We start from the raw sequence: 72,089 nt of genomic DNA on the forward strand, positions 1-72,089 counted from the left end.
CTAAAAATTGTAATAGGTTTTTGAACGGCACTCGGACTAAATGTGGTGGACATAACTTCTCATCAGCTGTATTTTGTAGGCTGACTTCCGTGCCTATTTCTAGTCGCCTTTTAAGTTGGGGGAAGAATGTAAAGAATTCCCGTATATGCTCTTGCGCAGTTGGCGTGTCCAAAAAGTAAATACAAGATCCATTGTTCGGAGCCATGGAAAGGCACAGCTCAGTTTTCATGCTTGGCGGGTGGGAAAGTGGTTAGCGACGCTGATCGTTGTACCGAAGAGTCCGGGTTCGAATCGCAAAGAAGCTATAGATGTTAGTAAATGTTTATTGCCTGTGCGGCATGATGGCACTCAAAATATGTGGCGAGCCGAAAATACTCTCGAGAGATTGATGGTAGGGGAAAGGGGGAACCCTTGAATACGCCCCCGGGATGCTATACATCATAATTGGGGGGGGGGTGACTGAGAATAAAGTCAGACTTTCACTTGTATGATGCTCAACTTCTTGGTCAACGATAAAAGCAATCTCGTACTCCTTGCCACGGTTATAATGCGTGTCATGACGTGATGACCACGCATGCGCAGTTTAGCCGAACGGCCTGCAACGCCTCTCTCTCATGAGACTTACTAGAGAAGAGTAGTTAGTAGGTAGCAGCGAAGTAACGAAGGAAACGTGTTGTATGTCAGTACGAAGTTATACTTGTGTGTTACTCGTTTGTACTTATTATTTTTATTTGTGTGTTAATAAAGTGTTGTGCCGTTAAAATGGCTGTTTTATGCAACGCACACAATACGATACGTCTACGGTAGGAAGGAAATACATATCCAGAAGCTACACGCCCAAGAAAAAGAAGGATATGACAGTGGTGTCAGAACAGGAGGATATGTCATTCTGCAAAGTTCACGGATAAATGCGTAAGTGAGTCTTCAGAAAGGTAAGAAATTTGTTCAATTTATTTTGTGGTAAAGTGGAATTCAAGGTTACAAAAATGGCTGAAGAGCTAACGAAATCTAAGAAAGAACGGAAAATTATTCGTTCAGCCATTACTAAAGTAACAAATGCTATTGAATCATTAATTGCAGCCGGTAACCTTGAAGACCTTGAAGAATCACTGGAAATTTTAAAAGTAAAAGCTATTTCTTTGAAAGCGTTGGACGAAAAAATTAAAACTTTGACTGATGTTAATGACATTGAAACCGAAATCGAAAGTGCCTTGGAATACGAAGAAAAAATTTCGAAATGGAGCTTTAGAGGCACAAAATTATTGAAAGAAAAAAGAAATAGCAATAATTCGCTAGTTTCTAATGGTTCTTCTAATGATAGTAACAGTTTATCTATTTCTGGTGTCGATAAAAGTTCTGATTATAATGTTAAATTGCCGAAGATTATGATTGATAAATTTTATGGAAATGCTGAAATGTGGCAGACATTTTACAATTCTTTTGATAAGGCAATAAATCAAAACGTAAAACTATCTAAAGTAGATAAGTTTAATTACTTGCTTAGCCTGTTAGGCGGTGCAGCTTTAAAAACAATAGAAGGCTTTTCTTTATCTCCAGAAAACTACGACGAAGCTTTTAAAATTCTCAAAGATAGGTATGGTCGAAAAGATCTCCTTATTAATTCTTACATGCATAAACTTTTAAATTTACAGCCTGTCCGAAGTTCTGATGACATTAATTCTTTGAGGGAATTATATGATACCTGCAACGTACAAGTAAGGTCACTAAATTCGATAGGGGTCAAGACCGAATCGTATGGAAAGTTACTATACCCTTTGTTAATGAAATGCATACCTCAGGATATAACGCTTGATTTTGCTCGTCAAAACGCAGATGAGGAAACTTTTAATGTCGACAACCTCATGAAATTTCTAAAACGGGAAATTGAAAGTCGCGAACGAACTTCATTAAATTTATTTTATTCTAAGAGTCACGCTTATTCTCTTGGAAGGCATTCACAACCAAATGAAAAGCGAAACAACTTCCACACTCGGAATTCATTCAACGCCAACAAATTTGGCGCCAGCTATTCCCCTAATGTAAGCAAAATTGCAGTTGTTCGAACTTTCCCTTGCTTATTTTGCGAAAGCGAAAATCATGCTTCGGAAAAATGCGTTATGTCTCCGGAAGAAAGGAAAGAGAGTTTAAGGGCTTCTAATCGGTGCTTTCTTTGTTTCGAAAGGAATTGTAGAATAAAAATTTGTCCTTCTCAATTAAAATGTTCAAAATGTAATTCTAAGTATCATAATATATGGTTGCATGAAGATAAGGAAAGGGTTGCTAAAGAAGAAATTAAGAATAATTCTAACGCCGTAACTGCAAAGATTTCTTCTAAATATTTTACTGCGAATCAAGAGGTTAAAGAATTAATAGATGACTTGCCAACCGTTAAACTTATATGTGATGGTAAATTAATTAATGCAGTAGCAGATACAGGCACTCAACTAACCGTTGTCAAGACCGACATTGTACCAGAAAAATACCGTACGCCACATGGAAGTGTTATCCTCACGTCAGCTTTCGGGCAAGCTTTAAAAGCTCCTCTCATTAACCTACCTTTAGTAATATATTCGGAAAATGATGAATTTATGTCACCTATTTTTATAACATGTGCAATGGTGGATAAGTTATGTAATGATTTACTCTTGTCGTTAAGTGCTTTTAATGAGTTAAGGGGAGATGATAAAAGAAAGTTTAATTTTGAATGTAAAAGTGTAAACTTTGCTAATGATAGTTTCGGTGAAATGCCTTTTCATGAAACTGAAAATTTTGACGAAATACTTAACCATGATAGGGAAAACCTAATTAATGAAAAATGTAATGAAACTGTTAAGAAGATAATAGAATGTTGTGCTCTTTTATATGAAGATACAGATAAGGATGATTCCAAAGGTAGCACGGGACACGATCAATGTGTTTCGGATTCAGAACTGTTTCGAGTGCAACAAATGAATGACCCATCTTTAAAAACATGCTGGCAAAATGTTAAGAACGGAAGTAATAACTTTATTGTTATTGACAACTTTTTGTATCATAAAGATAAAGTGCTAGGAGAAAGAGTTTACCAGTTGGTCGTACCAAAAGAAAGAAGAAAACAGATTTTGGACTTAGCTCATTCTATCTTATGGGGAAGCCACCTGCGAACCAAGAAGACAGCTGAACGTTTGAGATATTCGTTCTATTGGCCGGAAATCAAGAAAGATGTAAATGAATACTGCAGTGCTTGTACTTCTTGTCAACTTCAAGCGGAAAAGCGTCCCTTTGATGAAGTTCCGATTACGCCAGTAACACGTCCTAAAGAACCATTCCAGGTAATTAATGTGGATATCCTAGGACCTGTAGAGCCAAGCTGTAGAGGTTACAAATATGTTCTGTGTGCTGTTGATCAATGTACAAGGTGGCCCGAAGCGGTGCCATTGAAGAATCTGAATGGCAAAGCAACATGCTATGCATTGTTGCAAATCTTTTCACGCACAGGAATTCCTTAAATTGTTGCTTCAGATCAAGGAACTAATTTTACTGCTTCGTTGACCCAAGAGTTTTTGAAAAGGATCGGATCGTCCCCAAGGTTCTCGACTCCTTATCATCCAAGTTCAAATGGCCTGGTAGAAAGATTTAATGCTGTTTTAAAGGGAATGATACATCATACCGTTAGAGAACATTCGAAAGATTGGGAGAAACATCTACCGTATTTACTTTGGGCCTACCGAGAAGTTCCTAATGCTACGACTGGTGTTAGTCCGTTCCAAATGCTTTATGGAAGACGTCCTAATGGCCCGTTGTCAATTTCGAAATCGTCATGGACTAATGAAACTCCTGTTCCTCATGGACAGTTAAGTTCAGTTACCGATTATCTGAATGATTTGAAGACGAAATTGGGAAAAGCTGCTGAATACGCAGGACTTACAGATGTTGGAAAGCAACAAGCTTATGCATTCTACCGTAACCGAAAGACTCGTCATAAAGAATTCAAGGAAGGTGACAGGGTTATAGTTTTAATCCCTGATAGCCAAAACAAAGTTTATGCCAGATGGACGGGACCTGCTACGATCATCAAAAAGCATACTGATTATAGTTACATAGTACAAATGCCTGACAATTCATCGAAGCACGTTCACGCAAACAAGATACGAGAGTTCAATACCGCTGTGAATAATGTCGGTGTGATGTATGATACAGATATTGATTTCGGCGAAGTTGAAAACGTTCCAAGAATTGTTCCACGGAAAGCAAAAGAACACTATTCTAATGAGGAATGTGATTTTACACACCTTGAACCGCATAAGAAGAAAGAACTTAAGGAAATTTTAAGAAGGCATAAGAACCTAAGAACTGGTATTCCGAAAATCGCCAATGTGGGAGAACACAGCATCAGACTGAAACCTGGAAGTATGCCAGGAAAGCAGAAACCGTATCGGATACCTGAAGTTCTAAGAAATGAAGCTGATCGTCAAATAGATAAGCTTTTACAGCTAAAGCTAATCGTTGAATCAGAAAGTGAATATGTGCATCCAGTAGTTTATGTGTCAACAAAATATAACGGTAACATGTGCAGACTAAAAGACTATGCTGAGTTTATTGATGACGTGACTTAAAATGACATGATAATATTCCCCAGTGAGTGGAGCATGACTAACGTTATGAACTATGAACTATAAGACATTTTGACTGTTTAGTTTGATTTTTTTTAGCTAAAATGCTAAATTTTTTTTCTAACGTTAGGTAATGTGTTTAAAGATTTAGCCAGGGTTTGCTAAAGTATTATGTTTAATGTTAATGATTGATTTGTATTGTCTCGTTTATATGATAACTGCTTATATGATTATGATTATGTGAAGGATTTAAGTTTGAAATGTTAATTGAATATTACATACTTTTAAATGAATATGATTACTGAATTTATGTTGAAGTAATTTTAATTTAAAATGGTAAGAATTGGTTAATTAAGTTCGAAAATTTCATGGATGTTATTTTGTTTTGTTTCAAGAAATGTTTATATATGTGGATTTGACAGGTCACTGAAAGACGCAATCAAATCTTTTCGAGGGGAGGTGTCATGACGTGATGACCACGCATGCGCAGTTTAGCCGAACGGCCTGCAACGCCTCTCTCTCATGAGACTTACTAGAGAAGAGTAGTTAGTAGGTAGTAGCGAAGTAACGAAGGAAACGTGTTGTATGTCAGTACGAAGTTATACTTGTGTGTTACTCGTTTGTACTTATTATTTTTATTTGTGTGTTAATAAAGTGTTGTGCCGTTAAAATGGTTGTTTTATGCAACGCACACAATACGATACGTCTACGGTAGGAAGGAAATACATATCCACGCCCAAGAAAAAGAAGGATATGACAATGCGTGAGCACGTTCAGGTTACATCTGACAAGTGAGATTAGTCACAACAATAACAACAGATGCAGTGTTCAGATCCCGGCAAGGGCGTCACTGATTTTTCGCCTTTTCTGTTTCGATAAACCAAACAGTCTCTGCAAGCACTTTTCACGTTTCCATATATTTCGTATTTTATGTTAGTTAGTTACTTTGCCATATGATCATTCACTGGAGGATAATATCACAATTTTAAGATTTGCAATGAATTCACAGTAAATGGTGAACAGAGACCATAACTCTTGATAAACTACAGATGTCTCTACCCGCCTCTGTCTACCTATTTATCTTGTAGTATATACTAATAGTTATACAGAGTGTAGAAAATATTCGAACTATTTTTATGTTGAAGAAGATAAATGCCATGAGATATTATTGTGTTATAAAGTTAGTTTCCGAAACATGAAGGCTATCCAGAAAATTGGCCAAAAGTCTCCTTCGAAAGAAAACAGCTATGGAAAATAACATCAAAACTCCTCAGACTCCTCTTGAAATATGCTTATCGAATAAAATACATTTATTGAATTTGCTGCTTATCTGTTGCTGTGAGATACCCTATAAAATTTTCTGGTTTTTGGTAAACTTTATTTTAAAAGATATGAAGTCACTGAAACTTTCTTTTGTTTTTAACTTGTCAAAGGGTTTTGAAAAATGCCATTATCTTTTGCAAAGATGTAGTGGTTTAAAACAGTAAAAGCTATATTCTAGCTTAATTTGATTAGTTGATCAAGAAAATATATGAATGGTTCTTGACAGTTTACAATTAATTATATACTTTCGTAAAGTATAATCTCTACCTAGTACAATTTTTATTCTCCATACATGGGAAAAAAATCATAATATGGAAGGATGAGGTGCAAATAGAACTCATGAAAGCAGTAATTAAAAATTCGTGGAAATGAAAAATGAGAAGTTATCGAACTTTTAGTGTTTTTGAAGTTATTTTAGGTATGATATAAATATTTAGCAAAGTAAATATTTATTTTTATTTCTACATTCGATAATCTACACTTATTCATTTATTCATATATTAAACTTTAAATTTATAGATTTATAATCCTGACATCGTCTTTTGGAACATCGTCATAAGGCGCCAAAACTCGAATTCTGAGCAGAATTTCTTGCTTTTCCATTTCATGTAGAATCATTGATTCTAATTTCTCATGTTTAGTCATAGAGGTCCCTTTGAATGGTTTAGTTAATTATGGCAAAGCCCAGCGGACTATCTGCCTAAAGGTAGGGATGGCTTTATGGGAGACTTTCTAAGGGAAACTGGCTCGTATAGACGTTCCATATGGGGAAAACCAGGAAAACGCCCATTCAGTCAGCCTGTTGGCTTGGAATCAAAATCAGGTCGGAACTACTAATGTTCAGAGATTTTACTACTCGCCCATTAGTTGGTGTCTTTTCTTAAATGAGAACTTCTTGGCCAGTTCACAGAGCATTCGTAACATAGCTGTCAGTGATTTTGTTTCATACATGTTTCACCCAAGTCACGACCTTTTGAAGGCCAGACTTCACTAAGTATAATTTTTTCGGTCACACACAGGGCTGTCGATCTTCTTAAGACAGTTCATATTACTGAATGAAGCCACGAAGTCAATAGTTTGATGACTTGAGTTTTTCTGAGGATATGTCTAACTGTAATGCAAAGGAAAATGTTTCAGTAATCAGCCCTACGGACAATCAAAAGATTTGCTATGCTTCTGTCAGCATACATTTATATATAATGTCTTCAAACTCAAGAAATACTGATTCTCTACCTGGTTGGTTTTCTGCTTATTAGTATTTCCTTGTTTATCTGTTGACTGAAATTACTATCTTCTAATCACCATTTTAAGACTCTTCGAAGATCTAACATTTCTATAAGAATTTTAAAATATTTGCTTAGGAGGTTGTCTTCAATTCTTTTTGTGTATTTGATCGAATAGTCATCTTGTTCGGAGATCAAATTATAATTCCTTTAGAATATATTCTTAAGTAAATTTTAATTAAAGACCGAGACATTAAATTTATTTAAAGACATTAAATTTTAATTGAAGACCGAGACAGCAGTGACAAAGAAGTCATTAAGAACGATGGGCTGCAGAAATGTGACAGAAAATTGCACACACAAAATTCAGAAAACATATCTTCATTTCACGAAGTGTATTAAGTACTTCCGTTACTGAAAAGAACATATGATTCTAAATAATCACAATCACGTTGTCAAGTGCACACGTATGTTGAATATGTCCACCGATTGCTCAATTGGAAATAATTCTAATTCATGATCTTGAGACTAGACTTGTGTTTGTGGTACGTTTTATATTACGAGCATCCTGAAAGATCGTACTAGGACTTATTTTCCGATAAGACTTCTTTTTTTGGGAGAAATATGATATTTGGTAAAGTAGATAAGAGACTAAATTTTGTCTAACATTGAATTTAATAATATTATCATTTCCATGAAATCCTCTAGAGAACTTTAGGAAAACCAATTTCAGTACCGGGTATAAGAGTACCAAGTATAAGAGTATATATTCAGTTCAGGTATAAGAGAGATGTATAAGTAAAAATTCTGAATTTCATATAGTCCTTGTACAGAAAGAGTCCAATTAGAAAAATGTTCATTATGTTTCAATAAGTTAACAACACGAAACGTATTCTTATATGCAAAATTCGTAGAATAATTAACATTGTGTTAAATAATTAACATTTTAATTGGCCTAGCGAAAAAGTTGATGATGCTAATAATTAACCATTTTACATGATACGAGAATATTAATTCTAATATGACCAGCTTTTGTGATGAAATGTTTCCAATAAAATATTGTTACGAATTTGGTATTTAAACAGCTAATGTTAGTATACTTGTAAATTAAATGGTTTTATTTCCCGCGCAGTGCAGCGCGTGACGAATATTAAAAGAAAGCTAAGCCGGAAAATTGAAAATACAAGAGCGCGTGCATTAAACATTTAATAAATATTTTTTTTTTTTTTTTTTTGATTTCGAGAAAGTACTAGAAAATTCTCGCCCATCTTCTCATCATTCTTGCATTGTTCTGCACGGAAGCGAGTCAACTTGGTGACGGAGAAAGTGAAGACCAGATACGACACGAGAGCTACTGGACATAAATTCAAAGAAGGAGACAAGGTGTGGTTATGGAACCCGATTCAACGAAAAGGACTCAGTCCTAAATTACAGTCACCTTCGGATGGTCCATATACAGTGCTGAACATGCTGAATGACAACGTGGTTTGAACTAAAAGGTGACATGGCAGGACTTTCAATATTTCTATTCTACGACTCCAATTATGCCTAAATATTAAAATTTAGGGCGAAATTTATGGAGAAATCTAAAAATTTATTATTGGCGCATTTGTTTTCAGTTTGCGCTGTAGAGATATTAGGATTTTTTTGGGAGCAAGAGAGATGAAAAAATTAGCAACCGCCTTCGCCGGGAATCGAACCAAGGACCTCTGGAATACCGGCCCAGCGTGCAGAACCACTACACCACGAAGGACGCTAGGAAAGTAGGAGAAATACCTTAGCAAATTTTTCTTTCCTTTTTTCCATTGTATACAAGAAGAAAAAAGGTCACGTTCATTACTTTCATATAATTTTAACAAAGTGCGTAAACCACATTTTCGTTGATATGGCTTGTAACAAATATGCCGAATTTCAAAACACGCCAATGTGTAAATTCACGTATATCTTAGGAAATGTTGGATAAAAATCTGTATTTTTTTGCAAGTGCACCTAGAAATATATTTATTTAAACATGATGTTAAAAATTTTGTAGGTTATAATACAAAATGTTTTTCGGAAAATTTATAAAACGTATTTAAAATACATATTTTAAAAATGTAAGAAACTATACTTATATTGTAAATCCTACATAATGAAAAATTTGAAATTTATGGATTTATTATTATGCATCAAGAGAAACATTTGCATATACATTTATTAATATAAATCTTATTCATTACATTAATACTAATAAACATCCATCAACAACTTCTAAACCATCGCATCTCTCTCTATATGTATAGGTAAATGTTTGATTTATTAGATGCATATTTATATGTATACATGAATATAAAAATGAACATTGCCAAAAAGTTTATTTGAAGTCACTTCTAATTCATATAATGATTATGTAAGTGACAGCAAGTGTACTCATCAGTTCTTTGCACATTATCCTGGCTATGGAATACACAGTTGAAAAATAATTGATGAGCAAAGACACGAAAGAATGTACACTTTTGTTCTGGGGATAATTCATAATTATATCATGTGTGTGATTTACATAGTATAAACATAACATACGAGTAATAGAAAATGTAACACCTATGCATTTATAAAACATTTAATCACTTTAAACATACAGTGCACAATTAATTATCACTTTGACGTGTGTTTACTAAAGAGATTACATGGTACTTTCTCATTATGTACACCTCCTGATTTCAAGTCGGTAAAATTAATGTGCTTAGGGTATATTATTGAGTGTTATATGAGACAGTAACTAACTCACACATGTTTGAGTCCCCATGTATTTATATGCTTTATTTAATCTTCATTTTGCTGAATTGTATCTGCTGGCTCTGAGGATGTGAATATCAGCCTTTGCTCTTTATGCTTTCCTCCACCTTTCTATTATCTTCTAAAAATAACAAACAAGTTTAAAATAAAAGAATGTGAGCAATACAACACGCAGTTTGAAAACAAACTTTTTTTTTTTTTTTTTTTTTTGACAATGTGAGCAATAATTGATTCTGTTTGGATTTCAAGTCTGTTTACTAAGTGAAGATGATAACCCAGCTATGTAGGTTTCCTGGAAATAGGATGTTCTGAAAAATGTTTCTTTCAATACCTTGTTTCGGGTACGAATAGCAGATGTGATAACTGTTTAACAGGAATCTCACAAAGGCATAAGAAAAATAGGCTTTGAAATCCTGTGTCCAGGATTTCAGTTTACCTTAATCGGGCGCGAATGAGATAGAAGAAAATAAATAGAAATATTTGTAAGGTGTCTTGTTAACATTTATGAATCGACATTCAAAGTGCGTAAATAGTAATTACTATTTAGAAGTCGTCGGAGGGGGGAAATGTAAGCAAATAAATACTAAAGAATAGAATAAGTTGCTTTAAGGCTAGAGAATGGGTTGTTTTCTCAGGATCGAGGCCAAAGCCCTAGATTTTTAGTTCGTTCAAAGATCAATCATTATAAACCTGTCTTTTCAGCTAGGGGGAGCTGAAATTATATTTATCCTTATGGGCTTATCTGCTTTATTAAAGACATAATTAAATTCTATAGTTCGGCCCTTTTCATTCCAAAATAAAAGGCAAGTGTGTATTTTCTTTTCAATAATATGTATAAGATGATGATGGGTATACTGTAAAACTTCGAAAAATTACTAATACTGTAAGTTTTCGAACAATAGAAAGAGGGCAAGAAATTTAAAAATTCGATCTCGTTAACGAAAATAAAATATTTTTAATATAGCTGTTACTTGAATAATATTTATTAATTAATGCAGAGTATTTTAGCACTTAAAGTGAATAAGTTTCAGGTTGAACACTAGACAACTAGCTCGTCTTCTGTTATCTTAAAGTTTACTAGCAGGAGACATTTTCTAAAGTTCATGCAATTTTATGATTAATTACCTGTCACGAAAATAATGATACTCTTTTGAAATTATAATTTATTAATTATTAACTATTACAAAATAAACTACTCGCATCGCATTTTATGTCCTAGGATATTGATATATAAATTAAAGGTAAATTAAATCATAGTTATGAACATAGCTGCTCAGTTATGGCTTTTTCATTGGCAAATGATGAATGTAAAATTAAACATGTTTACACCGACTGACGTAACACTGACGTAACTGTTAAGTGTTATTCAATAACATTTACTGCTATTATTTATTTTGGTTTAAGGTTTTTTTAGCGATTATGTAATTTTGCTTCAGAAGAAAGTAAACCATCAGATAAAATGAAAGAAATAATGTACTCGTAATCCAAAATCAGAGATTCTAGGTTTCCAGATATTAATTATATATATGTTTGTATACTATTGTAGCGTCTTCTATATTTCCTCTTCATCTTATCTTCAATTTCTGTATATTTTAATTTTCATAAGATGGTAACATGGGGTTGTTGCCCAGCAACAACTGGTAGATTTTTTTGATTTGATTTGATGAAAAATAAACGAATTGTGTTCTTTTTCTCAAGTCATCGTGGCATATAATCTACTTTTATTCACTTAAAGAGTTAAAAAATTTATTACGGTAAAAGATTAACATAAAACACCCACTTCAATATATTGAAATGTATTTCAAACATCAGGTATTTTTTATGTTTGAGAAACAGAAAAGTAATAAAGTATTATAACATAAAACATTTACTGAAATAAATCTAAAGCATGAGAAAATTAAAGGTGGTACCTCTTCTTAGTGAGTAGTAAATAAAATGGTTTATTTTAAAAGTACAAATGCGCATTAATCCATAGGAGACACATCAGGAGACTTTTGGGATATGCATCTAGAGCGAATAGCTTCAATTCCGTTTTCATATCTCATTTTTTTTTCAAAACATAGAGCAGTAGATTTAGAGGTATGGTTTGTAACCTTATCCTGATGTAACCTAATACAGTGAAGATTGTTTGGATAAAGAAGTGGAATTTCGTCTTTTAATATAGGTGTTTAAAATTATTTCTGATTGTAATCCGAATTAATTTTGATATTTGTTTCTACTTTCCTTATTTTAATTTTCCCGTTATAAGCGAATCCGTAAGAACCATAAAACCTTTAGAAAAATATTCCTTGTTTTCTCTGAACCAATATATTATGTCTTTTTCTCCTCTTTTTCGGCAGTAAATTCCTCTTTTTCTATTGCAAGTATAAACGTATATCCAAGCTTTATCAGTTGTAACTATACTGAAGTGCCACTAAATTAGGATAGACATGGTTATGCAAATTTTATAGCGTTGCGCGGCATCTGTGCTTACCTGAGGAAGTTGTAGTAAATGCACATACAGCTAGTACTTAGGTTGTTTTTAATCAGTTGTTTCACTTATCAGTACGGGTAAAACTTCTGATATAAACAGCTTCAATCTCGAACAGATAGTAGTCACTCGACGCATGGACAATTCAATTTCCAAAATCCTCAGCCGGCTGGGATTTTAAAGGTCGACAGTGTCAAGAGCATACTGAGAATACACGGATGGTGAGAAAAAGAATTAGCGATCGGGAAAATTGCAAAGAACAATTAACTTAGCACAAGCTTGGTGTGAGACGGCTCAGCCGTATTGAACATAGTCAACGAATCCAAACCTTAGCTCAAATTCCCACTTAGCTCATGAATGGCAGATTGGAACTGCACAAGTTCGTGGTGGCTTAATCATGGTCTGAGATGCTTTCTTTTGACAGTGTTTAGAATCTTTGGTACTTTTTTCATCCTCCCTCAATATGATTCTTTACGTAGAGTAGCTGGGCCATCATCTCCAACCATTTATGCCGTCCTGCCATTTACACGGAAAGGGAGTGTCTCAGAAAGATAACTGCGCCTCTCACAGGTCCCGGTTGGCTACTGGTTTGTTGGAAGAGCATTCGTCTGACTTCTCTGCAAAAATTGGCTACTTAAAAGTCATGACTTGAATTCTACTGATCATCTTTCGGACGTTTTGGAGAAAGGTTTAAAACCTCATCACACAGCACTAGCGACTCTTTCTAAATTATAGACAGCTCTATCCAATGTCTGGCAAACCATTCCTGTATAATGCTTCCAGAAGCTTATTGAATTTATGGTTCTTCTTTTGGCAGCCATTATAAGGGCCAGAGGAGGCCCAACTTGTTATTGACTAGCTATCCCTAATTCAACGGCACTTCAGCGTATATATATCCATTTTCATACCTCAATCTGCACATATTCTTACGCTGAGAAGCATATTTCGGCATTAGGCAACTTAGTTCTGCTATTGGACACTTTGAAACTTATCACATACGTTTTCCAAGAAATGCAAAATTTTTACTTCTTCAGCGCTACTTTGAATTTTATTTTCTTTGGCAAGGAACACAGTTTGTTTGTCTTAAGAATTCAGTTAATTTACGATCAGAAAGTAGTCTTTAGAATTCAGTAAGTTTGCGTTTTTTTTCAATTTTTGTTTCAGATAGTTTTTCAGTTTTTAACTGTTTAAGGTTCAGATTAGAATTTATTATTTATAGAAATCTCTATAAAAATTCTGTCGTTTTCTTGATATTAAATTTTAGTTTAGCATAATCGGAGACCAAGCAATTTTCGAGAATTGTTTAAATGGCAATTTGGTTTAAAGTTTATTTTTTTTTGGCCCCTTATTTGTATATGCTTTTGAATTTCGGACTTGCATAATATGGTTTTATACCAATTTTGTTCTTTAATGGTCATTTCGCATAATAAAAAAAATTACGATTTCTTTAGTAGTCAATTTGGTACGTTTTAAGGTTTTATTCTTTTTTTTTTCAAATGTTTGAAATATAAATTGAAAATTCTGGTGCATTTGAGATTCGAGTTTTCGGTTTTCTATGAATTTTTAAGTCTTAAATGAAAATTAAATTGAATCTTTTTTACGGGTTTTGATCTCAAATGAACCAGGAGAACGACACATTATTTCGAGACATATTAATCGAGTTTTGTGTAGCATTAAAAGAAGATGAATTCTTATATGTTTACAATTTGTATATTTTCCCTTTCGCAGTTTTATTTTTCGAGTTTGTTCTATTATGAATTCGTATTTAAATTTGGATTTGTTTTGATATTGTGTTAAAACTTTTACAAGGTTGCAATTATTAATATTTTTGAGCATTTGCCTTGCTTTGATTCCAAATTAATATTGGATTTAGATGCTTAAAGTTTATCTGCCTATCTCTCTCTCTCTCTCTTTATATATAAGATACATCCTAAGTCGCGCTTTTGCGGTATGAAAAATACAAGCTAAATTTCGTTAATCGGCCCTGTAGAATGGAAGGTACAGAACTGTCACTTTTTACTTCTTTGTACGAAGTAAAGGAAGCACTATAATCGCGAAACATTTCGGGTACCAGATTTCAAGGAAAGTATTCATTTTGACCGCTTTAAATCAATTGGAATGATTTGTTTTTCATAGTATCTGGACAGAATAAATATGGGGTTCTTTTTTCCAATAGCGGATTGTAAAATGGATTCGGAAAGGAGATTTTTCGGTATTATTTCAAGTAGTTTCGCTTCGTGAGATACGTATCTCGAATAACTCGAGAATGAGTAGCCGTAGAATGTTTAAGATTACATGGGACTGCTGTAACATCTAGTTGTACTCCTCCCTTTTTCGTTTCAATCGGTCACATCAAATATGTATAAATATATATAGATTCCTCTCATGTTACATCGGCTGGTTCAGGTCTGTATTTTTGTTCTTATATGTTGGTAAATTTTGCATTTTTTCCTCTCAAAGGTGTCGAATTATGTTGTTCTTATGTTTTGTTAAGGAGTGTACCTTTTTAGTGCATGTATAGAATTAGGAACAATGTAAAAGTGATGGTAGGCGTAACGTCGCCACAATTTATTTGCATTTGAAACTGTTAGTAGAAGAGTAAATTACGTCATTTGGTGTGCCAACTTCCATGTCTTTTTGCAATGGGAGACTAAACATTAACTTTTAATATTGTATCCCAAAATTTTGGTCTGTCTGCCTGTTGGCTGATTTGCTTGTTTGGACGCAGAAGCTCTAATTTTAATTGTTAAAATTGCTTTTAAATGCATTAAAAGTTTTAGATTTTTATATATTTTACAGTTTTTAATGAAGATGTTTTGAATCTTCATGCATTTTTGACCGCCGCGAAGTGAGAACAGTATTAATTGAATTCTAAATATATATCTAATGAAATTTGAGTACACAGGTGCAAATCAAGTGCAGCAAAAATGTGTATAATTTAATAGGCCGTACAGGGAAGTGGTGTGGTGGCCACATCAGATATTTTCTTCGGTGCGTGTGCCTAAATTAAATATACGATCATGTCAGGTAAGTAGTGAGGGAAAGTGTTTATTATTATATGCATAAATAAAAAAACAAAAGGTCTGAGTAGGAGGAAAAGCGATGAGACACTTTTATATCAGTAAAATATTCTGAAAACAATGCACTGATTTTAGAGAAAAGGCAAAACAAAAGTTTAAAAAAACTCCCACTTCAATTAACTCTGTGATTGTGACCCAATAAGCAGTGAAGATAATAAAGATTATAATTCTAAGTCTCATGGATTTGTTCAGACATGTGTATAAGTGTTATAATGATTTTCAGCCAACAGCATTAAGCAGGCGCATAATTTAGCTCTGTTGCTTCACGGAAGCTGAAATATAAGTCACTTTCTCGTTTCCACACTCTAGTCATACATTGTTGGATGAGAAAGTGACCATCGCACGAGTTAATTAATTCATTCCCTGAATCTGTTAGTAAGGTAGGCCTTCTGACAACCCCATGTTAATTCTAATTAGTATATCTTATTATTGAGGAATGTAGAGAATTGAAGTATTATGTTCTATTCATTCGGTTATCCATGTTCAGAATGTCTGTTATAATGGTCGTATGAAATGTTGTCGCCTGGTATGATGTCAGAATGTCGTCTGTTGTGATGCTTTCGCATGGAAGCATATTGTTGAGCTTACCATTTATAGGACTTCCTAGGCATAAATCCTTCCTCTAATTATATAACGTAAAGTAATTTTACGCTAACAAGTTGATTTTATCTGAAAGAGGTGGCTATTAAAGAATTAAAAATATTTTTATATAATTTTGTATTTTGTTTATATTTAGCTTCATTTTCACCCAGCCAAAGGTAAATGAATTCCTTTCCATGAGAGTGTAAGGTAAACATTATTTTCTGTGCTTTGCACTGAAATCCAAGAAAAATTAAAGTTTTGAAAGTAATTTTTATGTTGAAAAATATTTTTCCCATAGTGTTCAAGTATTTTCGTTTTAATAAAATTAATCTCTTGTTATATATATATATATAACAAGATATATATATAACTTATATATATATATATAACTTGTTATATATATATATATAAGGATTACGTTTATGTTTCCAATGACAAGAACCCCCCCAAAAGAAATATTTATTTGAATATGTATGTCAGCGGTAGTCTAGCGATAGTTCTTTTGTCCACTTTTCCGCTTCCACCTTTATGCAAAAAAATAGCAAAAATCAGAGATATTAATTAAAAACTCTTAAAACGCTAATTTTCGCTGTCATCGTTGCGAGTGGCAACAGTGCTGATATCATCAACAATTGCAACAGCGATACAACAACAACAATCACTGTGTGCCATTGATGCTGATATAATGAGAAAGAATTATCAATTTTATATATATATATATAAAAAAAAAAAAAAAAAAAAAAAAAAAAAAAAAAACCACTCATTCGAATTTTGGAAACCTCGCTTCGAGGTGCACTGGCTCTTGTCTAGATGCACCTATGTACCAAATTCGTAGCGCTGGGTCTATTAGCTTACACGCAGCATGAAGGAAAAAATACACACATTGAATCTTCCTTTTATTATGAGTAGAGTTATATATCAGAAGACCTTTCATTGCTACATATTCAAGGAATCCTTTTAATAACATTTGTAACAATGAAGTTACCAATAATTGTTTTAGGCTTTTGTTGCATTACAGCAAAGTTAATGTATACATTTTTAACAAGGCTTATAAACGATAATCATTAGAGATATCAAATCTAGTGATGCTAAAATATTACGTGTGGAGCTTATTTGCTTAAATTTGTTATTTTTACTGCTGAAACCGAATTCGGGCCATTTTTAGAAATGGAGTTCTTTTTTTTTTTGAGAGTATTGTGTTACGTTATTATATAAACACCGTTTATCGAAAGCCTATTGGGCATACTTATTTGTTTTGCGACTGCCTTCCTTTTGTTTCCTCGAAGAGAAGAGAAAATTCGAAAAAGTTACGATGAAAACACCATTAACCGTAATGAACACAACTTTAATCCCAGAAAGGATGCACATAATATACTAGATTACCTTGATTCCATATGCTGATATTAATGAATTTAATGATGATTCCTTTGATGTGGATATAGACAGTGACACCAATTTCCTCGAAGCTTCTAACGAAGCTTTTGATAATAATCTTCTTAATTTGCATACTGATAGTCACACTGACTACATCGACCTTTTTGGCAAATATTTCGATAATAATCCCACTGATGTGCACAATATCAGTGATGAAAATCAATTTAATTACCTCCATCATGAAACAGAAAAGGATTTTGATTTTCCAAAAGCTGACAACTCAGGTAATCAAACATGTACGAATAGCAATATAACCATCTTGAACCAGGAAGAACTCAGTTTGAATGCCTGTATTAAATCATTGGATGCTGAATGGATTGTATCGCATGACGATCTTGGAGCACAAATAAACATCGATTTTGCTAATCTCGTTAACACAAATAATGAACGAAAAATAAATGGCAAAGTGAATCAGGTAGACAGAATAGAACTGAAACCAATTCAAGATTCTCAAGAACGCGTCGTTGATAACGTCTCCGTTATCTACTTTGACGACACGTATACTCAACATCCTTCATCGGTAACTAGCAAGCGTTTCAGAATTTCAAACCTAAGAAAAACTTTCCTGAAATATTTTTGCTTTAAAAAAATTAAAAATAAACAAAACAGTTTAAAGCATCATGTCAAGATCTCAGATAAGTTTACATAATTTCAGCTTTTATTCGTCATAAATTTGTTTGCCATGACACCAATCTCATTGACTGACCAGTGACTGACTAAAATTTGACATTGACTGACCAGTGACTAAGTTACGATCTCATTGACTGACTAAAAATAGGACATTGACTGACCAGTGGCTGACTAAAAATTAGACATTGTCTGACCAGTGACTGACTAAAAATTTGAGCTCATTAGCAGAACTTATTTTTTTTTAATAAAAAAGAGATTAAGTGGAAAGCCAAGGAAGCGGCTTGATTACACAAAAATTAATGATCAGAGTCCATTATGAATGATTTTTTTATGTATATATTTCTGCAATTAATGGTGTTTTACTATATGTTTATTATATTTACTTTTTAATCCTATTTTATTTTCACTTATTTGTTTATAAATACTTTTTTTATTTTTTTTATATTTGCTTATTATTTTTTTACATTTTATATTTATTTCTTCTTAATATTTTACTTTACATATAATTGATTTTATTATTAATTATTATTATTATTATTAATTATTATTATTAATATTATTATTAATATTATTACAAGTATTATCTTATTGTTGAATTTTTGATTTTCTTATTTCTAAATTTTTGATTTTATTTTTTATTACAATTTCATTTATTATTACGAATTAAAAAAAATTTCGAGGGCATTAATTTTAGATTTTTATTAAAAATTAACACCTTTGGCTTTTCAATAAAATTTTAATCATTCGTTTTTTGATTTTGTTTGTATAAAGGACTTTCGTTTATTATTATTCACTTATAATATTCAAAGCTTTATTCTTGAAAAACTGCCTGAATCATAAAATATTGAGCTTTCAGGCAAAACGAGACGTCAGACTCCGCACTAAGGGTTTCCATTTCCTTATAGTCGATAAGTATATCCAGATCCCAGAGAATGATTTTAAATAAAGAACAATTTACTTAATAACATATTGTAATTTGAATTTTAATTTCATGTAACTCAGAAAACTTTCTTTAGTAAACTGACCACATTCAAACGGCTGTTTTCGGGTAAAAATGTCAATTCATTTTAATTTAGCATTTTTAGGGGACTATCAAAAACACGTCTTCTTTTCTTGATGATATGTTGATTAGAAGTTGAGATATACCAGTCTTTCTGACAGACGACAAACCGGAATTTACTATCCCCCACACTGGAAAATGAAATATAAATGAAATTATATGGTAATCTGAAATTAAAATGTTTGTTTCTAGTTACAAGTCATAGCTAAATTAGTTTTTCTTGTGCTCTTAAATTAATTTACTAGTTTGCACATCAAATTCAGATATGATTACCAATCTGCTATATTCTTAACTATAACTTTTCATGCAATTATAGCTATTTTTGAAATTTCTCTAAGGCATATTTTTCCTTTTTGTTTCTGCTCCCAATTCGAAGTGACCGTCAGCTACTTTCTTTTTGTTTTTCGTAAGTGATATTTCGGCAGTTCGCATAAAAAATATCCAGATTATCATTAAAAAATGAATAAAGATGTTATTCTATAATGTAGTTTTTTTTCTCTGTGGCCATCGTGTCAAAACATTTTTTTACTAGAAATAATAAATGAGAATATACTGCTTTCTTTTCAAACGAAGTATTTTCAATATGTGTTCCGTAGCAATATGCTCTGTGATTAAGAATGCTAGCAGTTCTACCCAGCTTGATTCCCCGCCAACGTGCTGGCTGTATGGTTGGCTTCTGCATTTTTCCGTATCTTCATGTATATGAGGCAATTTCCCTTAGAAAGTTCTCCGCAAAGCCATCCATCGCGGATGGTTACCAAGAAGGTAACCATCCTTTTCTTTGCCTTTTTCAAATAACCTAACCTTCACTCAAACAAATCAGTTATGACATGAAATTTGGAAGAAATTAATTTAAATAATTTTTATAAATGTCTCTATTGGATATATACTGGAAGTTAAAGAATTTACACTCACACAGATGCACCCAAAACAAATATTAAACTGAAAGCTTCCAGACTTTATATTACGCCCAAAGGGATCATTTTTTTCAATTGCACACATAGACGTTTGAACAGAATTCGTGCTTATGTCCCTCTGGGTTAAAAATATTTAAAAATAGTGTATTTTATAAATTAAAATTAAGCTTTTCATATATTTGAATAAATATTTATGAGGCATTATTAATAAAAATGAGAATAAAGGAAAGCTTATGAATAATCGTCAAACGTTTAGTCTGAAATTTAAAATTCAACGTAACTATCGCAAATCACTGAATACATGGGTGTTCAGGTATTTTTTAAGGATTTTACAAAGTTTTATATGTATAAACAAACCTTAAAATTTCATTTTCTAATATATTCCGTCTGATATCCCTTTTGTTGAATCATCATATTACATTTTGATTTCCAAGAGAAAAGTCTTTTCCTGAAAACATCAAGGTTGATTTTATGCCACTTCTCCTTCACGATGTTCCAGAGCCCATCCAATGTTTGGGGATGCCACTTATAAAGAGCTTGTTTTAAGAAATGCCGTTAGAAACTGGGTTATCTCTCTAAACTAGTACAATGAGTATAAGACTTTAATCTGATTCCCTTAAACGCCCTTTTAACAAACAGGAAAGTATAAAATATTATGAATATTTTCACACGATATTAATATTTTTCTGTCGCCTGTTTAAAACAGAATTTGCATGCATGGTAGTAGTGTAAGATTTGTTGACGGTGAAGACATACGGGGGCAGAATGAAACTGATGCTATTCTTATTAGTTCTAATTTTAACTGCTGTTGTTAAAAATAAAACTTCATGACTATGTGAAACAAAACTCACGTAAGCACAAACACACGAGCACACGTGAACATCGGGACACACGCACTCACGTACGCTCTAATGCACATCTTAATAAAAAGAAGGGCAAATATAATTAAATATTTCCTCAGATAACTTGAAATTAATTTCCTCTTGAGTTTAATTACGACACTAAAGATTTAATGAAAACTATTTTGAAAGTTAAGCCGTTCAGAAGCATTTCTGAAAATGGTAAGAAAATCTGAAATTTAAAGAACAGAACTTTTGGTAAATCTTTCAAAAGAAATATTTATAGAAAAATTTATATTTAAAAAGAAATTGAAGCTTATTCGGCAGATTATTCGTAATGTATCAAGGTGCGTCTGGAAAGTTAGGTGAATGATCCCATATGTCAAAAACCGCAATGGTTGGGATGAAACGTCCGAGCATGCGCATTGAGAGACAAGCGCCCCCTTAGTGCAAATCACCAAGTGAGGGTGTGGCACACGCTGCGACTAATCTAACGGGCTCAGTGTGAGAATTCGAATCATTGCAAAATGGAGCAGGGCGTTAACATGAAGTTTGAAAACGGGGACGGAGACTCATTTAATGTATTTAATGCTAGCGCATGGTGTTGAAGCAGTGAGTAAAAAGTGTGAGTTTGATTGTTTTAAATGCTTTAACCGTGTTCGCAAACGTTGCGGGTATCTAACAAAGCATGTACTTCGAAGGTTTGCTGACAGTTTCCAAAAACGTTACAACCAATGCCAGAAGTGTGTTGTAGCTAATGGTGATTACTTTGAAGGCCAGTAAAGGTATTTTGTTTGTAACACTTATCTCCCTTAATTTCTGAGACCATTCACCGAACTTTGCAGACACGCCTTGTAAATTCTGCTATCTAACCTTTCGAAGTTTCTGGACCCCATGTCCCACCAAAAGTGTGTTAAAGGCGATAAAATTACATTAGGCCCGCATTAAGAATTTAATACTTATAAAAGATTATAAAATAACTTATATAATCCTTGCATCTGACACAACTGAATTTAAAGTTTACAGCAAAAGATATTTCTTCGAAGAAACTATTAACATGATATTTTAAAAATGAATACTGAGGCTATTTTTTGAATACGAGTTTTAAAACCTAATTGATAGCCGTGCCTAAGAATATGTTCAAGTCATGTCAAAATATTTCGCTCACATTTTATACATTTTGCTTCAGGCGAAAACAAAATTATTCGTAGCAATATCTGCATGCTTTAAAAGAAAGAGATGAAGAATAGAAAGTATTTGTCAAGCTGATTAAATAGTAATTAGTGCTTCATATACTTTCCTCTTTGTATTACTTCAATCAACAGACCAGAGTAAATTAAATGGTTACTATTAATATGAGATGGCCTTGATTTCAATTTAATTTAAAATACCTTCATCCTTCGAAATGTCATTTATTAGTTGTCTTGGTCTTAAAGACTCATATTCTGTTCACGTTTAAGAAAGGAATCATAGTCAGAAAAATCACGCGACCAATTCTCATACTAAGATTTGGTGTCGTATCCATTTCTTGATAAACTCCACGAATTGCATCAAACCGCTCTGACGGCCATTGGCTCGAAACGCTTGCTATAACACTACTTGAATGCTTACGTAAAATAATAAGCCGACCAGCGGCCAAGCGGTAAAGTCGCTACACTCTGGTACTACTTGCCCGTGTTCGAATTCCAGTGAACAGGCTCAGGCTATTTCGTGATTTTTCCCATGTGTAACGTGTATACGATCCCATTTTTCCTTAGAAAGTCCTTCACGAAGGTATTTATCCCCTCGAGAGCCTTATCATAATTAAATAATTTAAATAAAACTAGCCAAAACCGTAAAGTAATATGGTACGCAAATAACTGGTGAGGTATATTAAAAGTGTTTCGGGATTTTATATTACATATTAAGGTTTGCATTAGATATTCAAACCTACCACTTTGTAATGGGAAAAAAAAAAAAAAAAAAAAAAAAAAAAAAAAAAAAAAAAATTGAAATAGTCTAGAATTAGACCATTTTTTGTGATTATGCGGATAAGGGTGCTATGCATAAAAATATTTTAAGTTACGTGTTTTAAAAAACACAAATCGTCAGAGTTTAAAATTTATAAATTAGTTTACTGTTATGTAATATAGCCTGTGATTGATTTATGATATATATTTATCAGTCTATGTAAAATATACCGTTTCAAATCAATGTCTATGTAAAATATACTGTAAAAATCAAATATACTGTGAAGTAGTTTATGTTAATTAACCAATTATTATGATTTAATAATAATATCTCCTTTTCCGTAGTCCTCACTAGGATACAAATTAGTTGGCAAAACATTTAAGTCAAGGGTTTTAAATGTTTAAGTGTTTTTGGCAGTTTCCCCTGCGCGCACATTGCGTTTAATCGTCCAGTTTTGCCAGTGACTATTCCGGATTTAGCCACTTCGCTAATCGACGTAAAATACGCCATTAAAATATTAAGCCAGCTTACGTGTCATTATGTGTAGTCTCTGAGTACGTTAGCTCGAGTTTTAAACTTGAACTTATTTTGTTTTAAATACTTTCAAGTGGAGGTGTTTCGATTGTAAGCAGAACTGGCCCCTTCTGCTTCATTTCAAGAGTTAAATAAAAATATTATTTACAACTATCCTAAGACTTTGTCATAGTATTTCACTCTCTCATCAGTATAATAGGGTTTGAAGGACTTCGAAATATTTTCTACCCAATTAGAGCAATATACAGGGTGTTTCATAGATCATGGGACAAATTTGGAGGGTTGGTGGAGCGTACTAAAACATACATTTTTTGTATAGGAATGTAGGGTCTAAAGAGACAGGTTAAGACAGGTACGCAAAAAAACGGCACGAGAGGAAAATGTGTTTATGTATAAAATCAACGCAAAGTGCTTCTTTGCCGCAATACAGATGACAGGTGACGGAGGACTGGTGTTTAACATAGGTAAACAGGCGTGTGTCCCACGCTCTCCCCTATCTAGGAATAACAACTCCCTGGGGCCCCGTGAGGCTCCTCGGGAGTTTATAATACAGATCTAAAGATAAATACATGGCCAAACAGGGGCTGAGGATTATTGTTTGACAATGGTTGCGTGACAATAACTTTGTGGGTGTGCATGGCTGTTGGAATAACACAGATACATAAAAATATACAAAACAAATACAAGAATAGATACATATACAGGCAAAAACAAACAAATACTAACAGATACGAACGTAAGGATGCATTGATATTGAGATAAATATGAAGAGAGACACATATGTAAGACACAAGAGTAAAAACAAGAGTAATAAATACTTAATCCAAGAGTACAAAGAGTCATATGCGTATTGCTGGTATCCTTGGGGTTGCAAATGTGCTGTGAGCACTTAAACACAGAGATGAAGCTATTAGTACCGGATGTAGAGCTATGGTGCCAGGAGTTAGTGTTAGAGTTCGCTGAAAGTACAGTCTGCACTATAGTTCAAATTTGCAGGAGTTCAGGCTACACTAAAGTTTAGTGTACACTGTGGTACTAATAGCACTAAATTTGGAGTTTGGCACAGTCACTAAGTTTTAATGCAATAGCTATAGGTTGGTACAGTCACTACAGTGCAGACACTATGTTAGGCACAGTAATTTCAGTACACAGTCACAATGGTTGCACAGTTACTATGACTGTGAACAAGTTTAAGAGAATTATCTAAGTCACGGTGTAGGTACTGATGTTCACTGATGTGTGCACTTATGTAGTGCTTAGGCATAGTCGGAGTTGGTGCATGATGTATACGTGCGGTGTACCATTCATTGCAATAGGTTGGAAGATGATGTAAGCATTCGAAGGCACTTTGAGTTGACAGAGTTGGTACCCTGCTAGCACACCGGTAAGGTAAGTTCTAAAGAAGATTGACGTGTGCACGTAAAGTTGAAGGCTTGGCGGTGGGGAGCTTTTGTTTAAAAACTTGTGGGGGTGGTCCCTGAATGAAAAGCTTTTGAAAAGGTTGGATAGTCGGTAGGGGGGACGAAAAGATGATCGTGTTTAAAGAGTTGCTGGATAGGTCTTGGTCTACTGCGGTGAGCAGATATTTTGTCCCATTGCCCCGATTTGAGTGATTGCTTTGCAGATTTTGGTTATGGCTGGCTTGTGAGTGATGATAAAGCGGTGGTCCGCATCTCTGTTCATGGTTGTACATGGGAGGTGATGGTCTTTTGTCAGCTGGCAGGTGAAAAGATAGTGGTCTGGGTTGCCTGGGGCTCCACAGACGCATATATCTGTTGATGAGATGTTGTGCCTTTGGAAGTAGCTGGGGAATGGGCCGTGTCCCGTGATATATCGTGTCAGCGGAGCGATTGCGATGTGTCGATCCGTGCTGACTTTTGGGAAGAAATCGTAGGTGCGGTGGCCAGTTGTGCTATGGTTCCATTCTTCCTGCCATTGTTGGAGCCCTTTACTCCGGAGCTGTCCCTTTAGGTAGGAAGGTGGGGCTTGAAGGTGGATCTGCTGTGCATTTGAGTCGGTTACTGCCTGATTGGCTAAACGGTCTGCTGACTCATTGCCTTCGTTGTTGGAATGTGCTTTTATCCACATCAGCGTCGTGTGCATATGTGAATTTTGCTGCAAGAGGTGCTGAAGGGCGATGACTAGTGGGGATCTGTGCTGATGGTTCTGGAGGGCTTGAAGTGTTGAGTAGCTGTCTGTATGAAGTGTGGCATGAGTTAGATCATTATGGACAATGTGCTGCATTCCTGCTGTGATGGTCAGGACCTCCGCTTGGAAGATGCTGTTGTGATTTTGCAAATGACCTTTCCATTCTTTTTCTATCAGGACAACCTGGTAGTGGATATAGGCACTGCCTACACCTTCCTTCTGTTTAGAACCATCTGTAAAGGTGTAGGTACCTTGTCAAGGTACTTGCATTCCAGTGTTGGTAGGAGTGCGTGGGATGATGACAGAAATTCCTTTGCCTTTAATTGCTGGGTGTGTGTGGAGAGGGTGTCCAGGTGTTTCAAACTGGACTGGGCTGTAGGTGCTATTGTAGAATGTGACGTCTTTTCTTAAGTATACTAGAGTTGTATATGCCAATTCCATTTCTACTTTGACGGGGAGAGGCAGCAACCCCGCAAGGACAGTCACCGCACTTGTTGCAGTTGTGCGAAAGGCTTTCGTGAGGTTGAGGGCGAAAGGGCGTTGGACGGTAGTCAGTAATTTGAATTTACGAGCGCCCATTGGGTGGGCCCAGGCAGCGGCAGCGTACGTGGTGATCTTCTTTGCCACAGTGTGATATAGGATCTTCTGTATATGATGGTTCTCCCCCAATTTTGCCGTTGAAAGGTGCCTGCCTTCCTTGTAATGGTGATAGTCTTCTTTCTGATGTCTTGAATGTGCGGGAGCCACGTGAGTCCTTGATCGCAGAGAAGGCCTAGATGTTTAAGAGTTGAGACTATCTTGATGTTTTGATTGTGCAATTTGATACAAGGGCGGCGTGATGGATTTGTACCTGCCCTAGGGATGACAAGGGCCATGGATTTCTCAGTGCAAATTTTGAGTTTTAATGCAGTGCACATGTTTTCGAATATGGTACATGTTGCAGTCCCATTTCTTTCTAATTCCTTCCGTGTGCGTCCCTTGACAGCAGAGCGACGTCGTCTGCGTAAGCAACAACTGTAGTATGCTGTGGCCAGTCAGCTTCCAGCACAGAATTGAAAGTTAGGTTCCAGAGAACCGGTCCGGCGCAGGAGCCCTGGGGGCATCCTCGCTCCTGGCTTTTGGTGGTTGTGCCGTTGTCGTTGGAAATTAAAAAGCTTCGGTTCTTCAAATAGCTATTAAAGGTGTTAAAGATATTTGCTGGGCAGCGTGCTATTCTGAAGGCTTGTTTTATAGCAGGCCACCAGAGGTTGTCGAACGCGCTCTGCAGGTCGATGGAGATGAAGGCCGTATGATATCCCGTAGCTCTGTTGCGTTGTATAGTGTCCCGGATAGTACAGAGAGCATGTGTGGTGGAGAGACGTGGTCGGAATCCGAACTGTCTTGAGCTGAGGAAATTGGTCACGTGCAGGTGATAGGACAGCCGTTGGACAAGTAGTTTTTCATAAATCTTACCCATTGCGGATAAAAGGCAGATGGGTCGATAAGAGCGCAAATCTTGTGCGCTTTTATTTTTCTTTAAGAAGAGAACTACTTGTCCTTGTTTGAAGGCCTGTGGAAAAATTTGTAGATGAAGAAGTCTATTGAAGAAGGTGCTGAAGAATGATGGACATGCATTGTAGGCCACCTTGATGATAGCATAGTCGAGGCCGTCTGGGCCTGGCGCCTTTTTGCGCGGGAGGAGTTTGAAGACGTGTCTAATCTCACTGCTACTGAAGGGAATATCATACGAGGTGGTGGGAGTGCTTGCATTTTCGCGGATGAAACGCTGTGAGGGCGTGTACTCCTCTGGGTTGTCATCAGGGAATATAGTGCTCAGGATTGTGCTGCCAGTGTGTTCCACTATGTTGGTATTATCGGCCAGTGCTGGAGTCTAGATATGGATCTGTGCCGGGCGAAAGACTTTGCCGGTGGTAAGTTTGTGCAGGATGCCATATGGGTTATTATTAGCTGTACAATAGTTCCTCCAACTCGTAATTTTGGCTGTTAGAATATTATTTTTGTAAAGGGCTCTCTCTTTCCTGTATGCCAGCAAAATTTGTTGTCTGATGCTGTTGTCTGCAGTGCGGATGCGACGTCTAAGGGCTCTGCATTTTTGTCGCTGTGTGCGAAGCTCCTTGGTCCACCAAGAGACTCCTTTTGCCGCAATACAGTATTCACAATAAATGTTAAAAATAGGGAACACGAACAGTAATAGGAACTACAGTTGTGATTGGCTGGCAATGCAGCGGTAAAGGGAGGTAGTGAGCCGCACAAACCACGATCCGATGCATCAGAGGATCATTCGCAACTATGATGTCGAGCGTGATGGGTGAGTTTACGCACAGGGAAAGAGCTGACATGCATCTCATGTATAGTGCTGCTAATGGGAACTGCAGAGCAGCCCTACGGTTGTACCAGGAACGGTTTCCGAACAGGCGTATGCCAAAGCACACAATGTTCGAGAGGTTGCACCGGTCTCTGTGTAAAAATGGGTCATTTGAAGCCACCTCTGACACTAGGAGTGGAAAAAGAAGTGCACGACAACCTCACATTGAAGAATCCATCTTGAACATTGTGTATGAATCACCTCAGACAAGTACAAGAGCTACTGCACGTCGTCTGCAGCTGAGTCATTCCACCGTTTAGAGAGAATTGCATGAAAATGGTTTGCACCCATACCATTTGCAGAGAGTCTAAGCCTTGGAAGAGACAGATTACTCTCTTCGAGTTCATTTCTGTCATTGGTTCTTGCAGCAGTGTGCAGCTCAGGGGAACTTCCTAGCGGATGTGTAATTCACGGACGAGGAAACTTTCTCATAGGACGGCATCTTCAATAGCCACAACATGCACGTGTGGGCAACTCATAATCCACACAGCACACGTCCACATACATTCGAAATCCTCTTCTCCGTGAATGTGTGGGCGGGTATTGTTAACGACTACCTCATAGGCCCATACCTCTTACCTGCACGGATTATGCTATCATATTTTTCTGCAAGAGGTGCTACCGTAATTACTGCAGGATGTTCCAGCTGTCGTTCGTGATCGCATGTGTTTCCAGCATGATGGTGCACCAGCCCATAACCTTGGATGGGACATTTCCGGGCCAATGGATTGGCCGTGGTGGACTCGTTCGATGGCCACCCCGTTCGCCAGATTTATCCAGCTTGGATTTTTTTTATGGGACCATCTGAAGAAAATCATTTACGAGACTCTCGTTGACTCACTGGAGGACCTCGTTGCACGACTATCCATTGCGGCTGCAAGCGTGGGCGAATCCCTTCTGCGGCGTTACCAAGCGTGCATTACTGCTGGTGGTCGCAATTTTGAACATTTATTGTGAATACTGTATTGCTACAAAGAAGCACTTTGCGTTGATTTTGTACATAAATACATTTTCCTCTTGTATCCTTTTTTTTTTTCGTTCCTGCCTTAACCCGTCACTTTAGACCCTGCATCCCTATAAAAAATGCATGTTTTAGTACGCTCTACCCCCTCCAAGTTTGTCCCGTGATCTATGAAACACCCTGTATACTAGTAAGCATTTTGCATTTTGAATATTGATAAGATATTGAAAAATCGTAACATCAGCAAGATTCAAAGAAATATCACAAACTAATAAAAATATTATTTTTTCATTTATGCACGGGAACTTCTTTGGATAATATTATTTCATTCCAATGAACATTTCTCACCAGAAAGTACTCGTTATTGAAGTGTTCCATGAGTATAGTTAGACTATACACCACGCAGGTATTCTTATGAAAGATGTTTTTGAGTTCTTTAAAAGACAGAAATATAAATACGAATATTAATAATTGCGTATTTATTTGTCGGGCATGTTCTTTAGCATAGAGTTTACATGAACTTGAAGTTAGTATAGAAGATAAAGTAGGCCACACATTTATTATATGTTTTAATTTTGTATTTTTGCCTCATTTTTGAACCTGCATCCTTACCCACTGCCGACTATCATCGCAGCGCTTCAAATTTCTGTTTTTTCTATTGCTTCTGCCATGCATAAAGTATATAAAGATCATTTCGAAATTTATTGTCTGAATGTAAGTCTCATATGTAAGAGGAACTAATTTTTTATTATAACAAATATAATGAGTTACTCTTTTTACCAATTCAATTTTTAAAAATTCAAGCAATTTTCTTTTTAATCATGAACGTTTTTCAATGAGATACTTCTCAGAGAACATCCCGCATTGATTAAAATTATTATGAATATCTGATAGAGAAATAATTTAAAAAAAGATCTCCACGCTTATATTTAAAAACCTTGTGCTCAGGTTACTTTTAATTACTAAATGAAGAATTTAAATGAACTGGAGGGAAAATAAAATAGTTAATTTAGCGGAAAAAAGCACTCAGGAAATTAAAATACCCCACAAAAATCAATAAATTAAGCAGTGGTGAGATATGGAAATTTTAATAATGATTTTGCCATTTTTTTCACCAATGTTTTATTCTTTTTTAATAAAAGAGAATGTTAATCAAGAGCTGCAAGAAATTATTCTTAAATTTTCAATGATTTTATATTAAATAAGTGACGTATAAATAAAGGTTCTAAGTTCTGAGATATTATAGTATATGTAAAAAATTATACGTCAAATATTCTTGACTAGCATGGCAACAGATTATTTTAGGCCTGTTGCTCCTGAAACAAGCAGAACAAGAATTTCAAAAACGTATTATAAAAAGGATGTTAAATATTGTTTAAAATAAAAATCAATGAAAATGATTTTAGATGATTCTTTGGGTACTAGACCAAAGAGAAGTGCTAATATTCAGCATATTAGGTAATGCGTATGTACAAATTTTCATCAGAGGAACATTGGACATTAGGAAAGGAGGGAATAATGTCCTGTGTCATCAGGAGAACAAAATGACGGCTGGCGTCATTTCACGTGCACGTGTACACACTGCATGTTGTACAAATAGCTTTCTGTCGTTGTGCTATGCACTGTTGGAAGAGAACGTTTTTATAACAAAGCACCTTATATTTATCGTTTGTAATTAATGGTTATTAGTCCTTTTAAAGGGCGTCACACGGCAATTAGGAGTAAACTCGTAAGATGCTTTAGTCTAGTTCTGAAAGAATCACGGTTTATAAAGTAAGCGAAAATGATAAAATTACTCGAATTAAACTGTAGTAAAAAACACAGAAGGAAGTGAATTATTGTAAGAAGTTCTATAATAAAACACCACGTTAGCGTTAAAAAAAACCTCTATCAGGTTATAGGGGTGAAAAAAAGGCAAATGGATGGGAATTTCAAATGAATCCCTTTGTATGCCTTTCATCAATAAACTCAGGCTTCTCGTTTACCCCAAATGTTTCAAACAATACGGTTTCATAGTTTCCTTTCAACCTTTAAATAATATTAAATTCACATTTCTAAAGCACTGAAGCTGTATCATGGGGCATTTATAAATTTACCTGTAAATGCGGTCTTCTGTATGTCTGAGAATCCGCATAGTTTTTAAAATTCAGGTAGAAGGAAAGGTTGCAGACGAAAACATCTCGGAGAAAACAATGGAAGGCGAAAACATCGTTGTGAAAAATATCTTGGGAAATTATCTTGAGAAAGCAAGGAGAGAATAACGCACTTCCAGAATATCGTGGTATAAAACATCGTCGTCAAAAATAAAGTGGTTCAAAAATTCCGCAGTTTTAAAAAGTTATCATAAGTAATGTCTCGATAAAAAATAAAACACCTACGAATCATCGGATGATGATAACATCACGGACAATTAGTTTTCATTCTTTAAAAATTGTAAATGTGTATTCGCATAATGATGTGGAAACGCGAGAAGAAATGATGAATATTTTAACTTCTATATTTCATATTTTTGGATTCATTAACTTTTTGGTTTTGCTATAACAGCAAAAAGAAAATTTAAACACTGAAATTGAGTAGAAAATTAATGTTACATATAACGCTTATGAAAATTTTAAATTTATGTATTAATCTATTGCAAGCCATTATTTAATTAACATCTTTCACAAAGTTATACTAGCAATTTTTCATAAAATATATAATCTAAAAATTTAGAAAAGTGAAGATGAGTAACTCTATGAGGTTACCTATATTAACATAACTTAGTTAATTCCCAAACTGTAAAATTCTTTTACTTTTTTAATCTGATATTATTTTAGCAAAAGTTAAATCTTGTTTTGTTTTAGTTTATTCGTCTTCTTAAAGGGCCGTCAACATTTTCATGTAAAGCGCTTCTCATCTCCCCTCTTTTAACTTTCGTTTCATAAAAAAATACCAGTACAACTTTATTGAAAGTGATTTACTGATTAATGATATTTAATAGTTGAGTAAAAAAATTTTAATTTATATTAACTACTATACATAGAATTGACATTCTACTCATTTTTAGGTTTCTTGAATGCTTAAGTTTAATTCCTGCTTTTTAGCAAAAAAATTATTAATTAATACAAAAACATGAATTATAGAGGTATGAAAGCTATTTAATTCCTTCTTGCGGTCACAAATCAGTATGCAAATAAACACTTACAAATTTTAAAGCCTGAAAAATGTATAACTGAGATGTTATATGTGATGATTTGTAGGGGTTACAGCCGAAAACATCGCGGATGAAAACGTCGCGGAGAAAACAACGCAAGGCGAAAACGTCGTGCTACAAAACATCGTGGGAGAAAACATCGCAAAGAGAAAACATCGCAGTTCTAAAACATCGTCGTACAAAATATCGTCGTCAAAAATAAAGCGGTTCAAAAACTTCGCGGTTTAAAAACGTCGTCGTCGAAAATATCGTGGTAAAAAATAAAGTATATACAAATCATCGCATGACGATAACATCGCAGACATGCTTTTTTCAGGCTTTAATAACTGTAAATGGATATTCCCGTAATGATTTGTGAGCGCAAGATGGAAAGAAGGATAATTTTTACTTTCATATTTTTTATTAACTAATAAATTTTAGCTGAAAAAGTAAGAAGGAGACTTAAGCATAGAAAATTAATGCAACTTATAGCACTTAATAGAATTTTAAACCGACATAGTTAACTAACAAAGGTCATTAATAAATCATTTTTATAAAGGTTTTACTGGTAATTTTTTATGAAAAGTATTATCTAAAAAAGATTAGAAAAAGGAAGGTAAGTAACTGCATGACCTTATTTATAAAAAAATTGCTAAGTTAATTTTGAGATTATTTTCTTCACTTTTGTTAGTCTAATACTCTTATAGCGAAAATTATTTCTTGTTTTGTTTCAGTTTGTTCTTAAAATGTCATTAAAATTTCCATGCACAGCGTGCAGTCAGTTACTTGAATGACGATTTGTTAGTTATGAAGAAAGTCAGCTATGCATAATATTTCAGTAGGATTTGGATTTATTAGATTATGCCAAAGCACACTACGGCTATCTGCTTAAGGGGTGGGATTCCTTTGTGGAGTACATTCTCAGGAACTGGTTCATATGCACATTATACTTTAGGAAAATCACGAAAATCTTCCTGCAGTTTTTTTTTTTTTTTTTTTTTTTTTTTTTTGTTTATTGTTGTTTAGAAATAATGTATACTTGCAGTGAACACTCTTGGTGACTATCTCCCTCTAAGACGAACAGTGTTTTTGAGAATAATAAACATTGGTTTTTAATCATTACGCAAGTTCACCACATTCTCTCAAGATTAAACAGATATGGAATTTTGAGTAGTCGCTTTAAATAGGATTGCTCACTTTAAAAGTATTATTTAATTTTTTATATACATTTTATTCGAAAATTTTGTAGTTACTTGTTGAACTTACAGTGGCCAACTTTCTAAGACAATTTTGAATGTTTTCTTCGGTATTTCTTAATTTTCAGAATATCTTAAATTATGCTCGCCAAAAATCTGTAGCGAAATTAAAATTAATATTTCTGAGTGAGATTCTATTTTGTAGCGATTCTTCGCCTAGCAACTTTGAAGCGACTAATTTTTCTTGTAGATTTTTAATTAAAGATAAAATTTAGTAAAATAAAAACTTAATCGAATTTCCTTTATACAGATTTCAAGGATAAAAACTGTACATATTTTATATTGTCTTTTCTTTTCACTGACTGAAACGTTTCAAGTACAATTTCTTTTTGTATTTATATGACAAATTGTTTGGAATAAGAAAATATAACATTTTTATGAATCATATGAATCATATGAATACATATTTATGAATCATATATGCTTTAGAAACATATGATTTTGAATATCAATCGTAATTAAATTTTAAAATCCGGGTTCGCTTCGTGCATGATTATTTTTCAATTAAAGTATCCAGAAAGAAATTGTTTAAAAAAATGAAAGTATTTAGTGCGTCTAGCCATTAAACTATTGGAAAAAGATATCTTGAAAGAAGGCATGTTAAGTTCCATAGTTTACGTTTAAAATCAAACAAAATTATCTTTTTGTTTTAATAATTTTTACAAATCTTATTGTTTTTTTTATCTGTAATTAACTGTAGTTTTAGTTTCTCAGTTCACAATAATAAGCAAAGATATACTGTGAAATAGCTAAGTCAATGAGAGGTGTGTTATTAGGTTAAATGTAGAATTCAGTTTATCTATGTGCACCACTGTAAACAACAAATATACTAATTGCTTATCTGGATTTCTTTACCTCAACGTTAAACATTTTCTTCCTCTTACACTCCACAGGGAGGGAAAAAAAGCTTCTCTATCTCTTTTCCCAGCCATAAAAACTCTACTACGATGTTCATTATTGCATCTGCATGTAACAAAAAGAACAAAGTGTTGCATATAAGTTTATAACTTCATGGAGTTACCCATTTTTTATACTTCGATATGTGTTCTTTTTAATATTCACGTAGGGCTTAATTAGCATGTTGGCTATGATTCATACTATATACTTCTATAAAATCGAATCACATGCTTTTTTAAGTGCTGGATTGCTCAAAAAAAACTTTTTTTCGTTTTATTGTTAAAATATGACTAATTTTTATATAAAGTGTAGTGGTGATGGTGCGTGTTAAGAGGACTACATATAGTCCTTATTCGTTTTGTATATTGTCCGTATTTACTAGTCCTTATTATATTACATATTATAGTAATGCATTTTAGTAATATTTACGAATTCGCATTGATACTGTGACACAATTATTTTGCTTCTTGAAGGCAACTTTTGCAATAAACTTCGAATGTTTCAGTTTCATCATAAAATGAATTGATACGAAAAATATGATTTAAATTTTGTGCTCTAATTTTGCATTAAACTGGAGCAAAATTTTTGGGAAATCCTCTTGTTATTGAAAACTAATACATATATAAAAATAGAAAATAGTAGTTTCTCTAAATTGTTTTGAATTTCTTTTAAATGAATGTCAAATGCTTCTAGGATTAATATATTCATAATTGTAATGGGTAAGAATTGCAATAAAAATTATAGCTCATAGGAAATGTAGAATTATAAAACAATCAGATAATTATGAATTTTCTCAACTGTATTTAGAATTCTTGCATCTTTTTCTTTAACATTGAGTCATCTATGATTGTTTCACTAATGACCTAGCTAACTACAATGTTATCAAATGAGTCTTACAAAAATGCATATTATGATGCTTCAAATCATTAAAACAGTATAGATAATAGCTATCTGGTTACATCTCTGTGTAAGGTCTTTCTGATTTGTATACAAAAATATTTGAGTTATATTTATTTTATTGACAAATGTTTAGAAAGCAGACGTAAAGCTCTGATTGACTTAAATGAATGCAGATCTTTGCATTTATGACTGAAATGAATGTAGGTCTTTATACTGAAAGTAATGCTAGTTTCATAACGCCCTACAATTAAATATAATATGAATTTCTTGCATATCTATGAATTTGCAATTTGAAACACACACAATTTGCATTTTTGATAGTCCAGTATCAATGAACACATAAATTCAGAAATTTTAATGAAGAAGATTTCTACTTTTTCTACAATATTCATTTAATTTATTTACAGTTATGTATAGAGTATGAGCTTAATTTCAGGAGAGGAGACTAGAAAGGTTAACTTTTTGTTTACTCGTTTACATGTTGTAAAAGTATCTGGAAGTGGCATTCAAAGGTAATTTGAAATTTTTACTTAACTTTAATATCTTCTACAATTTAAACAAAATGAAGTAATGTGCTATGCATTATAGAAGAAGATATGATTTTACTAAATAATTACAATATTATTAAAAAAAAAAAAAGGCTGGTGTAAATATCTTATTTTTCTTTCATGTCTTTCTCTTTTCTTTTGCTTTCCCCCCCCCCATTAAATTACTAGACAAATTGCGTACTTTTGACCGATCTTACTAAAAAAGGTTTGGTTGCTGGAGTAATCATCCAAATAATTTTAAAAATCCTTTAAAATGTGAAAAAGGTTGGATAGGAGGTAGTCAGCTGAGGAGCATTTGATATTTTCGTTTGAAAAGTAAAAAAAAAATATATATCTTTTCTCATTTTAGATCTTTTTTTTTTTTTTTTTTTTTTTTTTTTACACAAACCAACCTTATCTCATATAAAAAAAATAAAGCTTTGAAAACTACAGATCTCAATAAGTTCAATCTCAGTGCAGATTTCAAAAGTCCTTTTGATGCCTTTCAAGTTCCATAACCAACATAAAAATTCTTGTCAAAGGCATCTCTCGTGAATAAAAAATACATTTTTATTTTAATTAAAAAGAATAAATATTTTAGTTGAATAATAGTTTTACTTTTAATAAACATTAAATTAAATTTAAATAATTCTCTTGCGCATTGATTTAAGTAATGAAATTTGAATTTAAGAAACATTCTCTATTCGTAAAAAGTAAATTTAAAGTTAATTAAATTTTAATTATGAAATTTAATTGTAAACAAATGAATGATTAATTATTGCTGCGAACTAATCTGCGATATCATTTAAAGTATAAAGTATAAAAGTATTTCTTTATGCTATTTATATAGTGAAAAATGTTTCCTTATTCTGAAATAAACACTGAATGTATACTGAAATGTGTTTTATATTCTTCCCTAATGCTATTCATATGCTAGCTTGTTAGTTTTGAAAGACTCTTTTTAACTTTCCCTCTATATTAATTTCCAAACTTAAGCTGAAATTTCGTTTGCAACATTAAACCACAGTATTTTATAAAAGAAGACTTCCATCATAAGTCATATTTATGAAGCAGTATAGAGATTGTTTGTTGAATTACATAATCACCTTGTATTAATGTTTATTTCTCAGATCAAATTATATCCAAAAGTGCATCCTGAAAAATTCGTTTACAATAGACTGTGTTACTTTCAGATTTTGCAGTGCGTCAGGAAATAATATTTTGAATCTATATTTTAATCAAAAGTTGCCATTCTTAATATTATATTATTTTTATTCAACACAGTGCTTTATAATCCACTCTTTTACTATTTTTAAGTAATTATAAAAATTTATAGTTGTTATTGAATAATGAAAAATATTTATGGCACCATTATAAAATTTAGTGTAGATATGTCAGCCTTGTTCAAAATTTGTAGCTTAAGAATAAACAATAATTTTACTTTCCTTCATTTCGTAAAAAAGGTGATATCATGTCAAAACTTTGCAAATAATGTACCATCTATTAATGCAGTTATAAAAAATTAATTAAATAATAAATACTTCATTGTATACATTTAAAAAATTAGGAGCGCGAGAAAACTGTAAACATAGCAGAAATTTCCGCCTAAGTTAGAACTAATATTTAATAATTGCTTCATAAATATTTTCGAATAAGCTATACATGGAAAACCATAAGCATATTTTGAGAATGTATTTTTGTAGCAAAAGACCGATATTTATAGTGTTACCCATTGCAGAAAAACATGAAACTCTCTAAAATATCTTTCATATTTATCAAATAAAACTTCCATTTATATATCATTCTATATTTAGCAAATGAAAAACTGCTGTTAAGGATTTTTAACGTTAAATTTACATTACTGACATATAATAAATTATTTTTAAAATTATGTTATATAATCAGTATTGATCAAAATTGAAATGACTAGGGATTTAAAAGCAAATATCTTACCTCAGTTTTCAAAGTTTCCACCTTTTAAATATGCAGAAATACGCAATAAAATACCGTATTGTCTCAAAACATAATGGTGTCATATATGAAAAAGTTTTTTCTTTTAAGAATCTTTCAGAAAGACAAAAGGGGCTTACATATAAGATGTGCCCACGTTTTGATATATCAAAGTAAGTTACAAGAAAAGCCATTAAATGTCTAATCTTATTAGTATTTGAGATAAAATTAAGTAAATATATCTCCCATTGCTTTACGAGTTAAAAAAATACTCTTAAACGTATTCTTTAATATTAAGCTGCCTGATCAGGATGATTTCAGTAAGGAATAGGAATTGAAAATTTCGTCTTATATGCATCCACAATGGTATTAAATTTACTGAATTTTATTAAAATATAGATAGCTTATTGAGCTAAAAATTTATCCACTGTAAACAAATACTCTAAAGTTATTTTCTCACACAAACATGAATTAATGAAAAATGAAACGAAATAAAATTTTAATTGATAGGAATTTTTCAAAAATATCGTTATTGTTAATACCAAATCTCCAATAAATTTTAGCTTCGCATACCGTTTCAGTTAATAAATGATATTTAAACGAACAAGGCATCATCATTTGTCGTTCATAATTTCTCTGATGAAATAAAATTTGATTTATACTACCAAAGAGTGTATACCAAAGAGGCTTAAATAAAACACATTATATGGAGTAAAATATCATTCACGTATATTCATGAAAGCTAGTATAATTGTAAATATCAACTCTAAGAGCATAAAAGTTCGCCTAATATTTTTCAGAAAATATAATGTAATTACGACTCATGTTAAAGCTGTAGTAATAAAAACATGTATAATTATATCAGACCTTAAACATCCTCATTAATTAATGTATAAAAAATTTACACCTGCAGTTGAAAATTGTAGGCTATTCCCCTTAAATAGTCTAAAATAGGCCGATCATTATACTCATTTACAATCTTTTGAATTCTGAGAGATGTATCTCTGTAAACTTTTCTACTTACTGGTGGATGGTGACCTGCAATGTATTGTTCAATTTTTATAGAATTTAAATTTTGTTCCTTTTTTAAGTAATCAATAAATTTCCAGATTGTTGGATGTCATCCGTTCATAAGTTCGTTGAATCTGCGATGTCATCCTTCAACCGCATTATTTGTCCTTGGAACTTTATCTTTTACAGCATCATAACAGTTCCAAAGAGGGATGTCAAACACTGGTCTGCGACGTTGACCACGACGAGTAAATCTACCAATCCATGTGTCTTCAAAATAATTTATGATTGGGTGAATGATGTTCATATTATTTACAAAATAAGTAGATGATATTAATTGTTCAAATGCTTCAATGACATCTGAAGTAGGAACGAAAGCCAAAGCTGCAAGTTGAGAGATTTCCAAAACGAAATTCGGATCAGTTTCATATTTACTTTGCAAACCTGCAGACTGAATCTTTCTATACACACACTGACTTAAATGAAAAAAACATCCTCTCTGAATGATATTCGGAAAGGAATTTTTAAAGGCATTTATGGCAGCCTTTTCAAAATCAGTCATTACAGTTTTGGGCTGCAGATTCGGTTTCAAAGATTTTATCACCGTAAACACTCTATTGTATGTTTCTTCGCGTTTGTTTGGCATTAATACATACACTGAAGGTATCACATTATCATATTTAACACCATGGATTGTATAAATCTGACTGAAAAGCGGTGGTGTTGCTTTAAAAGTTCCATCAGCAAACCAGTTCGGACATTCAGCCATGAAGTCCAGATTTCTGAGGGTCGAAAAAATTAGAATTCTGTCTGTCTGCACTCCACTGTCATACAGCAAAAATTTCTCTTCTTTTAGTGTTTTTGAAAACTGTTCTGGGATTACTAATTCTTCAAGACATCTAGGATTATGCAATGGCATTTCTCCGTGTCGAGCATATCTGATAATTTTTTTAAATATTTTCCACTGGTGGTATATGCCCCGAAACAGCACAAGGAAGACCAATTGTACCAACTGCTGCTAAAGAATGTGTCGATTCTTGCGTTGTTACCGCACGCTCTTTAATTGAACTCATAATCTCTTTCGCTGTAATTTTGCCAGCAATGGAGGATGCCCGTGAGATGTTTCAAGAATGATATTATCATCTTGAGTGTGAATTCGCCCTTTACACTTACAAGTAAAATACTCTACACATTTCCAAATACTTTTCTCAGCACTAGCACGTTCAAAATTATAGATGTATCCTTTCACCATAAGTTGTTTACGGTTCTTTTGGCTGATGATATAGTGTAACGGCATGTTGGTTTCTCTGACAGAAAATGCAGTTAAGTTTCCGAGTTTCAGGTACAACTAAGACTTGGAGCATGAGACATACATTATTTACCTAATTGTCAAACAATGGTTTTCTCGAGGCAGGAGCCACCTGTTTCCCCTTCAGGCTCAAATGACGTTTTACAGTTTGTTAAGTAAAAATAAGCAGGTGTTCCATTATTGAACACAGTTAGTATATGTTTATTAGTAGTTGAACACCAGGAAAATTTCTGTGAACTGAAAAATGTCAGCTAAGCAATTTACAATTTGATTTATTTTTAGTGTATTTGGAATCATTATTGCTAGTTTAAAACTAATGAGCAGTTTTTGTATATAGTGCTGGAACAGATTAAAAATTTAATAAAAATTTAACTCGAGGTTCCTTTCAGGTAACGAATATTAGCATCTTTACTCAGAAAAGCTAGTAAACAGAGTTTTGAAATCGGAATAAATTATTTAATTATTTTAAAATGGTTCAAACTCAAAGAAAAAGATCTTTAAATCAAATATCAGATAGTAATTGAATCTTAAAATAATTACACTGAAATTTTATGATAAACAATTAGAAGAAAATAAGATAGAAAGAGAGATGAGTCTAGTTAGAATACAAATATCTGTGTAGAATTAAAATAAAAAGAGTAAAAAATACATCAATCCAACATCCAAATTTTAGTTATAGAGATGTCTTATATAAGCATATTATACTCTAAGTAAAGTGGTAAAAAGCCTTCCGTGTCATATTTTTTTGTACAACTTGTCTATTGTAATGATCTGAATGTTGAGTTTTATCAGAAGTACTTTATTAATTACGTATCTCGAGGTCTCTATCGATATTTATCCACATATTGTCGAGCAGCGAGTACCAGATGCATGTAGATCACAGCCACTATCATACTATCATACTATAAGACCATTTACTTGAGAAACTTAAGATTGAGTCTACCAGGAAAATCAGAAATGAGGTATGAGCTTTAAATCTAAAAGTCACTCTGCACGTTTTTTGACTCATTTTCATTTTTTATTGAATCTTTTTGTTTTTGTTTCACATTTAATTTTACATGAACTAACGTTTCGCAAAGCATTCGAATTTATAAAATATAATCTTTAATCTTACTGTAATCATGACCCCTATTAGGGGTCGAATGGTTAAAATCGCTAAATGCTAGGGGTTTGAACGCAGTGCCATTTCAGGCAAAGAGGCTGGCTTCGTGGTTGGTATCGCAGGCATCCTTTCTCTAAGCTTGATAGCCTTTGTGTGCCTTGCCATATTTAAACAACCTAGCCTATTGTGTAAACATAGAAACATATGATAAGAGATTACACTCTTTATGGAAACGAAATGTACGTGTCGAAAGTGTGCAATTAAATTCTAGACATGTTGTTTACATATATGTTTATATGTAAATGTAGTATGTAAATTGTGCAATGCGTTTATTTGCTAACAATTTTTATTTTTAGTGCATTTTTATAAAGAATTTAAATACTTCTTACATAATAACAGGACCGAGACAATGATGAAGAGAAAGAAGTACTCAGCTAGAATAAATAACTCAGATGGGAATTGCACGGTAAAAAATAACATGAAAGACAGTGTTATTTAAACCTGAAAATTAATTAATATGCATTATTCTCTGTCCTGATAAATATTTTTTTTAGGTTTTTTAGTAATTAAGTCTTTTAATTAAGTTTTGTTTAATTAGGTTTTCTTATCATATGTGTGGAATTCAATCATTTAAGGTAATGTGGATTACCTCAGATAACAGGAAGTGCGGATAAATGGACAACTGTATTATTTCATAAAAAATTATCATTACGAAAATTTATTGCACACGGTACTGTTATTACGCAGTGTTATTACGCACGGTGTTAAAAAAAATGTCCCTGAAAAATTATCCTGGAAAAAATGTTCCAGTAAACATGTTTCCAGAAAAAATTAAATGTTTCTAGAAAATGTATGGCTATTTTCTTATTTTTCCAAATCTTATAGCCAACTATTTAGTGTCATATCATAAATATCACCACAAGTTTATATAACTTTTAAAATTAATGAACATTATTTAGCTTTTACATAAGAAAGTTGCCTTACATTTAATGAAATATGTTATACAAATGTACTAAATGTAAAATATTCTATAAAAGATACTTAAAGTGAATAGAATTAATCATACGATTGTGTTATGTGGATAATCGCATATAAGTTTAAACTAGGTCTTGGCTGTGTACAATTCTAAATTTTATTTTGTATAAATTTTTTTAAATATTACATTTTAATTTAGAATTAAGATTAATTAGATAATTAAGATTACATTTTAATTTAGAATTAAGATTAATTAGATAATTAAGATTACATTTTAATTTAGAATTACTCGGTACTGTTATTATGTAGATTTAATCTTACAGGAACAGACGTTGTGAACACGAGACATAAAGAAAAACAGTCGTGTGGGCGTTTATTGAGCAATCGGAAGCAAAGGGAAATTAATGAAACATTTCGGAAAGCGGAACTGGGAAAAAAAAAAAAAAAAAAAAAAAAAACAGTACTTTTAAAAGCATTATACCAATTTCATTTACTTGTAAAGCACTTAAATTTTTTCATTTCTTCGTATTTATATTATTCTCATTATTTACATAAACTAAAGTTTTATTCCTTAAATACATTAAATCGTAAAAGGAAATTTTATAATTTTTGTGTTTAAAGACCGGACACCAAATTTTTAAAGTTGTTTTGACAGATTAAAACATATTTCGGGAAAATTTGTATATTTCTCTTATTGGTCTGAAGAAGTATTTAATAATATAGAAATTTAAAAAAAAATAAATAAATGCATAATGCACAGTTCTGAAAAGACACTGCTTAAAGTTTATATAATTAAAAAAAATTATTTAATTTTGGAAAATCTTGTTCCTCAGATTTTAAATATTTTCCATTCTCAGCGACAAAGTTTGAATTTATGATGTTTTTATCATACGTATAATCCTAGAGTTTCGCCTCTTTAATCGAACTACGTAGATATGTAATTTTATTGGTAAAAGTTTAAAATTTTGGATTATTCATTATTCGTATCGTTGAACTTAGGCCAAAAAAGAAAGAAAAAATGTTAATTAAATCTATATTTTTATTATTATTCATTGATGAAATTATATATTAATTAAATAAATCTGTATGTATGAATACTTATATGCAAAAGAGGCAAAGGGCCTTTTTTCAAAAACAAACAAGGAAGGGCGATCTAAACACGTTTGAACTCTAAACTTTTCTGGGTTCTCTTTTTAAACTGCATGGTAGATGTAAAACACACAAATACTAAGAAGTTAAGAAATGCTATTTCTGTCTGTACATGGACCATCACCAGTAATGACCGAAATTTTCAGCTGTCTTTTATTAACCAAATAGCCTTCAGCGGCCAGAGGGGCAGGGCCCTGGAGTAAGGCTTGAACGAAACACCCGTTCTCATGGATGTTAACTAATGGTTGACTCTCCCCAATAGTATAAATAGCTGTAATTCATCCGCCCTCCCCTGAGTTCAGCCACTTCGCTTGTTTTTCAACTCAATACTCAAAACTAAGACCTTCAAGCGTTAGTTTCCCGAAAAGTTCTTAATTGCTTTCATCTTGCATACAGATTGCTACAATTCCCAGGCAAATCCTAATTCTCACTTCTCTTTCGAAACAAATATATACTATCACTATTAATGAAAGAAAAAATTTCATTTTATAAATAACTGAATATGAAATGTAATCATTTATTAAAAAAATGAACTTTTGTAAAAAACTCATAAATCAATATTCTGAAAATTTTAAGTGCGGTGAAATACAGCATTTAAGTCTCTCCCTTAACCCTTTCAGTCCCAATGGGTTAAGTCCCAGTAGATGTTTAAAGACACCTAGAGAGAATTAAACGCATTAATTTACTACATAGTTGATGTCCCACTGGTAGCAGGCATCATTTTTAACATCCCCATTACAAAATTGTTGCGCGCATCTCTTATAGAGGCTTAGTGACAGACTGTCAATTTCTGTTAGTGTGATTTGTGTCATTTGTGATAATTACCAAGAAGGCATAAAAAAATCAAGTCAGTTGAAACAAATAAATTGGGATTGAAAGGGTTAAACAATTTAAGATGTTTTATAAATTTTCAGTATTTAGTTATTCAGATTTTAACCAGTAAAATCATCTTCTCCAAATGCCATTTGTTAAATGTATTTAAGTCCTCAAAAAAGTATTTTCCCTTTCATTTAAAGATTTTATATTTTGACAACTTGCAGATCCTTGTTTTTGATATTCTGCACTATATCACACGTAAAATTATAAATTTTTGCTCATAAAAACTCACAGAATCATGAGTCTATTTGAATTAATTGTGTTTCTTATATCCAAAACATGTTTAATATGTTGAAGACGTATATTAATAGAGTTTTATAATATATGTTTAGTGGGAAATATGCACTAATATATAACATGCATTAAAATAATTGAGTCACAGGATCAGTAAGAAACCATGGTTATTACCAAAATAAATAAGGACAATGTGCAACATAATAAAGACTACAGAAATGAATGAGGACAGTATTTAAAATAAATAAGGACTATATACTACATCTCCCACTCCCACATAATCACCACTACATAAGAATTAAACATTTGCAACAATAAAATGAACAAAAAAGAGAGAGTCTGTGCAATCCATTACTCCAAAAAAAGCATATGTTTCGAGTATATACAAGTATTAATACATAGTATGAATCACAACCAACACACTAAAAGTTGTACTAAACTACAGCACACTAAAAAATACTATACTTCAAAGGTAAAGAATTCTTAGGACAAAGAATCGCCACAAAGTAGACTCTCTCTCAGAAATATTAATTTTAATTTCGATACAGATTTCTGGAGTGCATAAAATTAGATATTCTGAAAATTAAGAAACACAAAAGAAAAACATTAAAATTGTCTTAGGAAGTTTGTCACTGTAATTTCAATAAGTAATTACAAAATTTTCGAGTAAAATGTACATTAAAATTTAAATAAAATACTCTTAAGTGCTTATAAGAAAGGTCTTAATATAAAAGTTTTCTTCTACCAATGGTGGCCCTCAGCGGACTTCGGTTTGGCCTCTACTAGGTGATGGTCACTTTATTACGGAGGCACCTAATGATAGGTGGGCCACATTTGCCTCCTATGAAGGACAGTTACAATCCTGCCTTCTCCGAGGTTCGAACCCGGGACCTTTGGTATCGCAGCCCGGCGACTCAAACCACTATACCGTCTAGGCGGTCTAAATATAAATGTAAATGTAAGCAATCCTATTTAAAGTGATTACTCAAAATTCCATTCTTTTTAATCTTAATTGAATGTGGTGAACTTGCGTAATGATTAAAACCAATGTTTATTGTTCTCAAAAACACTGTTCATCTTAGAGGGAGATAGTCACCAAGAAGGTTCACTGCAAGTATACATTATTTCTTTAAAAAAAAAAAAAAAAAAAAAAAAAAAAAAAAAGCTGCATGAAGATTTTGGGGATTTTTCTAAAGTATAATGTGCATGTGAACCAGTTCCTGAGAATGTACTCCACAAAGGAATCCCACCCCTTCAGATAGCCGTAGTGTGCTTTGGCATAATCTAATAAATATAAAACCTACTGAAATATTATATAGCTGACTTTCTTCATAACTAAAAAATCAGCATTCAAGTAACTGACTGCACGCTTTGCATGAAACTTTTAATGTCATTTTAAGAATAAACTGAAACAAAACAGGAAATAATTTTCTTATAAAGTGTATTAAATTATCAAAAATGAAGAAAATAATCTCAAAATTAGCTTAGCAATTTTTTTAAAAGTAAGGTTATGCAGTTACTTACCTTCCTTTTTCTAATCTTTTTTAGATAATACTTTTCATAAAAAATTACAAGTAAAAACTTTATAAAAATGATTTATTAATGACCTTTGTTAGTTAACTATTAATATTACTTTGTTACTATATATATTACTTTGTTACTACTATATATATTACTTTGTTAGTTAAAATTCTATTAAGTGCTATAAGTTGCATTAATTTTCTATGCTTAAGTCTCCTTCTTATATTTTCAGCAAAAATTTATTAGTTAATAAAAAATATGAAAGTAAAAATTGTCCTTCTTTCCATCTTGCGCTCATAAATCATTATGGGAATATCCATTTACAGTTATTAAAGCCTGAAAAAAGCATGTCTGCGATGTTATCGTCATGCGATGATTTGTAGATACTTTATTTTTTACCACGATATTTTCGACGACGATGTTTTTAAACTGCGAAGTTTTTGAACCGCTTTATTTTCGACGACGATATTTTGTACGACGATGTTTTAGAACTGCGATGTTTTCTCTTTGCGATGTTTTCTCCCACGATATTTTGTAGCACGACGTTTTCGCCTTGCGTTGTTTTCTCCGCGACGTTTTCGTCCGCGATGTATTTGCCGCGATGTTATCGGCGGACACCTTTGTAGGTGCATTAGGTTTTACTCTGATGTTTTCGGCAACGATGTTTTGTACCACTATGGTTTTAGAAGTGCGATGACTCTTGTCTTGCTCTCTTTTTTTCCTATGATGTTTTGTAAGACAATTTCTTATCCTTCTGTTTTTTTGTATATGATGTTTTTGCCGCAATATTTTCGGCGGACAATAAAGTGACACACTAAGTACGTGAAACAAAAGGAAGTAAAACAGTATTTAATTGCACCCATTACTGGGATAAAAAGCATAGTTTTCGATTTTTGGACCCAAAAGTCATTGCTATCTTTAATCCGTTTTCAATTGGACAACAAAGTTAAAAAATACATAATAAAGGCCCCTTTTCAATTGAAGAAAACTATAAGAGAATATTTCTCAGGAGGAAAAGCTTAGTATGCTAGGACAAAACAACTCGTTTGAGTACTATGATAAATCCGAAGAGTTGCCTTTTAAGAAAAGGGTATTAACACATTAACAGATTCGAATCTAATCCGACTAAAATCTAAAGTTAAGCAATATTAGGACCTAAAGTTTTGGTTGCAGAATCATGCAGAATAACTATAAGTTTCTCATAGAACGACGTATTTAAGTGGAAATTGTTTCATCAGCGTACGTGGCAACAAAAATAAAATATACATAGAAACAGATTAACTACAGAATATAAAAGGCGACTGCAGATAGCATTAATAGAACTAGACTTGAACAGTTTGTGTAAAAAAATGGAAACACACCCCTATCACTAAATATAATGCAAGGGTACATAATAAGCTAATGCTATTAATGAGTAAATTAAATTAATTTTATGTTAAAATGTTTTAACAAAAAATAAAATGTTTTTCTTTGTCTTTACATAAAGTACCTATAACATATTGATTTACTTAAAATAGAATTTTAAGATATATTTTTCTGACGGTGAGATTTCCAAAAGAAATCGTGTAGTTCTAAGGCCTCCGTGGGTAGACAAAGTTTGAAGACTACTGTTTAAATTCTTTGTTATTTTGCTATCTGTTGAACGGTTCCGAGACCCAGCGATGAGTTTTCAGAAGAAATTTTTTATAATCGGGATTAAATTGATCCATAGACCTGTATTTAAATTCATTGCTATAAACCGTCCAATAGATTTCTTACTCAAAGCATTTTTATTTTGACATAGGGATGATGTTTATCACGCTGATAGGTAGTTCAGCATTCCAGCTGCTTTGCTTTCCATAGTAATATATCTTTGTTTCTTTACGACATCAGGGATTTTATTACAGAATCTTCTAGTCAGATATATCGCTACTAAATTTCTAAAATTTTCTATTTTGATTTCCCTTTCTAAAAGAAAACTTCTTGTTCTGCTCATTTATTTTAATGGAGGTGTAACTTATTTCATGGTGGCAGGCAACTTATATCCATAATAATTTAAAATTTTCCTTCTTTTAGATCTTTTTCATATTAATTACGGTTTAAATTTACTCTGTTGCATCAATGAATAGATCTTAGTAAATTTTCTTGTTGTAGATTCTCATAATTAATTTTACTTTCGATTATTGTGTCATTAAATATTTTAAATTTTACCATAAAATAAAGTTTAGGTAAATTTTAATGTTATTAATTGACTTTGTTGTTTGAATAATTGCAAAAATTTGTTTTCGTTACGTTGTACCTTACTAACAAAAACCATAACGCCTCCTAATGGAAAATTCAAATCTAAATTCGTAGTGAAGAGCTATAGAATATGAAGAGCTATATAATTATATTGCCTTTCATATTCTATAGAAGAGCATTATAAGTATAGAGCTCTTCATATTCTATATTTTAACAGTTTCATATATATATTTACATCAGGAAATTATTAAAATCATATTTATAAACTCATTAAAGGCCAAAAATTATCAATTAGCTGTCATTAAATATAAATCGATTACGAAACTCTTTGTTTTCACGCAAACATGATAACATATAAAACTTTTTGACACCTGATCATATTTCTCTCCTAAACGATGTTGTCAGACCAAAACTTTACGTACGGATATTATAATTGCCGTTTTTTCCTGTTTCATATTCTTCAACCTGCGATGTAATTCATAGAAAATTTATTGAATAAAATTATTGGATTAATTTGCAGGATCGGTTCTACATACGAGGTTTTATGCTTTACGGGATAACCAGATATTTAACAAGATTAATTTAAAATAATTTTTTATTATTGTTACTGTTGACGCCAGAGGCGCCATCTGTGAAAAATATATAATATTTGGGTTCTAAAACGATGACGCTGATGTTTTTTATAGCGCCACCTGGCGGCCACTTGTATTGAGTTTTGAGTGTGTTCTAAGACGCCGCCGAGAGATGTGAACTAACTATGCGGCTTTTGGAGTAATTAATAAATTTTAGTATACAGTCCATTTTTGAGTTTTTGTGTAAAGTGATTTATTTAATTATGAGTTTTACTGAGCTATTGACGAGCCCAGTTACAAAAATAAAACACTAAAAAAGATATTAATTTAAATTTTAGCTGATTGCGTGTAAACCAATTTTTTTATTACAAGTGAAAAAAAAATATCACAAAAGACTAACTGTTTTTGTTGATCAATATCAAACATTAATACTAGAGTAAACAGTGTAGTAACTTTTGTAATTAAAAAAATAACATTGTAATTTTAATAATGTCTCATTTAAAACGCAAGTAAAAGGAAATATGAGTTATATTTTAAAGCTCATTTTTATCTAAAAAGCGCTCATTATGCCTATAAATTAAATGAATAATTATAAATCTGGTTTAAATTCTGGATTATTATAATTTTAAATTTCTTGAAATAAAAGTATTTTAAGAAATTTAAATTATAGAATTATCATAAATTTTGAAGAATTTCTTTTAAGTATACAGCTAGTCTTCCCAACGAACAGTACATTTAAATAATGTATTTAAATGAATAACTTTTAACAAGTATAACTTTCTTAACATACTTCAATACCCAAGTTTTATGGTTTTATGGAGTTTGCTTTGATTTGAGTTCATCTATTCTAGTAATTAGTTCTTTTATTTAAATTAGCAATAATAATAATTTTTATAACAAGATCTGGAAAATAGCTCTGAATATATTAAGAAACATTTTGTGCACTTAGCTGAAACTATTATGCAGTGTTTTGCAACAAATTATTTGATTGCCCAAAGCGATTGGTTTTAAATGAACATGTTTAGAATTACTTTAATATTTCAGCTATTAAATTAATTTTTTTGTAAGTAGGTATTATGGTTCTTTGCTTTCAATCCTAACGTATCCTTTACGGATGAGAATTCTTCCTTTTCAAGTAAATGCTACAGTTTGCAATTAAAGAAACCTTACGTACTTTTCAGAATTCATCAAAAGCGAAGAAATGGTTGGTCTTTAAAGCTCATACAGGCTTCATTTACAGTAGTTAATGAAACTCACAGATTTAAATGATTTTTAATGTAATTAGCTCTTATAAAACTTAGTGAATTTAAAGAAAAATAAAAAAAAATTCTTTTTTAATTAAGAGCACATGTATTTCTTATTTATTTTCTTTCTCTTTAAGTAAATGCAGAGCTTAACTGCAGAGAAACACACAGCGAAAACGGAATGTGTAAAGAATGTTATCTTTCTTAAATTAGAGAAATCTTTAGAGATGTAATTAGGTACTTATATGATGTATTCCAGAAATATGAAGCGTCCCGATTTATTACGAAAGTTATTGACGAAAAAATGTATTATTAATATGCGAGGCAAAGAACTTACGTTCCAAATTAAGAAATATTGCTTATTAGTGAAGGAAACTGTTCTATACGAAAACCTTATAGGTATTTATGGGGGGGGGGAATCTTATGTCTTACAATGCTAAAACATTTAGAAAAAGAAAAAAAGTATTTTTTTCGAATGTTGAAGGAAGTACGGTTAGAAAGAATCAAAAGTGTTCCTTCATGAGAATATACATTTCAGCGGTACGAAATTAGAAAAGTTACAGAATTTTTAAAAGGAAATTTGACGCAACATTGAGCTAAAGGCGAAACATTATTTGACGAATTTCTGGACAAAATTAAAAGATTTTGCCTGGAGGTAAATAACATTTGATTTTAGAAGCACTTTTATTAGTTATACATTTATAAAAATTATCAGTTAACTGGCTGTCCACTCGGGCTAGTGGTTAGTGACTCTGACTACTGTACTGAAAGGCCCGGGTACGAATCCCGGAGAAGGCTTGGATTTTGTAAATGCATAGTGCCTGTGCTGGAATGAAGGCCCTCGAAATATACAAGTCCCTGAAAGTCCTCTCGAGAGGTTGGGGATAAGGAAAGAGGGGGTGATCCTCGGACCCGTTCCCCCGGGGTGCAATTTGGGGGCAGAACTAAGCAAAGTCGTACTGCCAGCTGTAGGTTGCGTAAGGCTCTTGCCAACGACAGGCGCAATCTTGACTCCTCGCCAAGATGAATTTTGTGAGCTTGCCCTGATTCAGACAAGCGAGATTAGTAACAAGAGCAAGAACAAAAATCAGTTAACTGTATTATGTCTTATATGAGATAAATGAATTATTTAAATAAAAATGAATTTTTAGAATCACGTTTGAATGCAAATTTAAGGAGTGATATTTAACCATGAAGTTCTACTGTCTTAGAGAAAATCAAAGATCCTGGCTAGCAGGCTACCGCCGTTTTAGGCTACACTCTCTTAAGCTATTATTACGCTCGGCCGCACGTTAGGCCCTTGATAATTTCGCAGTTTATTAGCGTTAAAGGGCCAACTCTGTTAGAAGTTTGATAGCTTCTCCTATAGCTTTTTAGTTAAGATTAGTTTAGCTTTAGTTCTTAGTCTCTTAAGTTCAAGTCCGAGTGTCGGCTTTATTGGACAACTACAAGACGGAGTTCTGTTACACCTTATTGGAATAATAAAGGGTTATTTCACCCTTCTTACTTGTTGTTTTGTATCCTACGAACTCATTATTCGTTTGCTAGTTCTTAAGATTCTTCGCATTCAACTGTAACTTAAAAGTACACAGTACAGAATATACAAGAAAATACAAGTACAGAATACAAGATAATTTTCAGGGATATGAAGGAAATAACTGACGGAAAAAAGAAAATCTCGTCACCAAGAAGGAGGTGTGCTAGATAAACGAAATTTGGTATAAATGTTTATACCTCTAAGTTCAAATGTCTCTCTAGGTGCATAAGGGTGGCACTAATAGCGCCACTATGACCATGCAAATCAAAAGTTTATGTTAGCGAAGAATGCCTTTAAGAAGACCAAAAGCCTCTATCAACAGCTCATTGAGTTTGAGCGAGGTCGTGCAATCGGGCCGCGAGAAGGTGGATATTGCAGAAACGTTTGACAGGAATGTATCCACTGCGCATGATTGTTGGCAGTAGTGGTCAATGAAAGGTACTGGCTAAAGAACACTGGGGTCCGGGCGACCAGTAGATACTACTTAAGTGAAAGATCACCGTGGTCGGCGTATGACTGTGGCACAGCAAAAATTCGGGCTGCAGGTAGCAACACAGTGACACAACGAACTGTTAGACATCGGTTACTTGAAGAACTGCTCCAAACCAGATGCGTTGTAACGTGCATTCCACTTACTTCAAATCATTGCCGTTTGCGACGTCAATGGTGTCAAGCTGGAGCTCATTGGAGGACAGAATGGAAATACGTTGTGTTTTATAATGAAAGCTGGTTCTGCCTTGGTGTCAGTGATGGCCATGTGTTGGTCAGTGATGGCCATGTGTCATGGCCATGCTGAAAAAATGTGTTACAAACTAAGTGAGTACTTGCAACCAACTTGTCTGGGGCCTAGACACACTGGACCTACACCTGGAGTTATGGTCTGATGAGAAATTTCTTATGCTCCTCAGACCAGCAGGAGCACTCTCATTTCTATCCCACTTACTCTGCAAATTTGTACGCCAGTATGGCGATTAAACCTGTTCTGATGGCATTCATAAACTGCATTTAAGGGGGTTATCCGACAAGATAACACGCGCATTCAAACCGCTGTCGTAACCCAATATACTCTACAGAGTGTTGACATGTTGCCTTGGCCTGCTAGATTACCAGATCTTTCTCCAATGGTCCAACATCATTGGACGACAGCTCCAGCGTTATCTACAACTAACATTAACCGTCCGTGTAATTGACCGATCAAGTGCAACAGGCATGGAACTTCATCCCACAAACTGACATCCTGCACTTGTATGACGCAATGCATGCACGTTTGCATGTTCGCATTCAAAATTCTGACGGTTACACCGGTTATTAATGTACCAGCTATTCACATTTGAAATGGCTCTTCTTGCACTTGCAATAGCCTGTGATCTTGAAAATTGAAACAATAAAGTATGTTATCTGGATAAATGTACCGCCGAACTTTCATTACTCTACAGTAATGCTTTCTTGGTCTTGCAATTTTTTCCCGTTAGAAGAACAGAGCGGTTATATTGAAAAAAGGTGTTACAATAATCTATAATTTTGTACTCATTGTGTGAAAAGGCCACATTTTTTTAGACTCAAATCCTTTCCTTCCCATTCTTTGGAGATTAAAAATCATTGAACGTATCTAACTTTCATGTTATGATCAATAGTCAGTTCTCTGAATTCGTATTATTCTTTTTCCAATTTTTTTACATATTAACATAAAATAATTAAAAGATATTTGAAGTTCAGTGTATATCACTTATACAGAAATTTTGTTGTAAGTTTTAGAAACTAATAATGTCTTTAATAAAATGCATAAAATAGTATATAAACAATGAAGCAAAGAATTCCTTTTACTAGTTTGAATATTGTAACTATCAAAATTTTATTTACAAGTAGTTAAGAACTCTACCAAGGAAATGCCTCTTTTATTGATACATTAATATTTCCCCGCAAATTTCATTCGATTATGCGCAAAACTCTTAATGTTAAAAAGAAAAAGCAATTTTTAAGGACCTTTCTTCTTTTTAAGGTAAAAGAATATTAAATGATTATAGTTAAGAAGGAAATTAAACTCATTTTCCCTTTCTTCTAACAAATATGAATCACTACGCAGGTTTATGTCGGCTATTAACATAGAAATGAGAGTTTTTGAGAGTTATTTTATTATGTGTTGTATTTGTGAGTCTAAGTAATACAAAATTAATGGATTTTGTTTAAAAGAAATTAAGCAAAGCACTTTGATATTGTAAATAAGATAAATTTCACTGGAGCTGCAAAGGAATGCAAAAGAAAACTTTGAATTGAATATGTTTCAAGAAGTATTACTTGCATGTAATTAAAATAAATGTATTAAAAAGAAAATTTCTTCTTTCATTTTTTGAAGAGATAATGAAAGTTTAACTATTACTGATAATTATTCTTCTCTTTTTCTAAATGTTAAATTTGAACAAACGTATTTCTATAAATAATTAATTAGAATCAAGTTAGCGCATTACATTTAAGTTTCTTATAACAGATATATCCTGCAATTCATATGTGAAATTGTGCCAAAATAAACATTGAATGTTGAAGTATAAAATGCGTTTTTTTCCAAATGAAATAAAATTTCATAAAAGAAACAAATAAAACTGAATGTAAATTTCATAATAAAATTGAAGTCAAAATTCACTTGTTTTATTGCCTTGGAAATTCCTCAGAAATGTAAGCAAGATTTTATTAATAAATTAACAGCAAAGCTGTACAAGTGCTTAAATCGAAAAACTATTACACAAGGAGAAATGTTTAATGTTATTACTAAACCATATACTAGCAGGTAATTGAAATAACAGGGTGCAATGTTTATTTCATCAATTCGTGTGCTTTTGAACAATATGAGTCATTAATTTTAAGTCATATATGTGATGACGTCTTATGTTGTACCGCTGGTTTCCTGAATATTAAAACAGTAATAATTACGTACAGTGGTGGCCAAAATTGTGGACACTTTTGCAAATTTTTATGTTTTTGAACTTTATATGCTTATAGAAAACGTTACGTTTCACAAAATGCAAACTTGTATATACCATTTTAAAGAGAATTTATTATTGAATTCAATACAAAACACAAAATTCAATTATTTGCAATACAAAAAAAGTTGAACGATAATAGTTATCGATATACATTAGATAGTGATGATTGCAGTGAGTTATCAGTACTTAGTAGGGTACCCTTTGTTTTTGATTACAGCTTCACATCGACGTTTCATTGAGCTGAAAAGAGTTTTAAGCTCTTCTTTTGTTATTACATGATGCCAGGAAACAATTATAGCCTCAATTAGTTCCCTTTTATTTGATGGGCGCCTCATTCGGACAAGAATTTTCAAAACGGTGCCACAAATTTTCGATGGGATTGAGGTCAGGACTATTTCCTGGCCATGACAACAATTTAATGCTCTTTGTACGAAACCACTCTTTCGATATTTTGTCCGTGTGGCAAGGAGCAGAAACCTTCTGAAAAATATACGAAGCATTGTTGGAAAAGAGATCTCTGATGAAAGGTAGAAGTTTTGGTCTTAGAATAGTGTCAATGTATTTTCTGGCATTCAGTGTCCCATCGATGACATGAAGGCGACCAATACTATCTGCTGACATGCATGACCAGATCATAACACTAACTGGGTTCTTCACAGTTGCTTGAATGCAGTCAGGATGTAGCTCTTCTCCCATTCTAGGTCTTACATATTTTCGCCCATCACTACCGAATAACGATATCTTAGTTTCATCACTCCATATAACTTGTGACCACTGATCATCTGTCCAATTAATGTGTTCCTTTGCCCACTGTAGTCTTTTTTTTTTCGTTGCTGAAAATTAAGATAAGGCTATTTTCGTGAAATTCTACCTCTCAGTCCAACATCTGTTAATCTTCTCCTGATTGCTCTTGAACTGACAGAAACACCAGCATCATTCAGATCACTTCTGATGGCCGCTGATGATATTTTTCTATCTCGGAGACATAATCTTTTTATTCTTCTGTCATCAATAGATGTGGTGCACCTTTTTCGGCCTTTTGCTTCTTTGCTTTTTATTGAATTTGTCTCCTGATATCGTAAGCAAAACTTTCGGACTCCAGATGTAGTCACTGAACCACCCACCTGTCTTGCAATTTCAGCATAGGAAAGACCACTTTCTCGTAACACAATAATATTACATCTCTTTCTAGGTGTACAATCTACTCTTTTATTTGATGTCATTGCTTTTTGACTAAATATAAAAAATTTGTACAAAAATTCCTACTTGTAATTGCAGTGTATAAGAAACAGGTCCTCCTTCTACAGAACAAAGCAAAATAATGAATTGTTTCAAGTGTAAACATGATGTCAGCTTCTACTGGCAGTTACTACCATTTGATTGGTTCTCAGAACGAGAACAGTGATTGGCCAGGAAAGCTAGACATTACAAACCACTTCAAAACTGTGTTTTTTTATTTGTATTAAAGTACATATAACTTTTTTGTATTGAAAATAATTGAATTTTGTGTTTTGTATTGAATTCAGTAGTAGATTCTCTTTAAGATGATATATACAAGTTTGCCTTTTGCGAAACGTAACATTTTCTATAAGCATACAAAGTTCAAAAACAGAAAATTTTCCAAAAGTGTCCACAATTTTGGCCACCACTGTATATTCTAGCTCTGGTGTACTTATAATCAAAAGCATATCATTTTGAGGACAGAATTATGTAGAGAAGAACGAAAAATTATCCTCAATATATGCGAAGATGTATCATTGATGATATAACAATAGGCAGAAGAAAAATAATCAATAACTAAAATATGCAGAAGAAAATTCATCCTAAGTGCAGTAAATATAAAAGAAAATTTATTCTCTGAAATAATGTTAAAATGCTTCCGAGATCGGACGTTTTTTAAAAGTGCTATAAACACTTGAGAAGTGAATAATTCTAATTAATTCGTCAAGAATATGTGTATTATTTGTAGTATTTAGTGGTAAATTGCATCGTTTCATAAAATTATGTATCTGGGGTCGCCTTCATTGGTCTCAGAAATACAGGTTACTGCCTCCTCAACGGATACAATCAAAAAAACTCCAGGTTGCGTTTCCTAATAGTGCTAAGTGTGTATTTAGTATCTCAGGATATACTGAGATTTGGTCAGGAATTCAGGTCTGAAAATTTGTGCTAATTTTGTTTAAAATTAATTTCTCATCATCAAATTGGCTTACGGTCAGCTCGCTTCTTGGAGAATTTTTATTTGCTATTAATTACTGTGTTTTTTAGAAGTGTTAATAGTTAAAAATGATAAAAGGTTTCATTATTTTCCCGTAGATAAATTGTTAATTTAACAATCAATTATACAAAATATGCAAGAAGAGAAAATTTCATATAATCCTATTGATACTTATGAAAATGTCTGCAAACTCTTCTGATTGCTACTGAAACATTGTCGTTGATGATGGTATGGCAACTGCTTTGTGTGTTTTTTCTTTTATAAACTGTATTCAAGTAAGTAAAACTCTGATTGGCTTCCTTAAATAATACTTTTATTAGAGTTCTCCTGCTCTCAATTTATATTATTTAGTTAATTAGCTCAATTAAATTAGGCATATCAAATACTCGAACAGTTTATAACAGCAAAACCTTACTTGCAGATGTTTAATATTTTTAATATATTGTTTGACTGTATGTATTACATATTCCCTAGTATAAGCATTTTTATACGTTTTTCAGTGATTTAATTTACAATCAACGTGTTTTACATTATTGCAGTTATCTCTCTTAATTTTGGTCTTATTCAATTGGGGACCCAGTTACCTTTTAATAACACCAATTATATTAAATTTCATTCAGATTTTTTCCTTTCTTAATAGCTAAAAAAATTTTTTTTCCTTCCCTAGAACTTACTAGTCTCCTTTGTAGAATGATAATGAATAGGCAACTTTGCCTGTAAAACTAATTCACTGCTAATTTACTAAGCACAAGGAAAAATTTGATTCACAATTTCTGCATAGCTTGCATCTGTTCTCCACTTTGCATGTCAAACTAAATCTCGGGAAATACCTTGTCATAGCAAAGTAGCTATTCTACAGGGTACAGACAAATACTTTGCTTTATATTTTCTATCTAATTAACTTACCTGCAGTATAATTATTTCTATTATTGCCCCATCTTACAGAATTTTATATATTGTTTATTCCTCTCTTCAGAATTATTTTATATTCTGAGGACTTCGAGCATGTATATCGCAGTATTAATTAAGAAACACTTAATGTAATTTTTCAGTGGTAGTTATTAGTATATAATTCAAGGTCGCACCATACAGTAAATACACTTTATTGAGTTTAATATAATTTACGTAGTTCTTGTATGTACATACCTGCACCCAAAGACCATTCATTTTAACTCTCCAAGCGTTATGTGCTTAGCCCAAAAATTTCAGAAATCCTCAAAATTTCATGAATATATGGTATTTTCTTGATTATAATTAAAAGATCTCACTTTGTACCTTGATTCTTTTCCTTACAATATGCATATGAAATCGGATACGTTATAAACTAGATGAAATTTTTATGTGTAATGAATACGAAAGCCACCCTTCTATACGGAATTTTCCGATAAGTCACAAGTCTCCAATCATGGTGCATTGTATGGACTTTCAATAAAGCATTGCAACTCAGGATTTCTCCCTCCACAAGCTGCCAATAAAATGAATAAAAGTGACTCTTGCCCCCCCCATCGGAATTTGCCACAGTTTCATGCCCCTCATATCTTTCCTATTGCATGCGTCCAAATATTCCTGATAATCTTGAAGGCGACGAAAATGTTCAGGAGACTCTAAACATATTTGCTAAAGGAGCAGAGATTTTAATAGTAAGATGGAGTGAAAATTAGTGCGTCCCGAGGACCTATACTGAGAGTTGCGCAGAAGATTTTGAAAAGCCAGCTTTAGCAGCCCTTTCAAACAGCATATCTTCTATAATAGAGATATTTGAGCAAGATTATGTTGTTACTGGAACTGGAATCTTGGGTTGGAATTTTAATGTTTATTTTCGTAATTTGTTCTTGCTTATAATTTATCGCACTGATGTACAATTCTTACATTTTGGAGAATAGCCTGGATAGTTAATGTGTGTTTTGCTAATTTTGTTGTACAGATGATAATTTATGCATCTGGGACATTGAGCTGCACATTCATTTTTATGGAATATCCACGCAGTATGGTAAGTGGTATCTGAGTCTGCAGCTAGCCAGCGTGTATGTAACGTTTCGGCACTGTAAACATCTGCATACTTGAATGATTTGCTTAATAGCATAGGGTTGTATTAAAATACTCATTTTAAATAGTTTACAAAGTTATACTTTTTTCAAGTATTGGAGCTTAAGTCCTATAACTCTAACCAAAATCAGAAAAAACTTCACTGCACATGTACCCATAAGCCAGTACCTCCAAGCGAAACAATACGATATGCAAATGAAGGTGTAAACAATCCTAATCTTACACATTTCCTAGTACTATAAAAACAATCCTTCCAAGAGATAGAAGAGAAAAATTGTTCCCTCAATTTTGACCTTCATCAAAATTTAAAAAAATCACAGAAGAATCTTTCCGAGAAGTTAAATAATTATCACTTCAATCGAAGAGTTCGAGTCAAAATTAGCAGATCCCAAAAGAAGGCCTAGCAGTATCTCGTAAAGATAAGTATGAAAAACTTCTCTCACATTCAAATGTTCAGAAGAAATAGAAAAAAATTAAGAGGTTTCCAAATTTCACAAAAAAGACCAACGAAATACGTCATCAATCATATTTCGAAGGAAGCTGACCGAAAGGAATTTACTTCCAGAAAATAGAAAAAAAAAAAAAAAAAAAAAAAAAAAAAGCTCGAACTGAACAATGCAGAGGTCATACCGTAGTTTAAACTGCACGATGATTCAAACTACTTTTAAGGTTCTTATTTTAAACTAGTTACTATGATATGGATCTTTACTTTAAGTAACTTCTACTTTCCGTATTCCTCAGCAGAATGCAGATTAGGTGGTTGTGTTATAAGGTATTTTTCCCGCTGAACACTGAATGATCTGACGAGGGGATTTCTCAAGTCAAGCCGGATCGGGAAATGGCGCCACATGTATCAACAGCCTGGCTCATTGCTCGTATTTAGAGACAAACCTTTCGCCCATACTTTCCGCAAATCCCGAATTTCTCGTATATAGAAGTGCTCGTATCTTGAGGCTCCACTGTAGTTTTAACTATCTCGACTTTGCGTTCGCTCGCCGAGGGTACAAAAAACATACGCACCGTTAAATTATTGAGCCAGTTTAATATTTAACTATATAAGACTATATAGATCTACCACTCGAGATATCACCGCATTTGACATCAATTATGCTTCTTCTCACATCGTTCAACTGATCGAACTAAGAAGACCTAATTACCTGAATTAAAGTAAGTAGCGTTCAAAACAAAATGTGGTGGATCATAATTTGTTTTCTTCTAGATTTAATCGACTGGGCCTCCTGCCTTTCTGTAGTCGGATTTTAAATAGGAAAATATGAAAGAAATTTTCGCATTCCTCCCCATGTATGCTATTAGGGTGAAAGAATTAGCACATTAGGCTAACCAATTAGAAGAACCGTGGTTTAAATTGCGATTAGGGTGGTAATGATTTTCACGCCTTTCTCTCGAAAAATCCAATATTGTTTAATAACTTACAATATGTTGTTCACGGTATGAAAATATTAGCGAATTTTAATCTTGGTTTACCCCTGCACAATAATATTTTTTCTTAATGATGTTTATGTGAATTATTACACACTGAAGTGACTACTTTACTGACAGATGTGATACTTATCTCATTTACGTTTCATAAGTTTTAATTAAAAGGAGAGTAAAATGTACATTAATGATATTCAAATTACAGAGTGTAACGTAGGTTTTGTTTTAAGAGTCGCGATGGTATAACATAAAATATAAATTTACGCTTATTCATGACTGTTTTCATTCACTTAAAGAAAATAACAACTGCTTCGTTATACTCTATGAAATACTATGCTTTATTTTCGGTGACTTATTAAGTGATATTAAATTTAGCGATTTAAATTAAAAATAATGGAAAATAGATTTTTAATGAATTTATAAGAATGGAAATATAAATTCCTTAAAAACAGAACTTTGGCTTCTTTTCTTCGCTTCATTTCGTTTCCAGTTCTTTTCTTTTCACGGAAGAAATGAAATGAAATGTAACATCGAAATTTGATGACTTCTTCTTCCGTTCCAGACGGCTGAATAGATCTTCTAACACATTTCAGATGGTTTCCCGTTCTAAGAAAAACGTTTAGGAGCATTCCTTCACTTTCTTTGAAAGAATAAAGTAATATGAGCGAACATCGTTCAAATTGTTTCCTATTTTATTTTTTATGCGATTTATAAGAATGAAGGAAACCCAGTTTGTTTTTCACGGTTTAGTCACTAGCTTTGAAAGCGATGTGATTATTTTTAGTTTTATTAGAAGAGTACTGCCCAACGTTTTTTTACTTGTATGTGAGAAGATTGAAGTGTTTGTTCTTGTATGTGAGAGAAGAGGTATTCTGTTACTTACTATCAGTACAAGTAAAGATACAGTAAAGAGCTGTGCGATAAAAATCATTAATGAAGACTTTGCTGATCAAACAGTAACAGAAAATCATAAGAAAGATATGTTATAAATTATAAACATCGATTTTCGATATTAACAAATTCTTTAATTTTATAAAAGAAAGGATTTTCCATCATTCAGTTATGATTATTTCATACACTTATAAATTTTCACGTCAAATTCATACAATTATCAAAGCAATTAACGACAGTAAAATACTACAGTGAGGCTTCTCTTAAACTGTTTTCAAGTGAGAGCCACTTTTATAAATTAGACTATTCTTTAGGCGGTCTTATGCTTCCCTCATTCGAGAGCAGTATTTTTTAACATATCTTTACACCAGTGTATTTACTTTGTAGTTTTATAATGCAATTAATTTAAGTTCATTAAATTTTACAACGATAATAAGTAGTTAAAATAATGAAAGAAAATTAATTTTTTTAATAATCCCAGGTAATTGATTGGATAATTTTTATTTTATGAACTAAAATTTCAATAAATGTGGGTATTCGCATTAATAAAATAGATGAGCCTGTCGATTCTTGCATAGTTGTTCTACGTTCGAATATATGCTGGAGAGAAATAACATAGTTATAGTGCTTTAAATCCCTCTTTTGTTCCTAGGATTAGAGGAGGAAGTTCGTAGGTAGGGTAACTGTTAATAAATGTCATAAAATGATAGTCTACAGAGAGAAAGTGACAGATAATTGCCAAGTGTAATTTCCCAAATCTCAGATTTTCAGGTGTAGAATGGTATATGAAGTTCATGTGCATTTTATATTTTTATCTTTGGAAATCTAGTAGGATTACAAGAGCAACTTTTGAAGACCATAGTTTGAAAAATGCTGCGATAGCATATCTATAATGAATGAAAAGATGCATAAATAAATTGTAAAGTTTGATTTCAAGTTTAAACTAAAAATACAGATTTTAATTTTTGTGCACGGTTTATCCTTCATTTTCTGCCAGATACGGAAACACGTAATTTAATTAACTATAAAAGAAATAGTCAGAGTTTTGACTGCGATTAAAATGCTTATAGTTGTTATAGCGTCAACTGTTTCAACACGACTGTCCAGTATCTTGTTGCCACATGTAGTAGTGAGAAAGAAACTGAGAAAACGGTAAATTTAAAGAAAAATAATCTTGAAAATTAACTATGCTTTTTATTTGAGTGGAATATTGGTCTACCGCAAAAGTAATAGAATCATGATACCACAAAAGCATACAGTGATCGTGCAGTAGCATTCTTTTAATTCAGTCTTCCAGGCGCCACTTTCATTCATATTACATTTCATGGTATTTTGCGAAGTTGTGCAATTTACCATGAGATCATAAGCAGAGGATATCTACGGGTGTGATAAATCACGTTGTATGAACAATCCCTTTGAAGCTGTTCTTATTTTGTGTACAACCCACGTATGATCTCTAAACCGTCGGGACTCTTAAACGCGTCTCTGAGTGCAATAAATTACAAGTGTATTTTCAAAAGAACGTGATATGTTGTACTAGGTGAGGACTAAGAGACGGTCTTTCTCACTCATGGTGAAGACAAGTGTATTTTACACTTTGACTAGGAGCATCCTTTTGGTCCAATTGCGAAGTGCTCACATATGAACCAAAATCTACGGTTCGATGCTAATAAACAGAAAGTAAAAGTGCTTTCAGTTTTTATTGACAGACTGCGGCAACACCTTAATCAACAAGAAAAACGTACACAACGAGATTCTAAGCATAGAAAGAATTTGTTTAAATTTCTACATTCCTTTTAACTAAAAGTCAATGCAACAAAATCGGATGATCTTTAGTTGACATTATTCTACTATGAATTCACTTCTTTGTTTAGGGCATTAGATACAGAAATCAGATATTCTTTTAGAAGGAGTAAACTTGCTCTACCTTTTGCGAGAGTCCAATATGCGTGGTGTCTTTGAATTTCAGATCGATATTCTTAATATTCTCCAAAACAGGCACATGCGAGAAATGGTTTAATTTTCTATAATTTCACGAAACGATAACCGTTTAATGAGAAAATGTATGACAATCTCCTTTTTTTACAAAGTTTATTAATCTTTAGAGGTAGGGAATAAGTGACAACAATTGGGGATGATCCATGGCATTTAGGTCGATTGTTCGGTCCCGCCGTTTTGTTATCGCAAACTTAATGATTACTGCCTTTCTTTCCACTTTTCTATCTCTTTCTCTATGTGGTGCATCAGATAATTCCAGATAATGGTAACTCACTCATTCTAAAGATCGTAATTGATTTCTTGGACAACAATAGTAAAAGAATAGCTGGCAATTATTTTACAGAATGTTCTCACAGAATAAAGAAAAGGTGATTTTCTTTTCTTTTATGGCATAATGTGATGAAATTATGTTTTTTAATATTTCATGTTTTTATTTAACAGTATCATTCGGTATAATCATACACGTTGAATAAACAATAATGGAAAAAAGGATTGCTGTGTTAACTACCTTCTCAGGTTTCAGTAAAGGTATTATTTTCAAATATTTCCTGCTTTCAAACAATAGAGATCCTTATAAAATAGGTCAAATAATAGCAACAAAAGAAACTATTTAATTCGCGAGATGGGGGTGGGGCTAAAATATCGGGACGTAAGACGGCGGGATCTAAACGCCTGGATTGAAATATTCTGCTTCAAATAAGAGATTACCTCAATCTATACAACTTTTTCAAATTTCAAATAAAATAATTATTTTAAACTATTATTTCGTTTAGTAATGTTATGATAAGGTGCTACCAATAATTACTTTATTTTTTATTTATTTGTACAGTTACTTGTTCACATTTGCGTATCTTCCTGCGACAGAATATCTCAAATATTTTTTATTTACTTGCATGGTAACTTGTTTACATTTGTGTTTTTTTTCCCTGCGACAGGAAATCCTTGTTTGATATTAATGAGAAGTTAGCTAAAGTGATAGAATGATTTAAAAACAGAATTCAGACCTGAACAATAAAACTTCAGAAACAGAATAAAAATTTTAAAAATAAATAATATTTAATAACCGAAAGAATAATAAAACTTTAGAGCAGTGTTCTACCAGGTTCCTGAAATAAACTGCTCTTTTTGCAAAAGAATTCTTTATCTATTGACGGAGAGAGAGATAAAAGAAGAGAACAAGAATTACTGTTACTGACATCGACAGAGGGCTACTCCTTTGAACATGTTTAACAGGGTCTAGTGGTTAATTTGCAAAAATGGTTATGAGACTAAAGTTTGACAATTAACCAAAAAATATGGCACTTTATCAATTAGAATATTTTATCCTACTTTTTAGAAAAGTGTTACAGGGGTATTTATATTATTTTAGATCAACAGAAATTTAAATTGATTAATGTATTATCAACATAAGAGATCTAATTTTTAACAGATACATTGTTCAATCTTTCAGTTTCCCTGGGCAATATCAGATATTTTGGGCCATACAAATTATTTCTAATACGGGTGGCAGCTCGTGACCTTCCCACAAAGGGAACCTAAAATTTGCATAGGTCTCATTGAAAATTTACTAGTTTGCTAAGGTTTGGTATCGTCGCCCAGACGGTATAGTGGTTAGGGAAGCTTGACTGCGATACCGAAGGGTTCGAATCCCGGAGAAGGCATGGATGTAAAATATCCCTCCTCCATAGTAAAATGGCCACCACTTTCGGACTTAGGAGTGGCCAATGTTAAGAAAAGAGACAATGCTCGCCGTTCGGGCATTGGCAGCTTTAGTTAAACTGTGTGTACCATATACAAGAAATTTTAGGAATATATAGGAAAATTTAAAATAAATCTGTGATTCACTTGATTCATAGGCCCACTAACGGCAGAGCGAAGTCGCTGAACACTGGTAATTCGGTTCAAGGTTCGAATTCCGCAAACGGGCTGGCTGCATGGGCGTTTTTGTGGTTCTTCGCGTGTGTAACATATGTGCAAGCTAGTTTCCCTTACTAAAAAGTCCCCCACGAAGGCATTTCTCAACCTTGGCAGATAGATCTCGAGGCTTTGCCGTAATTAAATAAACCGAACCAATAAATCACTCGATACATATGGCGACACACCTCTTCCTAACACTAATGATAGAGTAGAAACAAAATATTTAATTAAAAAAAATTATAATTTATTAATTTATGATTTTTCTTAATATAATGATAGTAATACAGAATTATTTTGACATTTTATACATAAAAATTAATTATAAATTTTACTTATAGATATAAGGATAACACGAAATCATAAAATTAATGGAGTATTTGGCCTTTAATTTGAGAAACGTATCATTGGTCAGTTAATTGAAGCAGTTGCAATTCTCAGGGAGTTCTCAAAGTGTTCATTCGAAGTTCTGGTTTTGATTTTACTCTTAGTGTGCTTCGCTCTTGAAAACAGTTGTTTACAAATGTATGCTGTGCCAGATAATGGTGACATGAATAATGCATGACTGTGTAGGAAGTCATATATTTGTCTTCGGATAGGTATGATTTAGAAAAATACTGCAAAGGACTGTTATTAAATTTTTCCTTAACTTGAATGTCAGATTGCAGCTCTATGCATTCTGTTTGAAAACTGCTTGCAGCATATCTATATCGACCGTAAACAGAGTTGCTAAAATACAAAAATTTAAGATTTCCGTGAAAATATTCAATAATCCACTAGTTGAACATCCCTGTTGTATATGGTGAGGTATGGTTTCCATGAGATGCCTTCGGGTACATATGATAATGTAGTGTGCACGGGCATGTGCCTGTGTACATGTAAACACAACCTGTGATTTAGCGTTAGAGGAGGTGGTACCTGGATGCAATTGTGAGATGTTTGAAAGATTTAATATCGGATGAGAGATGAAGCCAGTGTAGGTTTATGGTCAAGTGTCTCTGGTCTAAAATACATTTATTCCGCTTTTGGCTGCTGTAGATTCCTTTTCTCGTTATATTTTCGTGTTGGATATACAGGGTGTGTGTTTGTTTTTAAACTAATGCTACTTAGAGCCATTTGTAGTTTAACCTATCAACTGGAATGCCACCATATTTGGTAAGGAGACTAATGACGATATGAGAAAAATGATTCTGTGAAGACAAGTTTAACTCCCAAAGTTGCTGATAGGTAAAAAATGGTATTTCTTTAGTCTAGACAGCTGAGAACTAGATAAATAATTAACAAATAAATTTCAGTGCAGCAACGCTTTAATGCAGCAAAGGAACTGTCCTAGAGGGTTACAGAGATGATATTCCATCGCAACATAGCACTTAATTCAATAAAAGTATTTCCTCCGCAAGCGCATAGACGTCTTAGAATGTAACCATCTTCTCGTGGATCACAAATTTCATCCTGTACACAAACGTCTCAACGTCCGAATGTAATACGTCACTAGCAATGCTCAGCTTAGCTTCTGAAGGTTTTCAAGGTCTTAAATCCTTGAATTCAACCGGGACGCGGGGCGGCCATGCAAATGGAAGAAAGCGAATTATGACCTTTTCTTCTGTAAAGTGATGGCGCAACAGGTCTCATTAGCTTTTGAGACCAAAGGGCAATTTTGTTCCATCTTGCATAAAATTTACCTGATACAGCAAATGCTTCTGTTGAAATTGTTGAATGTCAAAAGTAGTCAGAATATCATTACACCTTTGCGTCGTAATGGTACAAGAATGTGGTCCTGTTAGAGTAATATTCTCACAAAAGAATGGCCCGCTAATAAAATCTGTTGTGAAATCACACCATACAGTAATTTTGATGAATGCAAGGGGATTTTCTGAAATGTATGGATTAGTTCGAATGCTTAAATTCGAGAAGTGTGATTGTTAAAAGGGCCATTTAAGTGAAAATGAATCTCATCTTCCCACAGAATTCTCCACAGCTAAGTATGGTTGACCTCAATCCTGGCTGGAAACGTCAGAGCAAATGCCACGCGTTTATCATAATCGTTGGGTTTAATTCCTCATGCAGCTTATCTTGTATTGGTAGAAGTGAAGAACGTTTTGCAAGGTGATTGAAATACAACTCTCGCGCTATTGCCCGGGCATTGTCACTACCAGTAACAGTTCCGTGAGTGTCGTAAGTGCTGTAGTAATGATGTCGGTAATTGTGTGTTCGGATACTGGTTTAAATTTTTACCAAGCCAAACTGCTAAGGATCCTGTTCCTTCAAACTTCTGATGACGACTTTTAAGGCATTAATTGGTTGAGGTCCTTTACGTACGTAGTTTATTATGACTTCTTAACTCAATAACAGCGGCGATTGTCTTCGATTGCTCGTGATAAAACAACTTCATAAATAACTCTCGATGAGATATAATGAGAGACTGAAATAATGACGTTGCTATCATCTACATAACCTAGCAAACTTTCATCGGCGATTCATGCAAATGTTTAGTTCTGTAGACTAAAATAGTGCCACATGTTTTCCTATTGGATACCTTCGAAAATAATATTTTTTTCAAAGAATCCTCTTTCCCATGTCGTCGTTAAACCCTCTATCTAACTTGATGGCATTTCAGCTTCTAGATTGAGCTAGAGATTGTTCTGAGTAGTGTCAGTTAAAAAGAAAATCATGTACATCAGAAGGAAACTCCTGATTGGGAAAGCCGAAAGATTTACATCGAAAAGAACCATGTAGATGAGGATTAATGAAGAATATATCCGTGAATAAAACTGTATTGGAATGCTATTCTAAGCACGACATGAGTTTTAGGTCCGTCTGCTTGTTGTTAGTTAAAAACATATTATTTTAGAAAAGTCATTAAGCTATCTTCCTGTAAAAAACGTGATACACAATATTAGGTAAGATACTTTGAAAAAATACGTATTCAACTGAGGGTAGTCTTCATCGTGTCTACTTACGTAATATCAAGTTTGAATGGCCTTCTATTAAAATGAGACAGGAAGAAGAGATTTTATAAAAATGTCGTGAAGGAATGAAGCAAAAGGAGCTCCTTCCAATTAAAAATAAAAGAGAAGAATAAAAACCATGAAATAAAAAAATATAAACCCATAATTATTATGCTGTATATAAATAATAGAATAAAAACTATTAAGCCAAGAATAAAAACTATGAACTGAAGGAGTACTAGAGGTTCTTTCTTGCAAAGAGAACCTTCAAACATTTGCCATTTGATGAGGATTGAAATTAACATTAGTCTCAGAAATCATTATTAGAAGATGCATAACATGGATGAAATATTGTGGATGAACGGAAGAACGATACAGTTTACTAATTACAACATCAGTTTACGAATATTCTACAAGATTAAATTTTGTTGGTAGCTGATTTTAAAGTCCACAGAAAATAGCTTAAACCTGAACGTCGGGTTAACTAATTCGTCACCAAAGCACTGACTCGTTTGACCGTGGAATATATGCCCCTGATAACAGTTTAACTTCTAGATAACAAGCCATTTATTTCACAATACGATGCATGTCTTGAGACTGCCATTCATTCTGTAGGTTTAAATAAATTGCTTAAAGAACGATTTGCAGAAAAGGTTCCACAGAATCTGCTTGTTTTTAAATAATAGTACTTCAAAGACCTTTTTACTAGATTTCAGCAAAGGCATTTTAAAATGTTCTAAAACTTTACATTTACTTTCAGTCTTAAGCTACTTATAATAGTTTAATATTAAAAAACTGAGCCGAACATAATGAGCACAATCTTCTGAATTAAGTGCTTTCAATGGATAAGGTTGCCATCACTACCTTATCGTTCTTCATGATACGCAAAGCCTTGCTAAGTTCTGGTATAGGAAAATAGGTGACACAAGTCTTGCACCTAGGTGAAATGGACAATCTTTGTGTTTAAAAATTCTGTCAAGAAGCTGAATGTTCTAATAATTAGAAATTAAACATCTAGGTTTATTGATTGACCTTCACTTGTTCCTTAGTATCAGTTACTAGTCGGCATTGTAACAAATTGAGACTCTGATTGTAACTAATTTGTTACTGTATGATTGTATTTGTTCCTGTCTGATTTGTAACTAATTAAATCCCTCGTGGCAAGGAGCGCTAGATTGCGCCTGCCGTCGGTAACAGCCTTGAGCACCATTTAGGTGACAGTGCAGTTCAGTTCATTTCCACCCCCAATTTTGATAAGAAGCGGATTGAGGGGGGATGGTTCCGTGGAACTGCCACCCCTCTCCCCTTTCACAAGCCACACGAGAGGACTTTTGACTCGGCGCATATTTGGAGTGCTGCCATGCCGCACAGAAACTATACATTTACAAACATCCATGCCTTCCCCGAGATTCGTGCGTGGGCTCTTCGGCACGGTAATCAGCAACGCTAACCACTATACCTTTTGGGCGGCCCACCAAAATGTAAATGAATGTTTTCAAATGGATTGCACGAAAGGGACTTTTGAAATGAAAATTATTTCAGATGTTTGACTTGGTGATCCCTGCAACCTTTTCAGAAGAGAACTGAGAAGTGATTTTTAAAGCTGACGGTATGTTCTGGTTGACAGGAAAAAGGTTGCAAATAGCAATCTGTCTGGACTTTGAAGAAGCTTCAAATGATATCCAGAGGAAATATAATGCTTTAAATCCACAATGTCGCATTCCACGATATTTAGGTGACAGTGATTCTGCATGGTATTTACGAGTAGGTATAATCTTTTCTTTTCCTAACAATACAAATGTAATGATGTAATCCTAATGAGACAGTTGTAATGATCTTCCTAATAATCAGCATTATATCGTAGGGTTTCCAGTACACGTAGAACAGCACGTTGAAGACATAGCAGAATCATCATTAATCACTTAATGCAACATGTGAAGCTACTAAATTTTTCCTACTGTACAATTTTAATAGCTTCAATAATAAAGCAATTGTTTAAATAAAGTAAGTTTTAAAAGTTTATATATTTAATTGCTAACGTAATGTACAGTTAAGGGAATCAGTATGAAAGTCTATTAATCATGACGAGTATATAAAGATCAATAACACTTGTGTCTATACTACTAAGAAGCAATGCTTGTTTCTAAGTAAGTGACTTATTGCACTGATAAGCAATAGACTTAAATAATATCGAAGGAGCATATTGCACGACATGGCAACATGCAATATGTATTATTGCAAATCGGCAATATGCGATGTATGTATTTATTTTGGAATTTGATTCTCTACTATTTAATTTCAGGGTTTTGCATTTAGTATAAGCAAAATATAAATTGAAAGACTTGAAAAAAATCCTCCAGTGTTTTATATAAAACGTTGTAAGTGTCTAAATGTAAATATCTTATATGTTTTATCAGTATAAAGGTCGACAGTTTCAATACAATATTCCTCCCTCCCCCAAAATAAAACCTGCTCTAGCCTAAACTCTGATATTCGCAGTTTTATGAATATTAAACATGCATAAGACTGCCTCGTTTCCAGTTATATGTACACTATTTGGAACATATTTTTCAGCAGAAAGTATAGCATTTACGTGATAAACATTGAGAAACCTATTTCAGTTCTTCTTATGAACGGATATTAAACGCAGAAAAGGGAAGGAGAAGACCTTACTTGAAGAGGAAATTGAAAACTTCCGAGTCAATAGATTTTTGACTATATATTAATCGAAAACTTTGAACCAGAATGAAATTGCTTAGAATCTAACGGGAACTGTCACTGTCATCCGTGGTGTTCGACAGAAATTTGAGCGAGAGCTTTGTAACAGACATAGGTTTTAGGGTTAAATTTATAACATCCACGGCTGCATTTAATTGGATTGTAACTAGACTCCGATAATTAGGCTAGGGATTGTTACCGTATAAATGAAACTAAATGCTTACATTAGAAAATGTAATCATTACCAAATCTTTTAAAATATTTGACAGATTGTCAATTTCAGTACAAAGATCTGTTCATCTGACTTTTACAGCATGCAACTGATATAAATAAAATTTCATCATTGCAATGTGATTTGGCAAACCAAAATGTAAAAATAAATATTTCACTGATTATTAATTCGCCTGTCTGTAAGAATGCAATAACTGTATTGTCTGGCCACTTGCAAATCTACATTGAATATAAACACTCAAACGCATTTAAAATAAATTCATTTATGATCGAAGGGAATGAATAGACGAAATTGGTATGGGAAGACTTGTTTTCATTTTTTTGTCTAAGTACACTCTAGGAATGTGAGATCAAAGAATAGTCAGGATATAACTTGAAAACCAGAGACAAAAAAATGGAAAACCAGAGACATTGGAAAAGTTTTCAAAAATTCTCTCATTATTAGCAGGCTTTCCTCTATTCACGTACTTACTATCTAACATTTGTGATGAATGATTTTGAATGTTTTGATAAATGGCAATTTATGATCGCGTTACCGTGGTCAAACAATATTTACTATAAAGTATACTTCAGTTTACTGAACACAAACAGAACCTTAAATTAAATTCGGTACTACCGAAAACTAATTTATATACAATTTTAAGTAATTTCACGTTCATACACAGGAGAATTTATAATTTGTAGTCAAGAAGTCACTTTACTACCCTAGCTATTTCCTTTTCCAGCATGTGCTTATTAATTCAACGAAATTAACATTAAAAAAAATTAAGAGTAGGAAGTTGGTACAAAAAATAAAATAAAATAAAATAAAATAAAAATTTGATATTTCTGTAATATGATATTCAGATTTCTGTTTAATACTTTGTAGAGTTTCTCACTGTTATTCCAATAAAGTAAATATCGAGGGACCTAGTGAACTGTTAAGCGACTTATCGCTGAGTTCAAATAACAGGAATCGTCAACTCAAGAAGGGTTAACTACCCTTTATTTTACTCAAAATAAGATGAACAGTCCGCCCCTTTCTTTGGTCTTACAATAAAGCCTCCACTCGGTCTTGAAATTAAAAATAACAGCTTGTAAGACTTAGTCTGCAGGCAAACGCGCTATACTCATGATTCCTAGCACTCTCTCACTCTCGAAGTAAGTTGAACCTTCCTTAAATACTACTCCTTACTCATTTGCATTTAACATGATTCTAAAAACTCCTTCTGGCAGGGAGTTTTAAGTTGATACAAGGAACGATAGGCAAGCACAATTAAATTAAAATAACTGTTATAAAATTAAAATATACCTTACAACTTAAAGCATTTTTAAGCTAAATATTTACGACAGGCCCGCAGCAGTCAGAATTAACACCACAACACTTCAGATATAG

Source organism: Stegodyphus dumicola, chromosome 2, assembly GCF_044657685.1.
Source record: "Stegodyphus dumicola isolate Sdum_Otavi_A_Nest chromosome 2, ASM4465768v1".
NCBI lineage: Eukaryota > Metazoa > Arthropoda > Arachnida > Araneae > Eresidae > Stegodyphus > Stegodyphus dumicola.